Source organism: Paroedura picta, chromosome 6 (genome assembly GCF_049243985.1).
Source record: "Paroedura picta isolate Pp20150507F chromosome 6, Ppicta_v3.0, whole genome shotgun sequence".
Classification (NCBI taxonomy): domain Eukaryota; kingdom Metazoa; phylum Chordata; class Lepidosauria; order Squamata; family Gekkonidae; genus Paroedura; species Paroedura picta.
This window is the reverse complement of record NC_135374.1, coordinates 48,849,573-48,921,661: the sequence shown is the minus strand read 5'-3', so window position 1 is coordinate 48,921,661 and position 72,089 is coordinate 48,849,573. Positions and strand designations below refer to the sequence as shown.

Below are 72,089 nucleotides of genomic sequence, written 5' to 3'. Positions count from 1 at the left end.
CTGGTGGGAGTGGCAGGGACAAAGGTTGATAAAGGATAATGGTTCCCAGAGGGGTCTCAATCTTAGCAAGGACTTAGAGATGCTTACTTGGTTGTGTCTTTAATAAAGAGATTTTCTTCAACAAAGTCTGCTTATTGGGAGCAATCTGGTGGACTCTCACACTGAAATTCAAGGTAGATAAATGAACAGCAAGTAGCAGGAATAGTTCAACTGAACCGTTCGTATTTAAAATGTTAGTAAAAGCCACTCCTGGCTTCTTCCAAAGACTAGCAAACACTCTGTGGGATCAGTCTAAGAAATAATTCTCTTCTATTGAATTTGTTTAATGCGGTAGAAATACAAGGATATGAATCATGATCCAAAACTTAAAAGCAAAACACTAAATATATTGTACACTATGTGATAATGCTTTGAATAATATGTGCTTCGTGTCTGGCTAGAAAGATACAGGTTTTTGTCATTTGGGCAGACCAAATTTTTATCATATGTATTGCTGTCTCCTTTTTGAAAAGGAATTCAATGTTACTATTCCAAAATAAAAAAAAAGGATGACATGATTGCTGGACAAGAAAAAAATCTACATTTTGTTTGATGCTATTTTGAGGCAAAATGATGTTAAATGTAGGATACACTTGAGCTTTGAAAAGAACTAAACATTCCAGTACTGGCAGCATCCCAAAGGCTTCTGAATATGGAGTCTAGGAAGGATGCAGAAATTGGCTGGTTGATGTTCCCTAAGTAATGGCTCCCAAGGAGCCTGTATCTCATCTACAAAAGGACACCATCTGTTGAAAAGGGTACTGCCAATCTCTAAATTCACTCAGAGCTGTGCAGATTTCAGTCCTACTGTTTTCTAACCTGTCCTTCAAATAGTCTTCACTATAACTATGACGTAGAAATTGTTTTTATTACATAAAGTCAAAATTAAGGACTTGTTTCAGGCACTTTTACAAGATGTTTTGGGATGTTTTGAGTATGCTCCTAATTTTTAAAAAGGTTTACTTTTTATTGAATTTTATGTTATAAATACATGTACAGACATGGCAAAATCATACTACTATACTATATAGCTAAAGAATGGTTGAAACACAAGAAAAAGCAATTGTATGCAACAAGGTTGCAAGTGAATAAAGAAGGAGGCAAATGTAATGCCTCCATTATAAAATACAGAACATAAATAAAAATAAAGCACATTGAATTTAATGGAAAGTTAATATGTACTTCAGTCTTTCATACTGAAATCAACAGAACTTCAAAATGATTAACTTTGGGTATATCATCATAAACTCTGAGGATTATATGAACCATATACTAGAGAACATTTCTTGGATGTAATTGCTGTCCTTTCAACATCTCTTTCTATTTATGAAGAAAAATATTTTTGCTTTTTAAACATCTCCATTATCAATCTGCATTAAGCATTTATCATATTTAATGTTCTATGATGTGATCCAACTGTAACTTCTGCTGTTATTTTAAAATGATTGGACCCAAACAAAGCATATGTAATCAATTAAGTTCAAAATGACTGCATCATCATACATTTCATTTAATGAAATATATTAACTACCATGAGATCCATTCAAATATCAACTGGGAGCAAAGAGAACAACTCTGCTCCATCCTCGATATGGCAGCCTTTTAAATACTTGAAGATGGTTATCAAATCCCCTTTCAGTCATCTCCTCTCCAGGCTAAACAGAACAATCTCCCCCAACCTTTCTTCATATGTCTTGGTCTCCAAACCCCTCACCATCTTTGCTGCTCTCCTCTGGACATACTCCAGTGTCTACATTCCTCTTCAATTGGAGTGTCCAAAACTGAACACAGTACTCCAAGTGAGGCCGAACCAGAGAAGAGTAAAGTGGTACCATCGCCTCCCATGATCTGGACACGATACTCTGTTTGATACAGCCCAAAATCCTACTCACCTTTTTAGCCACCGAGTCGCACTGTTGACTTATGTTCAATGTGTGGTCTACTAAGACTCCTAGATCCTTTTCACACATGCTATTGCCAAGACAAGTCTATATTGGTGTATTTGGTTTTTCCTACCTAAACGCAGAACTTTACATTTGTCCCTATTGAATTTCATTTTAGTCGGTTTAGGCCTATCAAGATCATCCTGTATTTGGATTCTGTCTTCGGTTGTGTTTGCTACCCCTCCCAGTTTAGTATCGTCTGCAAATTTAATAAGTATCCCCTCTAACCCCTCATCCAAATCATTTATAAATATGTTGAACAACACAGGCCCCAGGACAGATCCCTGGGAAACTCCACTTGTCACTCTTCTCCAAGAGGATGCTAAACCGATAACAAGTACCCTTTGGTTACGATCTGTCAACCAGTTATGGATCCACCTGACAGAATAAGGATCCATACCGCATTTTACCAACTTGTCAACAAGAATATCATGTGGAACCTTATCAAATGCTTTACTGAAATCCAGATAAACTATTTCCATAGCATTCCCCTGATCCAGCAGTCACTTTCTTGAAAAAAGTGATAAGGTTAGTCTGACATGATTTGTTTTTGCCAAACCTGTGCTGAGTCTTAGAAATCACAGACAAGAAAGCTCTGGTTCTGTTTGAGGCCTGTTTTATTTATTTTATTTTTATTTACCAAAAATAATTCATGCTGTTCCTGATTAGGGAGATAACCATAACTTTAATAAATATCTGGAATACTTTTGTAAAGATTCTTCAGTTACCAAATCCTGGAAACATATGACCATGTCATTTAATCTCTATTTGATGTTTATTGTTATTAGCAATTACTGCCACCCAGCAATTCTCTTTGTTTCCTACCAGGAGCCTGGCATCCCTGCACCTCCATGGGATCCAAAGCCGGGGCTCTTCTCCAGGGGGACTGATCTCTGTTACCTGGAAATGAATTGCAATTCCAGCAAATCCCCAGGTCCCAACTTCTCTCATCCTGCAACCTCTCTGCCACAGAGTCTCCCCTCCCAAGTAGCCCCTTCTTCTCTAGGAGCTTGGAGGTGAGGTATCATTGTAGAGTCCCCCATCCAAAATAACCATTTTCCCATGGGGAGCTGATCTGTATAGTCCAATTCCAGGAAATATCCAGGCTGGAGGTTGGTGATGCCTGGGTCAGGAATGTTTCTTGAGGTTTAGAGACAGGGCCTCAAGAGTCCAAGAGTCGGGAGGAGCTTTTGCCCAAGAAGTCCACAGCAGAATCAGCTGAACAGAATAATAATTAAAACAAAAGAAGCTACAAATCACGCCCCCCCCCCCCAGTGAGAGCAGAAATGCGACATAAAAATATAGGAATTAAAACAATTTTTAAAAATGCTAAAACTTGGATATGAATCCAGATATACAATGCATGAAATACTACTACTGCAAAAATAATTCTTAAGTATAAATATAAGTTTTAAAATTATAAGCTTTCAAGTTGCACAAAAATATATTTTTGTCACTTTTATTGTGACTATCTGTATTTTTCCTTGTGTAACCTTTCAACTCTATTCTCATTTCCTTAACTTACAAAGACATTACTTCAGCACAGTTAGAAATGTTCCATATTGGATTCTTAGCCTCTTGTCAGTTTCACATCCTACAATGAGCTGACTGGGTTACAGAGGTCATGTTCACAGCCTTCAGGATGTCTCAAAGATCTTGGGATACCAGCCGGCGACTAAGACAGAGCCTTAAACAATTTAATTTTTGTAAACCGCATATCAACTGAAAATGTGTGTGACATTTTATCTTCAGTTGTTTTCTACGCTAGTTTTGAGCTAGTGGGTTTTATTGTTAGTATTCTAGCCTTTATTAAGTTTTCTAATAACTTCTCCATCTAAGCTGGAGAGTGGTTTTTCTCTGATCCTGTACATTGGGTATTCTCCGTGATGGATCACTGTTGTTCTGTACTCCTAAAGGGAAAAATGAGCCATCTGTGTGTAGCTTTGTGGTTGGATGACTTCCTTCTAACCCTTATTACTGTTTGTTTGTCTTCTGCTAAACACAATTTTGTGTTTATCATGGAATGTGTGCTGGACACCCTGACACTAAATTTGGCACAGCCTTTGGGTTTACAGCTTTTTTCTTCGTGACTAGCTTCCATTAGGCTGGACAGCAAAGTCAGCCTCCATACTTAGGAGATCCCTTTGGGATGTTTTAGGGTTTGTGGACTTTATATTTCTAATTGAGCCATGGAATAATTACCTCATGTCTCACGAGCAGCAGATTTTAAAACATAAATTCTATATTCTCTTTTTACAGATGGTCTGTTTAAATTCATATTTAAAAAGAAGCAAAAAAAAATCTTTTCCTTTTCTTTAATCTAATACAAGCTCTGATACATTTTATCTTGTGCAGTGGATAGTTATTAATCACTGATCACCTAATAGACAACTGCTAAAGTTCTTTTTGGGTCTCTGTCAGCAAGTAGAATGGTAACTAAGTCATGGAAATATATATTTAAATGAGCTTGCAAACATGGTACAATATAACACTTCCTGAAATTAGCATACAAAGGTCAATTCAGAAGGATTTGAGCTATCATGTAAATCTTATCTACAGGAATGGGCACAAAGTGGGGAAAATGTGGTTAGGTTCATGGTGTGCCCGCTTTGCAAACTATGAACTGTCACAAACTTTTCTGTACACAGCCAGTATGGTGTAAGGTAAAGGTAAAGGTATCCCCTGTGCAAGCACCGAGTCATGTCTGACCCTTGGGGTGACGCCCTCTAGCGTTTTCATGGCAGACTCAATATGGGGTGGGGTTTGCCAGTGCCTTCCCCAGTACTCATTTTACTGACCTCGGGAGGATGGAAGGCTGAGTCAACCTTGAGCCGGCTGCTGGGATTGAACTCCCAGCCTCATGGGCAGAGCTTTCAGACTGCATGTCTGCTGCCTTACCACTTTGCACCACAAGACACTCGTGCCAGTATGGTGTAGTGGTTAGGAATACAGAGTGTCCATCCAGGGCCTAGCAACCAATGGGGAGGCGCACAAAGCGCCTTCCTATTGCCCCCTCACCAGGACAGACCAAAATTCCATTCACCCAGCCCAGAGAACAGAGGCTTGGACAGGCTGTACCAGCCCTTTTTACCCCAAGGCTGTCCTAACTGTCATGTCCAACAGTAAATTTCCTCAGAACCCTGACAGAGTTGGCAGGAGGCTGCAGAGTGCTCCCCCTCCCTTCCCTTCAGGCCTGCTGCGAAGGAGCCTCTAACAGGCCCTGACTGAGGGAAGGAGGCCTTTCCAAGAGCAACGCAGGGGAGCCTGAGGGCCTTCCTTTTTTTTGGGGGGGGACTTTCCTGCCAAACAGTTGTCTGACAGGGAGGCCACAGAAAAGCCCCTTCTCACTTAAAATACTGCTCTGGCCGGGGGTTAGACACAGCCAAGCCATGTGTCTTTCTTCTTTGCAACTCTCTGCAGATTTGAGGCCACTGCACAGCGTTATTCTGCAAAGGAAACTGGCTCTTTTGTCTCCTGTTTCATCTGCACAAAAACCCTGTGCAGTAGGCCTCAAGTCTTTCAATTCAACAACAACCTGTGTGGGAAGCCTTAAATGTTTCTTCTCTACCACAACCCTGTCCAAAGTAGCCCTTTCTGCGTGGGGAGCTGATCTTTATACTCTGCAGGTGAGCTGTAATTCCAGGAGCTCTCCAGGCCACACCTGTAGGTTGGCTACCCCTGGGTTGGAAATATTCCTGGAGGTTTGGAGGTGGGACTTCAAAATCATACAATGCCAGAGTCCAGCCTTCAAATGAGCCATTTTTGCCTGCAGTTGGTAGGGAGTGGTGCAGGAGTGTCCCTCCTGGCCTATGGGTTATGGCCAGTTCTTGCCAGCAACTGTTTCTGGGGCGCAGACAGGCAGACCAGCATCAGTCCTGTGAGCCTGGAAAGTGCAGGAAGATCTAAATAAATATTTACAGCCTGAAACTGTAAATAGAGAACAAGTAAATGTCTGGAGACACATAGTAACTGAAATTACTTATTGGCCTGGCAAATAACCTTGGCCTGGCAAATAAAAAAAACAGTATAAAAAACCTTACTAAGGTCAAGACTGCTGTGCACAGAGAGTCTTCCTCTTAGGGTTTCCAGCTTCCCTGTGAGGCTCGCTACTCCACCTCCCTCATGTGGATTCTGCTATGGGGAGAGAAAGGGAAGACGATTGGAAAATGCTTTGAGACACCTGAGGCCTGCTGGGTCATTGCAGCCCATTCCCAGTTCTCCCAGATCTCTCACAACCCCACATACCTCACAGGTTGACTATTGTGGAGAGACAAATGGAAAAGGTGTTTGTAAACTGCTTTGAGACTCCTTTGGGTAGTAAGCAATAGGGTACAAAAATCCGTTCTTCTAAGGAGCAACCATGAAAGAAGCATGTGGGCACATAACATTTTACCAACAGTGAAAACATGGGAGACAGAAGGAACAGGGTAGACACCTGTGTACTGTGACTACCCCATGTGTATTAGGGCAGAGGGGCATTTCGGTGAATGTGGCCTAATTCACACAAGAAGGGAAATGACGCAGAACTGGGAGGAACTGGTTGCCATGTAATCTTCCCCTAAGAAGAGTCTCCAGTCTGATTTTCCCTTCACATATCTGAGGACATGGCTCTGGAAAGCTCATCTGTAACCACTATGCCAAAATTCCCAAAGGTCAGTCCTCTCCCACACTCAACGAACATTCCACACCACAGGTTCTTGACACCCATATCTCCACACCCATACCCTCAGTTGCCACCATGCCACCACAACCTCCCACACAATACACATGACAACCCCATGCCCTGACAGACTGGACAACTCCTCCCCTTCCTCTTTCTACTGCCAAGCTCTAGCGCCTGTTGTATTCTTGAATACAACGGGCTTTGCCCCTAGTTTATTATAAAAGTAAATGCTGGATTGAAAACCCAGGGCCTGTATAGTGTTCAGGTTAACATCAAGAGCAAAATGTTTCTTTAAAAAACAGTCTTAAATCACATTGATGTATAACAGTTTTCTTTTAGGAGTGCCACGTAACCATTGGTAATTAAATATGACTTTATGACCAACCAAAAAGCTTGTAACCAAGATCTTATTTCAAGAAAAGGTTGGCCCAGTTGCTGATGCTGCCAATGGTGAAAACAAGAGTCTACATTTTATTAAGGTGCATCAAATAGCAATCTGCAAAGTTAGAGGAATGACTCAAGAGAAACTGGAAATTGTCAAATGGGAAATGGTCAGGTTGAATGTCGCTCTCCTTGCCATTATTGAATTACTTTGGACAGACAATGGTTTCTTTCAGTTGGAGGATTTCACCATCTAATACTTAGGACACAGCACCATAGAACGGTATGGTGTGGCTTTCATTGCAAGCAAAAATGTTTTTGAGCAGTGGAAAACTTTTCAATCAACAATCAAATTATAACAATTCAAATCTGTGCCCAACTGATAAATGTCAGTTATCCAAGTATAGTCCTGACGATTGATGCAACAGATGAGGAAATGGATAATTTCTGTACCGCCGTTCAAGATTCTCTAAAACAAGTACCCAAGAAAGATGTCATTTACATAATGGGTGACTTTAGTGCAAAAGTTGGCACACAAGCAGAAAGATTTCCATAAGGTACAGATGGTATTATTCCTTTGGCATTTGAGAGACTATGTTTTACAATTTTAATTGCATTTTGCTTTGATTTCTTGTTTAATTATTTGAGTGTCTATATAAACAAGCAGGGACCTGTGAGAATTGTCTGTATTTCCCCACAAATGAACCCCAGCTTTGCTGCAGTGCCAATGCCTCCTCATCCTGCTTGACTCCAGTTTTGCTGCCAACAGCATTGTTTATATCCTATCCTCCCTGACCCCAGCTTAACCAATACTGGGCTCTTTCCCCCACTACTGATGCAATAATGCAGCAAATCTGGAGTGAGCAAAGTGGGGAGGTGGTGTTCTGCTTCTGTGGTGAAGCTTCAGAGCCACAGAGTGCCCAGCAGCAAAGCTGTAGGGTTCCATTGAACATAGAATGCTGGCCAGTCGGGAGGCAAATTGCTTCCAGGCCAGACTGACAAGAGATTCTGGGCATTTCTGCATGTGGGTAAAAATAGACAGGAGTGATGCTAAATAAAATTGCACTTCCCAGCCCCTCCTCACCTTTCCTCCTGTCTCGCTCTTCTCTGCTGCCATTTCGCACTCTTCCCCCTCCATAAGTGCTGCTGGTAATGGTGAAACAAGAGTGATGCAATTTACACAGGACTCTCTTCCACCTGTCACTCAAGCCAGGCAGCCAATCTCATTTCTCCATGCTTTGAAGGACCCCGGTGATGCCTACTAATTTTTTTAAATCAGTAGTTCTACGTTGAAATGCCTGTGCATCTAATCATAGATGCATAATCATAGATGCATAGTGCTTCTTTATTTCCACTGTTTATGGAATGATGAGGCTTGCTTCTTTTAAAAATAAATCTCATTCCTGATTGGGAGGGGGGAACTTAGAGAGGCATGCTTTGAGCTACATTTTTTTTTTTACCTTTGCCTGTACATTTATTCATTGCTCCAGGCAGTTCACTTGGGGGGAAAAAACCTCAGTTCTGCTGCCGCTGCTTCTTCCCTTGCGTACGCACACATACACACACTTGGCGGAATTCCCTTGCTGCGGGTGGCAGGGGCGCCTGCCTGGAGGCTTTTCTCGCTGGCTAGCTGCCTCTTGCTGTGGGCTTGCAGCTCCTTGCCCTGCCTCTCAAGAGAGGGAAGGAGTGAGGAGAGAGCACCTGGCTCTCCCATGTGATCTGATGGGGAGGCTTCTTCAAAGGAGAGACGTTTGGGAAAAATTCTTACTGCCATTGCCTGCATGCTTGTCCACCGGAAGAGGGGGAGTGGGAACAGGGGTGGGACGAGACAGGTGCCTTGCGCATTTGTACCTCCATACCTTTCTTTGGCTGGTGGCCAGCTGGCTGCTTTCCTTTAGGTAATGCTACAAATGTTGGTGAATTCACTTTTTGGGATTCACTAACTAGAGCTTTAAAATGGAGGAAGTAGCCGTCCAGATACTGCCCAGACACTGGATGTTGGCAACATCATGTGGAGCGACCAAAATATAAACAGTACTTAAGGTATGAGCCTCTTGTGGTGCAGAGTGGTAAGGCAGCGGACATGCTGTCTGAAGCTCTGACCATGAGGCTGGGAGTTCAATCCCAGCAGCCAGCTCAAGATTGACTCAGCCTTCCATCCTTCTGAGGTTGGTGAAATGAGTACCCAGCTTGCTGGGGGGTAAACTGTAATGACTGGGGAAGGCACTGGCAAACCACCCCGTATTGAGTCTGCCAAGAAACCGCTAGAGGGCATCACCCCAAGGGTCAGACATGACCTTGTGCTTGCACAGAGGATACCTTTACCTTTTTTTAAAGTAAGCATTACACTATATTTAAAGAATACAGAGATGCCCTCTGTTTTTTGGGGGGGCGGGGAGTGGACATGGGCATGAAATTGGGGTCCCTATGGGTGGGAAGGTAGTTGTGAATTTCCTGAATTCTGAAGGCGGTTGGAGTAGATGATCCTAGAGTTTCCTTCCAACTTTGTTTCTATGGAAGTCCTCTATGCCCTCTTCATTGGATCTCTGAGGAAACTGCTTGGCCCTTCACAGCAACTGTTTGTATGAAACAGGATGGTGATTTAAATGGACCACTTGTCTGATCCAACAGGGCTCATCCTTGATTAATATTCTCACATAAATAGGATTCATGACAGAACTCCATAAAAGGAAGAGACAGATGCGGTGGTCTGTATGTCTCCTGTTACTTAAGCAACAGTATACATAGAGTCCAGACAGTACTTTCAAACAACATAAAGATTACAGTACACAGAAACCTAATCTATATAATCCTATTTGGTGGTCACATAGATATGCTCCGTGGGCTGGTCAATAGTTATACCTATCACATTATCTACAGACTACATTCTTCCTTCTCCCACTGCCCTTGTCAAAATTAAACAGCAACAGTAGGGTGCCAAAATGCAGACTTTTCACAATTGGTTTCAATCTTATTAATATTTGAATTTATATTTAACGAATTTTGTAATTGTATGGGATTTTACTGTGATGTTTGCGATGATTGTTACCCACCACCAGGCTCTATATGAGAATGGTAGGATACAAATTGAATTAAAAATAAATATAAATAAATATTTAATACAATAATTATATTAAAGCAGAGGGCATGTTCAGCAATAATTTTTAATGTGGTGAGCCGGGTTTGATTCCCCGCTCCTCCCCCACATGCAGCCAGCTGGTGACCTTGGGCTTGCCACGGCACTGATAAAGCTTTTCTGCCCAAGCAGTGATATCAGGGCTCTCTCAGCCTCACCCACCTCACAGGGTGTCTGTTGTGGAGAAAGGAAAGGGAACGCGACTGTAAGCCACTTTGAGTCTCCTTCAGGTAGAGGAAAGTGGCATATAAGAACCAAGTCTTCTTCTTCTTCTTAATGCTCTTTTATTAATTTCTATAATATGATACAGAAAAAGTAGAAAGACATAAGGAATATAATGAACATGAAAAATATAGTAAACCCCCCCAATCAGAATCCATTTTTTCTCTAGACCCCCAACCCCTCATTTATTTCTGTTTATCAACAAAGTCAATGTAAAAGTGCCATTATTCTTGAAAGTCTTGTGTTGTTATCCCGTTAACTTGACTTGTTAACAGCAACCAGTTTCTGTTAGTTACCATACAATTGCTCATCACTCTTTTGACAAAATGTGCAAGAACAAAAAACAATATTTAATTAATCGTAGCTACCACCATGATCAGAGTAGGTGCTTTTCCGTGTATAAAATTATAGCCTTTTTGCACTTCGTAAAAAGCTGCCACGTAATTTGGGAAATAGCCCCTGATACTTACAAGAGGGTTGTTGCCACGTGGGGGAGAGAGTGCTGAAAGGACCTGGCTGGTGAGCGTAAACTCCCAGCCCCAACAGTTCCTGGGGCAGTGTTGTGCATCCCAATGCTGCAGAGTGGGAGGGGCTGACCGGGGCGTCCTAGAATCATAGAATCATAGAATCATAGTTGGAAGGGCCCATACAGGCCATCTAGTCCAACCCCCTTCTCAACGCAGGATCAGCCCAAAGCATCCTAAAGCATCAAAGAAAAGTGTGTATCCAACCTTTACTTGAAGACTGCCAGTGAGGGGGAGCTCACCACCTCCTTAGGCAGCCTACTCCACTGCTGAACTACTCTGACTGTGGAAATGTTTTCCTGAAATCTAGAATATATCGTTGTACTTGCGTGTCCTTTCCTCTGCAGCCAACGGGAACAGCATCCTGCCCTCCTCCAAGTGACAACCTTTCAAATACTTAAAGAGGGCTATCATGTCCCCTCTCAACCTCCTTTTCTCCAGGCTGAACATTCCCAAGTCCCTCAACCTATCTTCATAGGGCTTAGTCCCTTGGCCCCAGATCATCCTCGTTGCTCTTCTCTGTACCCTTTCAATTTTATCTACGTCCTTCTTGAAGTGAGGCCTCCAGAACTGCACACAGTACTCCAGGTGTGGTCTGACCTGTGCCATATACAATGGGACTATGACATCTTGTGATTTTGATGTGATGCCCCTGTTGATACAGCCCAAAATGCCATTTGCCTTTTTTACCATTGCATCACACTGCCTGCTCATGTTTAGCTTACAGTCCACAAGTATCCCAAGGTCTCGTTCACACACAGTGTTACCTAGAAGCGTATCGCCCATCCAGTAGGCATGCTTTTCATTTTTCTGACCCAGATGCCGAACTTTACACTTATCTTTATTAAATTGCATCTTGTTTTCATTTGCCCAGTTTCCCATTGTGTTCAGATCTCGTTGAATGTCTCTATTTTCTGGAGTATTTGCCAGTCCTCCCCATTTGGTGTCATCTGCAAACTTGATGAGTAGTTCCTCCACCCCCTCATCTAGATCATTAATAAATCTGTTAAAAAGTACCGGGCTGAGCACCGAGCCCTGAGGTACCCCGCTACTCACCACTCTCCAGTCTGATGAAACACCATTGACAACAACTCTTTGAGTGCGGTTCTTTAACCAATTCCCTATCCACCTGACTATCTGAAAATCCAGATTGCAGTCCTCCCTCTTAAGGGACGTCCAGCCGTTGCTCGGCCTCTTTCCCCTCCTGGCATCAAGGACACACATTTTACCTTCCTTTGGATTTCTTCCTTGCCCAAAGTATCTGGGAAATATGGGAGAACTAAACATTCTAGTAACATTTCTAAGAAGATGTCCATATTTGTGTTCCATATCTACTCTATATTCTACTGACATATTCTCAAGAGAAACATATCGCAAGTATATAGGAAACAAAGCCTGGAGAGAATTTCAAGTATGTTCAACTCAATTTCACATGAGGTTGGCCAAGTAATATTAGAGGCCACTTTTTAAATGTCATGAGACAATCATGTTGTACAATAGCTGTTTGCTACATGATTCAACAATGAAGCTTAAAATGAATGAATAATGTACGTTTTCAGGTTACCTGCTGTTCTGATCTGTAATTAGTTGAAAACCTTGAGTTGTGTGTTTGATTTACTAAGTTGTAATGCTGCATAGCTCATGACTGCCTGGAAAAGACTCTTCCCTGAGAACTTCACTGGAGAGCAGTTGTGGTGGTAAATCTCACTTTTGTCAATGAAATCCCTTTAGGAGAAGAGATTTATGTTAAGCTGCTTTGTGCTTCCATCCCCATAGGAAACTATAACCATGTCTCTCTCTGCATGTACTTCACACATCAGAGTAGCTGTTGATATCCTTGTCCCCTACCCCTTTCCCCTTTGCTTGTCTTTTGTCTGTTTTCTCAGTCCTCTCTGCTTTATAATCACTCACTCACACTCATTTATCACTGGCTTTCCTTGGCCTGCCTACACTATCTTCCATTTTTTGTCATGGTGCACTGGTACATTACAAATGCAATTAAACCTTTTACGATATTGCAGCTTTTGGCTAACGTATCCCAGCTTCAGGGTTGAAAGATTTCTGATATTACCACTGATACCAGTTCTTTCCCATTTATCGGCAGTGTCCGGACTAATGCAGAAATGTTGCATTAATTAAAGGAAGCATCCAGTGTTGCTGCTGTTTTTGCCAGTCTGACACTGAATTGAAGCCTGATGCCTGCTCATGTTTTAAGAGCCATTCATCACACATGTCATCCCAAAGCAGCCAGCTGTCTGAGCAAAGCCTCATTTGCATTTCATCAACTACCGTCTCCTTCTTCTTTCCCCTCCATCCTTTGTACAGAGCTTTGGTTTGTAAAAAGAGCCTAGTCTTCAAAAAGCAGCTTAGCAAAAATTAGTATTCCATTTAGAAAGATGATTTTATTTTAGTTCAGAAGATTCAGCATTGATCCTGGTAAAATGTATCTCACAAAGCTATAGACACAATCTGCACGTGTGTGTATATATATGTGTGAATATATGTATATAAATGTATTGCTTAATAAAAGAAACCACAAACTTGGCAATGGATGATGCAATACATACCTTAAAAAATTGGAAACAATGACATCTTACTTTTAAAAATTAGTTTGCAATACTAAAATACAACAAGTTTGCAATCATTTTAATGCAAAGCCTCTGGCTTCTTTTCATTCAATACTATTTGCCTTGATGGGTTTTCTAGCCCTGGCTGCAGGTTATTTTATTCTATGCCACCTGAGCCTGAGCAATTGCAAGAGTACATATGCCTAGGTCAAATGCTACTTAGTCCCAAATAAACGTGTTTAGAATTGTATCCTTCACAATTTTAACCTATCACAGCCAAGTTATAAAATGTAAAGACATTAAATTTTTATCAGACAATGATCTTTTGTAAAGTGCTTAAAACAATATTTTGCTAAATTTGCCTAGTGCATATAGACGTACTGTAAGTGATTCACATAGCTTTTGATATCCTTACATTATTAACATATGCAAAAATATTATACATTATTATGTGTGGAATATATATTTTAGATATTAGTGTCTGGACCCCATAGTATGACAAAATGGAACCATAGTTTTCAACAAAGTGACAGGACAGATTTTTTTAACCTGAGGTATTATTCCCTGGTAGCTGCTGCTACAAATCAAAAAGACAATTAGGCCTTGAACAGTTCATCTCAGGTCAGAAAACAAATAATGGAAGGGTTCAAAGAACCTTTATTTTCTGTATCTTTGGTATAATGTTATATTCTGTTCTGGGTTCACATAGTTCAGTTTGAGGTTTAGGGAAATATTTATTTATTTACTGTTATTTATTTGTAATAGGAACCTAATTATTCTTGAAATACAAAAATAGTGTATGTGAAACTGGAACTGCTCTGAGGATGGGGGTTGACAACTCCGGTTTGGGTAATTTCTGTTAATTTGGGGCCATGTTCGAGGAGGGGAGGGAGCTCTATAGGTGGGTGATGCCATAGTATTTATCCTCCAAAACTATCATTTTTCTTCAAGGGCATTGATCTATGAAATCTAGAAATCAGCTATAGTTCTGGGAGAATCCGCTTGAAGGTTGCCAACCTTATCTGGGACTAAGATTCCAAGGTGATGCTTTAAAAAACAAACAAACACATAAACACCCCCTCCCCGAGTTGTTAAATAACAGATATCTCCATTACACAACCTGTTCCATTAAGACAAAAATCTGCCTTGAATCTTTAAAAGAAATTATCTGAACCAAAGCCTGGATGCGTAAAAGGGAAAAAAGTGTACCCCCCCCCAAAAGAAAGAAACACCTCAGCCATGCAACTCCTGGCATGTACATGAATTCTAATAAAGCTTATTTATTTGCAAGGACATCTCCATTAACTTGATGTGATTGGCTTTTAAAATGTTAATTTCAATAAAACTATAGTAAACAGTGATAGAAACAGTAGCAACTGCTTCAAATATATTTCCATTCATTTGTAGTCATGTACAATTAAGAGTTAAATTGAAGTAAGAGCCTGAAGGTATTTCTAAAGATATAAGATATAAGAATTTTAATTCTAGCAAATTACTCTTGTCTATAAGAGTAATGGCAAGAACTATAGTTCCCATTGGTCCCTGATAGGAAGGCCACAAAAGTGATCAAACACTAAGAACTACATTTCAACCAGTGTGATTCATGACAAACCTTTGTGGAGAGTTGTCATTTCCCAGAATGTGCCATAGAAGTTTTCTGGTTATAAAAGAATGATATAAAAGATCTGCTGACTTTGTGTAGCTGCTGTAGTAAATGATGTATGAAATGAAAAAGTTTCCTCAACCCAGTGAGATTTCAGTGAATAGCTTTATTTGTCATGTTGTATCTTCTATGTTGTAATGTGCTGCTAAGAGAAGTGGGTAAGAAATCTTAATAATGATAATAATAATGATAATAATAATATGCGCTCCCCCACATGCAACCAACTGGGTATCCTTAGGCTTGCCATGGCTCTGATAAAGCTATTCTGACCAAGCAGTAATATCAGGGCCCTCTCAGCCTCACCCACCCCACAGGGTGTTTGTTGTGGGGAGAGGAATGGGAAGGTGATTACAAGCTGCTTTAAGCCTCCTTCCGGTAGGGAAAAGCAGCATATTTTATTTATTTATTTATTTATTTATTTATTTATTTATTTATCTATCTATCTATCTATCTATCTATTTATTTATTTATTTATCTATTTATCTATTTATCTATTTATCTATTTATCTATTTATCTATTTATCTATTTATCTATCTATCTATTTATTTATTTATTTATTTATTTATTTATTTATTTATTTATTTATAATTATATTTATATACCACCCTCCCTGAGGGCTCAGGGCGGTTTACAGAAAACAGGAAAGGATACAATTAACATATGGTAACAGGTAACAGTAACAGTAATAATATTAATACAATAATAACTTAACAAGAACATAATAATAACATTATAAAATAGAAATTGTGAGCGCCTCGGCTCAGTTCTTACTGGACCCCGTGGGTAACCGATTAGTGTTGGTCATAGAGGGGGGGAGCTTGGAGGCCAAGTGGAAGCGGTGGTTTGGTCGACCTCAACCAAATGCCTGGCGGAGGAGCTCCCTTTTGCAGGCCCTGTGGAACTGTCTAGATTCTGTCATATAAGAACCAGCTCTTCTTCTAGTACTAATAATGATAATATCTACCAAAAGGGAATATTCAGCTAGCAATGTAAATTACATTTCAAATGATTCTCCTTTCATGTAACAGTTCAGCTTGCTCTTTCTTTACTGACCAAAAGGAGGTGACTTTGAAGGAAATAGCGACTTTGAAGGAGATCTCAGTTCACAGTCTTTAAAAAACTGTCTGACACCTTTTCTGCATGGGGATTCATAGGCTGATGCTTGTCGGGCAGCAGAGCTAATCCCTGCTTCCACATGAAGTTGGCCCAGGCCCAGGCGTGTCCGATTCAGGCCTTCTTTTGCCCTGTAGCAAGGGGACATGGATATTGCTGCAGGTCCTATGCAGGGTCTGGCCCATGTGTCAGGGAAGATATGGGCCTTACAGGAATGGCTCCTCCCCTACCATGAGCCACGTACAGTGGCCTGGAAGGGACACAAAAATGCCCTAGGAAGCTCTGTAGTGCTGTGCACTGCCACCAAGCCACCTGAGGCATTTTTTAAATTTAGGAATTAAGGAAAGCAGCCAGATGAAATAACTGTTTTGACTAGCATTTATGTAAATAGGAAGATGGCCATAAAGACCAACATAATATGCAACATTAGAAGGGGTAACTTCTCTCAAATGAGGGCTTGGGAATAACAGTAACAGTAACAATAACAGTAATAATAATATCATCATGCCCCTGTGTAAATCTATGCTGTAGACTCATTTTGGACTATTTTGTACAATTCTGGTCATTGCATCTCAAAAAAGATATAGCACTGAAAACGTGCTGAAAGGGCAACTAAAATGATAAAGGAGCTGGAACACCTCCTCTATTAAAGAGGATAGAGCTACGGTTGTGTGTGGTGGCGGCCAAATTGGCCTTTCCAGGCCGATGCAGCCAGCGCCATGCTGGCAGGGGGGAGGGGAGGTGCAGGCTCTGGTCGTCAGTCGGCATACACATCCCACGCCTCCCTTCCCCCCTGTAGCGCGGTGCTGGCTGTGTCGGCCTAGAATGGCCAATTTGTATGCCGCCACGCACAACTCTAAGAGCTCTTTATCTTGAATAAATTATGACTGAAAGGTTACATGAAAGAGGTTTACAAAGTTATGCATGAGATAGAGAAGGTAGAGAAAGAGGTACTTTTCTCCCTTTCTCACAATACAAGCATTCATGGGCACTCAATGAAATTGAAAAGCACTAGGTTTAGAACAGCTTTAAAAAAGTACTTCTTCACCCAAAGAGTAATTAACATGTGGAATTCACTTTCACAAGAAGTGGTGGTGACTACAAGCATAGAAAGCTTCCAGAGGGAATTGGATAAACATATGGAGGAACAGTTAATCTGTGGCTATTAGTCACAAGGTATAGAGGGAACACTACGTCTGGGACAGTTAAGCTCTGTATTTTTAGTGCTTGGTGACCAACAGTGGGGGGGTTTCTGGGGTTCTATTCCTGCTGGTGGATCTCCTGATAGAACCTATTTTTTGGCCACTGTGTGACACAGAGTGTTGAACTAAATGGGCCACCAGCCTAATTTAACTTTTCTATTCTCCTGTGTTCTTCTTTGTACATGAGGTGAATTGGAGAATTGTCCATAGAGACAAGGTACAGATTAATAGTAGCTGTTTACAGTCAACATTTATGGAGAGGTGATGGTGGTGGAACAGAGCCTCTTGAAGTTGGCCTAATGCTGACTTAGCAGCCTGTTTCTTGCTTGAAGAAATAAGAGGAGCCACTAAAATTATGGCACAAATTCATGGTAATATACATTTGTAAAAGGATTTCCAATTTTAGCAATGAAAGCACAGTATTACATGAAATATAGTGCAGTTTAAAAGGCATACTGATAAGTGATGGTATTCAAACCCATTTCTGTGCCCTTTTGTGTTCTTATCTACCCCAGGCCAGCAGACAATCCAGCTTTTCACTAACCTTTGGCACTACACCATCAGCAATAAAATGAGAGCTTCTTTAAATTCCCAGGACTTCCTTAATTAGCATCACCTGTGGTATGGTCTTTTTGAAGCTGCATCAGCAGCAGAACACACCTGCTTTAGTGCCTGCAGGTAGAATAATGTTCAATGTATGAGGGCTCCTGGGAGTCCCATCTGTATGCCCTAAAGCAATGGTAAACTAGAGTCATGGCTAAATACCTATAATCTTCAGTGATCCACTAATCCTGATAATTGTTGCCTTGATGAAGGGAAATGATAAACAATGGCTCATGATAAAGCTATTTCAAGTTCCAAAGAAAGTATTTCCTTGTCTTTTGCTTGAGCAGAATGGGTTTTGGTGCCAGATACAGAATATAATAGTAACATTTCAGCTATTCATTGTCTGTGATATTTGAAATGTTAATTATTATGCTATTTGCATAATCACTTTTTAATCTACCTTTCTCATTTGGAAGTACATTTGTAATGAAATTTGAGGCAATTTGTCCAAGTAGCAATGGATGTATCTATTTAATTATATATACTCATTTGTATTCCTATATATTCTCAAGCACAATGTGTATATTCTGGGCTGATCAGTAGCTTTTCAAATGCTTTGTGGATGCTATGACAGCGGTATTATAAAGATAGATGCTAACAGTTGGCAACTATAAAGATTAGCATTATTTTTGTTTTGTTTTATTTTACATTTCCCTTTTCTATAGTTTCATGATTTTTGTTTACTTTTATTCATCGTTTTCCTTTATACTGAATTTTTACTAAGATGCATATCAGGAACACTGGGAAAAAGCTGTCAAGCTATTATATTGTACCTCAAACTATTATACTGTATCTTGTACTTCTGCAAGAAAGATGGTGCCTTGATTTCCAACAAACTGGAACACATTCTTCCTAAAGCAGATAAGTACTTTTCAAAAGCATTGTGCTGGTAGAATGATGTACAGAAAGATGTGCAATTCAATTCTATAAAAGAACAAGCAGAGTGAAAATAGATTACATTTGAAAGTGTAAAACAAAAGTCTTCTGTTTCACTAAACAATAGATAATAAAATAGGTTGTATTATTTTTAGCAATGTAACACAATAGCAAATAATACAATATTTTTTCACAGGAACATTAGGGTTTTTTAAAAGAAACTTCAGCACTTTAAGTATGATATACTATTTTAAAGAAAGGTAATATTGCAATCCTAAGAACAGTTACATCCTTCTGTATCCACTTACTTCAATGGATTTAGAAGGGCATAACTGCAATTAGTATGTTACTGTAAGTATATTACCAATAACTTAACTTGTGGAGCTGTAGTTCTCAACCAGTTGGCTTAGAACTTCTAAGAAGCCGTGGAGTTATTGCAAAAGGTCTGCAAATCCATCCAGTTGGTATGGTTTCTGCCTTTCCAATCAGTATCTTCCCCCCATCCATGTCTTGTCTCTATACAGCCATGCTCTCCCCCTACTCGGTATTGGTCTGGCTGATGACCGGCTTCATCTGACAGCTTTGGCATGGTCAAGCCTCCCATTCATGCAGGCAGCTTCATGCCATCCTTGTCTTGAGGTCCATAAACATGCACTGGCCTAGTCAGGACTACCTGCCTAATTTTAAGGAGAATCTCTCCTCAGAACAAGCTTTAGGAAATATTGGGTCTCATCACCCATCTCCTCCTATCTCCAGTGATAGGTGGAAATGCTGGTACCTTTAATGGAGGTGTGGGCTGCATCCCTTTAAAGAGCTACTTGTAAGCCTTCTGGTTGGCTTCTCTGGCCCCTCAAATATCTCTGTCAGTCTAGGCTTATGCCAGTTTTGGAGTGGTGGCATGGGAATATCTAATCTGGTGAATCCCCACTCCTCCACATGCAGCCAGGTGATCATGGCCTTGTCACATCACTGATAGTGCAGTTCTCACAGAGCAATAATATCAGAGCTCCCTCAGCCCCACCTACCTCACAGGATGTCTGTTGTGGGGAAAGGCAGGGAATGGTTTGGTACTCCTTCTGGTAGAGAAAAATGGGGTATAAAACAACTCTTTTTCTATATTCCTGATCCATATCAGCAGATTCCACAACTGCTTTTTAGGGCTATTAATCACACATTGGGGATCATAGATAACCATCATCCCATATTGTTTTGTCCTCAGCTGATGAATATTCTTTAGAGTCTTTCACAGATTACATTTTTAAGTATTATTTGTAAGGTGTTTTAAAATGTGTATGCCTAATAGTATAATGTGTGAAGTGGCATAAAAGTATCAAATGAAAATGTAAAATATCCTACATAAGTGTATCTGTTTTATGTTGCATTTTTTTGAACTAAATACTAATTCTCCTGAGATTTTCCATTAATAATTTCATCTGTTTTATGTAATCTAGCCTGTGCCCATATTTTTCTAACACCCCATTAAAGGTTGAGTGAGCAGATAGTTGGCACATGAGAGGCATCCCACTAGCATTTCTGCCAAACATATTTTTTTAATTAGTAGCAAGACACGTATACTGAAACAAAGATGCAATGCCAAAAGGAACCCTGGGGCCCTGATAATCTAAATCTTTATTAGTAAGTAATGGAACACGATACCTGACACTTCTGATTCGTGGACATTGCCAAGTCAAGGACATAAATAACAATACTGGGATTAATGTCACCCCTACTGCCATTGAACATTAATGTAGCAATGGTCTAGTTCCCCCATACTGGTATAAACTAATTCTGCCAAGCAGGAAAATCCAACCTCTTTTAGTTAATGCGCTCAACAGGAAGACAATTAATACTGTCTCATACTTTCTCAGTGTCTTATAAAACTAGAAAATGCTCATCTTAATTTTATGGAAAGAAAACTAAGAAAATAAAATCTGTGGTCTTTTTTTAAAGAATTGTATAGCTTCTTCCATCTATATGCAGAGTGAATAGCCCAATATTGCATCAATTAAGCCTATGTTAAATGTGTATATTAGACAATTATTAAACCACAAAACTATAGCTGATGTTATAGAAAAAATAGTGTAATGAAGTATACATTTTAAAATAATCTTATAATGGTCATTTCTTTGCTAAAAGATATTATTGTTAACACATGTGTCATCCATGTAAATGCAGATGAATGCTAAAGTTCGTCAGGTGGAAGATCATGTTACCTAGCCTGAAGTTATTTTTGTGGTGATGGTGGGCATATAATAACTATAGCTGTTAATTTTAACAATATCAGCCTGCTACTCAACACTAAAGTTCTAGGCTGCAGTCACATGGACATTTTTCCTTGGCTTGGCCTCCAAACCTCATTGTTTGGGTTTTTTTTGGGGTGTGGCAGCATCCAGATGGAGTTATCCTCTTACTGATGTAGAACCCATCTTCTGGTGCAACCTCTAGGATGGAAATGGCTATAGACATGACATCCATAGTCTCATCCCAGGAAGTGCACCAGCAGAGGGAGAGAGGTAGCTGGCAGAGGAGGAGGCTGAGGTAGTTCCTGTGAAGCTTCTGGGGGCTGGGCTGCTGCTCATGATGCCTCCGGAAGCTGGGCCACTGCCCACAAAGTATCAAGGGGTTGGACTGCTACCAGTGAGGCCTTTGGGGGATTTGAGGCTAGAGGAAGCTGGGGTCCTCCTGCCACAAGAGATGAGGGAGACAGGGGGTAAGGAATCTGTGTGTGTGTCTGAGAGAGGGGGGGAGAGACCAGGGAGAAGGTCAGTGAAGGAAGAGGAAAGGAGGGAGAGGGAAGGGAGAAGTAGAGGGGAAGGAATCTGCATTTGTGTGTGTTTGTAAGAGAGAGAAAGAGGGGGGGGGAGGAGGTGGGGAGGGACTAAGGAGCCTCAGAGGAGATGTGTTGTGAGAGTCTGGCTGACACTACTTTCAGTATTCACTTTTCAGGCCTCTTTGATTTCTTTCTTGAACAAAGTTTGATACAATCTTATGATACAATGTTACTGCTTTACTCCACTCTGGTAAGACCTCACTTGGAATACTGTGTTGAGTTTTGGGCACCACAACTGAATTAAGGTGTAGACAAAGTTGAGCATGCCTAGAGGAGGGCTATGAAGATGGTGAGGGGCTTGGCGACCAAGTCATATGAAGAAAGTTTGAGGGAGCTTGGTCTATTTAGCTTGGAGAGAAGAAAACTAAAGGTGATATGATAACCATCTTAAAATCCTTGAAGGGCTGTCATATAGGAGATGGGTCAAAGTTGTTTTCTGTTGCCTCAGAGTGGTGGACCAGAATCCCTGGGTTGAAATTAATTCCAAAGAATTTTTGGCTAAACATCTGGAAGAAGTTCCTGAGAGTTAGAGCTGTTCCATTAGATTTGTTTCTAACAATTTGAGTTCACACTTCCTCCAGAAGCTAATATATTTGCAAACATTCTGTGGTTCTAAGTTTTGGTTCTTGACCAATAAGAATGTTTCTGAATATTCTATGACATCATAAGAAGTCAGTCAATGACAAAGACACTTCTGCAACCCTAACAGAAGTTGATTTCATGCAATACAGATTACCTGAGAAGTGACTGTTTGAAATTACAGTAGAGGATGGTGGTGGATATTGAAAATGTTATGGCATATTGCATAGAATATGGCAAATAAATACATTTAATACAATATACTTAATAGAGATATTATTGGAAAAATATCATAAGAAAAATGTGCCTTTAAATATTGAAAGAAAAGAAATACCAAAGTTTGCAAGCAGGCTTCCCAAATATTCAGTGGATCTGTTTTACTGAATAATTATTTTTTTAAATGAAATAAAATGCTTGTAATTATGTTTATGCCATATCTGTTTTTGCCTTGTACTCTTGTTCTGTGCATTGTACTAACATCTGTGAAAGTGCTTGATTCACTTAATTCTAGTACAAGAATGATTTGATGTAAAATATTAATGTTTTAATAATCTGTTGCTTCGCCAAAATTTAGCATGCCCAGTCCTCTGCACTGAACTCAACCCCATCAGAGAGTACGTGTAAGTAGAACTTTTAAGTAATTAATGTGTGTATGAAAAGTTTACTGGGGAATATTTTATCAAGATTGGGATCTCTGTCACTATCTTGCTTCACATAAAGATGGCCACAATGGGATAAATGTGCACATGCTGTGTTTTGCATAGCTTCTGGTTACTGCTGTCTAGTTTTCCACTGAAGTGAATTCCCTTGGCTTTCTGCCTGCCATACTGTCCCTATGGTTTGTTTGTTCTATTGTTTTACCAATGGAGTGATACATTGCTGTATCCTCCTCTGCTACAGCTGAAGTAGAACAATCCATCATCCCAATCATTGTAGCCAAGGACCTTATGGACTGGGAGTAAATTATGAAACTACAGGAAGAAAGCAAGCAAGCAAGAGAGAGAGAGAGAGATTACTTTTTGCAGAAACAGCTTTTTTCCTGCTCGTGCCTGTCTCTACATATTATTCTTTCCTTGTTTGAAATCATGATGAGGCCAGTGCAGCAAAGAAAAAAAGAGGCTAATTATTTTAGGAATAAAATTAATCTAATCAATCCAAATACACTTAACATATACAAAGCCAGCTTGTCTCTTGCTTACATTAGACTTTGTGTTTTAGTTGTGGTTTTCTTCTTAATGCAATGCAAATATGGAGCCCTAAAGAAATAAATGCCCTGTCAAGATCCATACTAGTACTGTAATTGATGAGTCTTTCTGTTATAGTTCATTTCTGACCCTTAGCTGCACTGGGAAATAATGTAATAGTGGCACCATATACTAACTAGTTAACTAGTTAGAATCAATAGGACCTTTAGTATGTGATATAATTCCTTTCATCCCTCAAAATGCCCCAGGTGAAATTTGGAAACCCTCTGGTACTACTGCCACTAATATAGAAAATAGTAGTGAGAAAATATCAATTATTCTTCAGTTCTTCAAATATATAAAATATGTAAAAACCATAGAATCATAGAGATGGAAGAAGCCATACAGGCCATCTAGTTCAGCCCCCTGCTCAATGCAGGATCAGCCTAAAGCATCCAGCCGTTTCTTGAAGATTGTCAGTGAGGGAGAGCTTACCACCTCAGGCAGTCAAGTGCATTGCAGAACTACTCTAACTATGAAAATATTTTTCCTGACATCTAGCCGATATTGTTCTCCACATAGGTTAAAACCCATTACTGTGGGTCCTATCCTCTGCTGTTTACCCATCAGAACATCATGGGGAACCTTGTCAAAAGCCTTACTGAAATCTAGGTAAACAACATCCATTGAATTTCCACAATCCAATAAGCCTGTCATTCAGTCAAAGAATGAATGTAGTGTAGTCTGTGTGTAGTCTGCATAGGGCTTTTTACCCAGTCCCAGTTCGAATGAATCCCTCTACACTGAATTTGATTAACATTTTTATTTGGGGCGCTTTACATTTTCTCTCTGTAACATGCATTATTGATCTGGAGTGGTCCTACCTTTCCCCTGCGATATTCTGAAGCCTCAATATTTGAAAAATCGCCATCAGAAAGTGTGCAGATTTCTGCTTTTTATGAATTAACTCTTTTTTCCATGCCTGGTAACAAAGCACTTTCCTTATTGGCCAGGGCATCAGTTCAAAGACTTTCTGATTCCCAGTTGAAAAGCTTGTCTAAAAGTGACTGTGCTCCAGAGGAAGATCTAAGTTCAAATCGATCTGAATTCAGCAGGATCCACAACAGAAAAAACAAAGTAAATGCAGAATCAGGCCAAGTTAGTCTGGGGGAATGTGCTGACTTTCCCAGATCAACAAATTGTTCTCCAGATGACTGTAGATCACCCCCTTTAAAATCTCCTCCATTATCTTCCCTGCAATTGAGGCCAGATTCATTTCCTGGGTCACCTCTTCTCTCTTCTTTTGAAGAAAGGGATAACATTCACTCTTCCATTCTTCTGGAATCCTCCAAGAGGTCCTAAAGATAATAGACAAGGGTTCTGTAAGCTCTCAAGAAAATTCATTGAGCACTCCCAGGTTCACATCATCCGTCCCAGGGGATTTGAACTCATCCAGTACAGCCAGGTGCCTCTTGATAACCTATCTGTCCATGTTAACCTGCCGCCCAGACAGTATACCTTGCCTGCTACTATCCCTAGATGTGTCCATATTCTTCTGGGAAAACACAGAGGTAAAATAGGTACTAAGCCTTTCTGCTTTCTTTCTGTCCTCTGTCAGAGTTTCTCTGTCTTCACCCAACAGTGGGTCTATTGCCTTGTTTACCTTATGTTTGTTCCTCACTTAGCTGAAAAGCATTTTTTTTTGTGTTATACTGGCCTCTTCTAGCTGGTCTCAGGTATCTCCCATCTTTGGCTTCTCTGATGGCTGACCTGCAGTGCCTAGTAACCTGCAGATACTCTTCTTTAGAAGTCTGTCCTTTCCTCCATTTTTTGAACATTTCCTTTTTCTTCCTTAGCTCCTGCTGAAGTTCTCTGTTCATCCAAATAGGTTTCTTGGATCCCTTACCATGTTTCTGACTTGCTGGAATAGACATGGCGTGACTATAAACATTCATTCATTCATTCATTCATTCATTCATTCATTCATTCCCTAGAGGCTTAGGAAGGCGTTTAGTGTGTTGTATCTCCATGAGACCCAATCCTGTAAGTAAACTCGTGTTATCCTTGCTTGTCCAGAAAATGTGAAAAATAGCATAAGAGTCAGGGTAATCATTAATGTTAGACTATCTTTAAGTTCAAATTCCCAGTCAGCCATGAAAATCACTAGGAGAACTTTGGCAGTCTTTCTGTTAACAGGCCAGCCTGTCATACCTACAGTTATTGTGAAGATATATGAGAGCGAGAAAGACATAACTATTGCCTTGAACTCCTGAGGAGAAGGGAAAACTACAAATGTGATTGATGGAATACTTGAATTAAAGTGTTAATAAATGGGGACCCATGGTACTCTCAGGGGATTCCTTCCCCCTTTTACCTTTATGACCTTCATTGCTGCCACTCAGCCCACACCAAGGTTTGTTCCCCACCCTCATAAACCAACACTGGTGAATCCCACTTGGTTTCTGATGTCTGCCACCAGGCCCACCAAGGCTTTCCCCACTGTTGATGGAGAACTCCACATGGCTCTTGGCCACTGACAGACTGGCACTGTTTTTCCTCCCACCAGCTGACCAATCAAACAAGCTTGTCCCCCCTCCATTGGCAGACACTGCTAAGCCTTGTGTAGATATTGCCCTCTGTTAGCAGGCCAACCATGGCTTTCCCCCTCTGTTGATGATGAAGACTATACCTTTTGGGGTGCCAAGGATTGTTCCAGCCTTCAGGCAAGCCTCACATAGCTGCTGGCTTTCACTGCACATGTGCAGGTGAATTATTTTTTTTGGGGGGGGCAGATTTGAACCCCCCCATTATATTTAAAAAAAAACCTTTTCAGGTTTCTCTACAAACCTGTTGACTTCCAGAACTTTTCAGAACTATCAGTTAGTATATTGAGGATTGATCCATGGGTTTAGGTATCCACAGATGTCCACATGTGATTATTAGAAAATAAGATACCAAACAAATAAACAAAAATGCTTGGAGATCTAATATATATATTCTAGATTAGTGGTCCCCAAAATTTTTATCACCGGGGACTGGTCAACACTTGACAATTTTACTGAGGCCCGGGGGGGTGGTAGTCTTTTGCCGAGGGATATCGCCACCACCTGAGCCCCTGCTCCACTTGCTTTCTCACCGGCGCCCCTGACTTCATGCCTCCCACTGGGGGGCACTGCCAGTAGCAGCTGTGCAGTGCCATGCCGAGGGGGAGCTCCAGCCATGGCGGCCACTGGAGAGCACCAAAAGTGAGCCAGCAGCAGAGTGGCAGGGCAGCCCCTGAGGCAGCAGCTGGGGAGGAGGGCGAGGAGGAGCCACAGCCCGGCACCGAATGATCAACAGACTGGTACTGGTCCTCGGACCGGGGGTTGGGGACCACTGTTCTAGATTGCCCTTATTTTACCAGAGTAGAAAACGTTTTTCAAAACATGAAGCATAGCAATTCATGCACTTTGTAAGATAAAATGTTGATGAAATGCATAATAGAATGGTTGCATTAAGAGAATTAATGCCAATGAAATATACTTTGTTACTTTTCTTTTTTACTAAATGGAGCTAGTGAATGTGCAATGACCTTTAAAGTGCTACCTAAAAACTATTCAGAGAAAACTAGAAATGGTTTCTGTTCTTGCTTATAAAACTGCCTGCATGGACCCTAGAGCCATGAGAAAGAATGGGTGAGTTGTTAGAATACGACGGATCTAATAATTTAATATTCAGTTTGTGGAGAATTCCTCAGCTGCATTGTTGATTCTGACTTCGCAACTGAAATAACAAGATGTACATTCCAGCAAATAAAATGTTTGTTCAGACAGCAGTCTTGGCCTATGGCTGGGCCTAAAGAGGGGGCAGAAGTGCTGAGCAGGAGGAAATTTTAAGTGCCAAACCACTCACCTGGTTATATGGCTTCTTACAGTTGCAACCAATAAAGTTGTGGCAAATCTTATTTCAAAACTGTGTGATAGGAAAGCAATCAATAAAACTTTGTTGGTCTTAATGGTATACTGGACTTAATCTTCAGACCAACACAGCTCCTGTTGAACTTAAAGGAGCTTTTATTTGTGGTATTTATTTTATCAAATTCAGTCTAGATGGACTAGATGACCCATGAGGTCCGTTCCAACTCTATTATTCTACGAGTCATCTGTATGTGTCCCTGTTACCTGGCAGTGGGGTGTTGTAAATGTCTTCCATAGTAACCAGAGACTCACCAGGAATCCAGGGTGCTCATTAAGGCTTTCTTTATTGCCATGAACCAAGTGCAAGAGGTCTCCATAGAAGCACAGTTCCATTCATTCATCCACTCTGCTTATTTGACACCTGAGCACACTGAGCTGTTCCTGTGCTGTGGGTCAGTTCCTCTATACCTGATCACATACAGTTGTCCTATTTCACCAAAAACCACAGTTCCTCCTCTGGTTTCCACTTCTACTTCCTCCCTTTTATGTGCTTTTTCAGCTTTTCCCAGCTAGCTTGCTTTTCTTTTCCCTCCTGACATCTCCATTGTTACCCAGGAATGCAACCATACTTGCTGTGTCCAGCTCTGCCTTTTTTGAGCCCTCTTACCCTTTTCCCTGCCTGGGCTCACACATCTGGTCTTATGTAAAGCAAGCCACAGATCCTGGCTTGCCACCTGATCCACAGCCAAACTGGTGAATCTCCTGCCCCTGCTGCTGTGTGCTGGGTAGCTGTCCTACAGCTGGGTAGCTGTCCTACAGCTGGGTAGCTGTCCTACAGATAGTGCCCTTTCACACCTGCTAAGACCATTGTGCTGTTACTGACATTCTGGGTAGTGTCCCATAACAACTGCTGCCATTAGCCTAGACGGCTCGGACTTCTCTAGCCTGTATAGCTGGATCATATCATCTCTGTTTCAGTGGATCTAATTATTCAAATTTAACTTTAACTCTATTATTAATAGAGATTTCAAAATTAAGCCATTTAGGACAGTTACTGTCAAAACAAAACCAATAATTTCATCAGATAATACTGTTGCTATAAATTTTTTCCTTCTCTGCTGTTATTATTTAACAACAGCTCTGGAGAACTGTGAAAGCGGTAAAAGGCTACTGTTAAGTAAACAGAACCTGTAGAAGCAATGTACTCTATTCATTTCAAGCATATTCTCTACTTCTTTTTCCTCCTTTCCTTAGATTACACTACAAAAACAATACACATATTGTTAGATGAGATGTGTTTTAATTTTTCACATGTGAACTTGTAGAGTGAAATGTGTATTCTCATTGCATTACATGTGCATGTTCCAGGCGTGTTTAGAGTGAGCACTTCTCAACTGGGGACTTAGTGGGGGGGGGGGTTTCCTATTTAAAATTAATGCAATTAGTCTTGATATTTTGTATACATATTCCCAATTGTTAGAAAGATTTTCTTTCCTGTTGTGGGGACTTCTTTTCCTGCTCTTCCCTTTCTTTGTGCCATGATACTATTTTGAATATATCCAGGGTGCAATGTACTCCAGTTGCAGCCTGACCAATGCGGTGTATGGTGTAATTCCAAAATAGTATCTGTGGTAAAGGAATTTAAGTAGGAAGTAAAGAAGCTTCTTATTTTTACTAGGAACTGTCTCACATATTCACTCTTACTATTATTCATTTAAAATTGTATGTCGAACCATTTTTACACTAAAGGGGTTCGGATACAATAAAATGCACACACAAAAATCACAAATCAATGAAAGCAAACATATTAAAACACTAGGGGCAAAGCCTGTTGTATCCAAGAATACAATGGGCGCTAGAGCTTGGCAGTGGGAAGAGGAAGGGGAGGAGTTGTCCAATCTCTAAGGGCATGGAGTTGAATGTGAGTGTTGTGTGGGAGGTTGTGGTGGCATGGTGGCAAATGAGGGCATGGGTGTGGAGATATGGGTGTCAAGAACCTGTGGTGTGGAATGTTCGTTGAGTGTGGGAGAGGACTGACCTTTGGGAATTTTGGCATAGTGGTTACAGATGAGCTTTCCAGAGCCATGTCCTCAGATATGTGAAGGGAAAATCAGACTGGAGACTCTTCTTAGGGGAAGATTACATGGCAACCAGTTCCTCCCAGTTCTGTGTCATTTCCCTTCTTGTGTGAATTAGGCCACATTCACCGAAATGCCCCTCTGCCCTAATACACATAGGGTAGTCACAGTACACAGGTGTCCACCCTGTTCCTTCTGTCTCCCATGTTTTCACTGTTGGTAAAATGTTATGTGCCCACATGCTTCTTTCATGGTTGCTCCTTAGAAGAACGGATTTCTGTACCCTATTGCTTACTACCCAAAGGAGTCTCAAAGCAGTTTACAAACACCTTTTCCATTCGTCTCTCCACAATAGTCAACCTGTGAGGTATGTGGGGTTGTGAGAGATCTGAGAGAACTGGGAATGGGCCGCAGTGACCCAGCAGGCCTCAGGTGTCTCAAAGCATTTTCCAATTGTCTTCCCTTTCTCTCCCCATAGCAGACTCCACATGAGGGAGGTGGGGTAGCGAGCCTCACAGGTAAGCTGGCAACCCTAAGAGGAAGACTCTCTGTACACAGTAGTCTTGACCTTAGTAAGGTTTTTTATACTGTTTTTTTTATTTGCCAGGGCAAGGCAAATAAACCTTGCCCTGGCAAATAAAAAAAACCAGGCCAATAAGTCATTTCAGTTACTATATGTCTCCAGACATTTACTTGTTCTCTATTTACAGTTTCAGGCTGTAAATATTTATTTAGATCTTCCTGCACTTTCCAGAGTCACAGGACTGATGCTTGTCTGCCTGTCTGCGCCCCAGAATACAAACAGTTGCTGGTAAGGGCTGGCCATAACCCATAGGCCAGGAGGGACACTCCTGCACCACCCCCTACCAACTGCAGGCAAAAATGGCTCATTTGAAGGCTGGACTCTGAGGCATTGTATGATTTTGAAGTCCCACCTCCAAATCTCCAGGAATATTTCCAACCCAGGGGTAGCCAACCTACAAGTGTGGCCTGGAGGGCTCCTGAAATTACAGCTCACCTGCAGAGTATAAAGATCAACTCCCCAGGCAGAAAGGGCTACTTTGGATAGGGTTGTGGTAGAGAAGAAACATTTAAGGCTTCCCACACAGGTTGTTGTTGAATTGGAAGACTTGTGGCCTACAGCACAGGGTTGTTGTACAGATGAAACAGGAGACAAAAGAGCCAGTTTCCTCTGCAGAATAACGCTGTGCAGTGTCCTCAAATCTGCAGAGAGCTGCAAAGAAGAAAGACACATGGCTTGGCTGTGTCTAACCTCCAGGCAGAGCAGTATTTTAAGTGAGAAAAGGCTTTTCTGTGGTCTCCCTGTCAGGCAACTGTTTGGCAGAAGGGGTACGTCCCCCCCTCAAAAGGAAGGCCCCTAAGGCTCCCCTGTGTTGCTCTTGGAAAGGCCTCCTTCCCTCAGTCAGGGCCTGTCAGAGGTTCCTTCGCAGCAGGCCTGAAGGGGGGGGGGGGAGGGGGAGCACTTTGCAGCCTCCTGCCAGCTCTGTCAGGGTTCTGAGGCAAATCCCAGTATTAGATCAATTCCCAGGGAGAAAGGGATAGCTTTGAAGGTGGGACTCTGGCATTATAATTCATTGAGGTCACTCCCCTCCCAAATCCCACCTTCCCGAAGCTGTACCCCAAAATTTACAGGAATTTCCCAGCCCAGTCTCAATTGTGGGAGATCTCCAGCCACACCATGAAGCTGCCAACTCTCAAACTAGATAAGGGACTTGAAGATTCTGGCAGGATGTATTGAGCCAACACCAGGCTTTCGTATTTAAGTCCTAACCATACACTGCTGCACACATCTATTTCCTTCTGCAGTTGAAGAGGATTGGGAAAATTCCAAACTATTGAGCCATGTCCCAGTCTCAGATCATGGGGGAAGGGGTCCCCATTTCAGTTCTGGGATCCCTGACCTTCCCTGCCCTGCTGTAGCATTTGCACATGAAAACCAGTGTGGTAAAAAAGGAATGCAGAAGCTGGGGGGTGGAAGGCATTTGTAATAACCACTGTGCCACAAAAGCGGTTCCTGTTGGCTTGTTGTCTCTTATGCAAATCACCTGCATTCAGGCAGGTTGGGCTGCTGGAAGGTGGATTGTTTCAACCCAGCAGAAGAAATTAATAATTTTAATCAAGCCTGGGAAAGAGCAGAGCAAAATTAGCTACCTGATTGCATTTCTCATTGCAATTCAAGAAAGGGTCAAAACAAACAAACAAAAAATAGCAGAAAGTCAGCATGCCTACATCCACGAAGTTCAGAAACTCTTCCCCAGTCTAGCCAGGATCTCTAGAAAAATGAAATTCCAGAGCAGTATTCATAGAATCATAGAATCATAGAATAATAGAGTTGGAAGGGATCTCATGGGTCATCTAGTCCAACCCCCTGCACTATGCAGGACACTCACATCCCAATTGCTCATCTACTGAAATCTGCTACCTCTTTGCCTTCACAGAATCAGCCTTTCCATCATATGGCTATCTAGCCTCTGTTTAAAAATTTCCAAAGATGGAGAACCCACCACCTCCCGAGGAAGCCTGTTCCACTGAGAAACCGCTCTAACTGTCAGGAACTTCTTCTGGATGTTTAGATGGATTTGCTCTTGAATTAATTTCATCCCATTCGTTCTGGTCTGTCCCTCTGGGGCAAGAGAGAACAATTCTGCTCCATCCTCCATAGGGCAACCTTTTAAATACTTGAAGATGTTTATCAGATCCCCTCTCAGTCGTTTCCTCTCTAGGCTAAACAGACAAAGCTCCCCCAACCTTTTTTCATACATCTTGGTCTCCAAACCCCTCACCATCTTTCTTGCCCTCCTCTGGACACGTATTAATTAAGCCATTGTGATTCCCAGGGTGGCAGATATAGAACTGGTTAGCTGAAGGCTACAGACAGCTACCTTCAAAACGCAGGGCAGATATTATATATTAAGCTTTTGAGTGATTGTTTGAATGACTACACTCTAATCCCAAGAGTAGCCACTGCTTGGGATGCCACAAATAACTATGAAAAGAATATCTGAAGACATGAGCAGTGACTCAAGAAAGCCCATCATACCCTGCCACAAATTGTGTTAAGGGCGCCAGTCCCCAGGTGTGGCCTGGGGACCCCCTGCTGGAAATCCTCCAAAATAAATAGACTTTCTGCTTTTTCCCTGAGGAAATCCCAAGAGACACCTTCTCACATCTGTCCCTGTCCCAATTGTAAACTCAGATTGGAGATAGTTTTGGAGGTGATCTCATTTCTTCTGAGCCTTTTTGCTTCTGCTGTTCTGAAGTCTGGTCTGAATTGGGGATCCCCAGGTATCTCTTTTCATCTTTCTGTAAAAGTGTCCCACAAGAGTAGTCACTGGAAAGGTGCTGTTGCGGTGACTGACTACCCTCTCTGTGTCTGATCCACCACTGTGTGTGCACCTTTGAAGCCCATTATGCACGGCCGCCGAAACGGCGATTTCGGGTCACATGGAAAACGCGGAGGGGGAAGACGCGACGCACACCGGTTATGCACGGGGCGGGGTGCGGTGGCGGCAAAACTCAGAGTAACCGATTATGCACGCGGCGATCCGGGCGCCGCTTCTGGTTGCGCCCCGGTCACCCGGAAGCTGCGCTTTCTTCCGCGTTTCACTGACGCGGCTTTTTCGGCGGCATGCACCGAAGCTGCTGCCGGTTGCAGTCGGCTCTGTGCGTTATCGGTGATTTTAGTCGCCGCCATTCCACCCCGAATGTGCGTTATTTCCCCCGTGCGTAATGGGTCTGAAGGTTGACTCCAAACCATGAGTGGGAGAGTGCAATGAGGGGTACTCATCATGGGGTGGTTGGGGAAGATGCAGAGGATGCAGGAATCACAAGAAGGTTATGGGGGCATTACATGGAAGGAGCTGGAGAGTGTGGTAGAGGAGGAACATCTGCCTATAGGGAACACAGTTGCCCAATTCTGGGGGAAGGCTGCTCCTAATCCTCAGTGGTGACCTGATAGATGGGCAGTATCAGGCAAGCCAGGCCAGTTCTCAAGGAAGACTCAGCTGAGGTCATGGTGACAGGATACCTAGCTGAGCCCCATAGCTCAAATCCCCTAGAGTACTGGACACACAAGGCCTGACCTCTCAGATCATGACATGAATCTGTGGTCCTATGTCCATAATGAGGCAATGCACACAGGGGGCTCCACAGTGAATACAGATGTCTAACACACTGGAAGCCTACCATATAGCAAGCCCAACAAACTGAACTGATCCATGAACACAATGGGGATTGAGTAATTTCAGAGTTTGAAGTTCATGATGCCCCCTGACCTATGAACCCCCACAAATCTCCATTTTTCAGGTTTGTGCTCATCTCTACTATCTAGCAGGAGCTTGCTGGAAAACTTGCTTAAGCAGTATGCTGAACATCATTGCCTGTTCTCAAGAGAAAGGAAGAAGAAGAAGCAAGTTCTAATTCACAGTTATGGGCACTACCAGCATAATAACCCTTTACATCCAAAGCCCACCACAGCTGACGGCTGTGTAAGAAAAACACATTCAGGCATGGGTGCTAACCATTTGTGCTGTTGAAGAGCAGGTATTGGGTTTCAGCCATGGGTGCAGTAAAAGCTTGATCAATTGGCATTTTGGTACACTAGGGACCCCAGTATCATAATGGTGCTGGTTAACAAAGTATAGTAATCATAAACCTTTTCCTCAATCATGAATGAAATGAACTACATTACAACTTCAACTAAACTGAATTAAATTTTGTGTGTGCGTGTATGGGGACAAAATTACGTTTTCAATAAAGATCTCTCAAAATGGGCAGCCCATCAAAGCATGGAATACTGAAAAGGTCAATTTGAAATGGCACAGTCCTATATTTCATAAAACATAGGCATTGCATTTCAGAGACCTTATTTGTATGACCAAAATTGTGACAAGAACAGAGGTTGGCATAAAATCAATATACTCAGTCATGGCCTGCAATAAATAATAGAAATGAGGAACAAGATAAATTTAGTCCGTTTTCATTACAAGTCTAATTTCATAATTTAGATCCAGGAACCACATGATTTCCACAGAAAAATCAGAATCAGAATATTTTTATTGGACAGTGCTAATGCAGATTCAAAGTGAAAAATATGTCAACTGCTTTCATATAGCAGTTTCATATATATTTATAGGCAGTTATCAGGGTCCAAGAGAAGTTCTGAAGAACCATGAGAAGAAAAAAAAAAGGAAAAGCTAGCATACACCTAGCACAAACTACAGAATAAAACCTATGAACAACTCTCAAGACTTTTGATGTGAGAATGCCCTGATAGAAAGACTTGGGAATGTTCAGGCTGGAGAACAGGAGGTTGAGAAGGGACATGATTGTTCTCTTGAAGTATTTGAAAGGTTGTCTCTTTTAATGAAGTGCAGGGAGCAGTTCCTGTTGGCAGCAGAAGATAGGACCCACAAGAATGGGTTTAAGCTATGTGGAAAACGATATCTGCTAGAAATCAGGGGAGAATTTTTTCACAGTCAGAGTAGTTCAGCATTGGAATTGACTGCCTAAGGAGGTGGTGAGCTCTCCCTTACTGGCAGTCTTTAAGCAGAGGCTGAACAGATATCCTGGATGTTTTAGGCTGATTGTGCATTGAGCAGGGAGCTGGACTAGATGGAATATATGGCCTCTTCTAACTCTATGAAATAACATGGACCATGTAAATCCAGTTCCCACCAAACCTGGAGGGCAGGTAGAGGAATGTCAGACAGAGATTCCCAGGGAATTTGGTGTCTCTAGCATGGCTGGGGGTGTTTTTGATGTGCTACTTTACTGAGACATGAAACTCACAAACTGAACTGATTTATAAGGCTGCTAAAAATTCATGATAGTCTTTGGTCTGCAAATGGGGCACATCATGAACCAGGAACGAAACCGCATTTTCCCAGTTCATGTCCATCCTAAATAGCATATACACTGGATTTTCAGATAGTTAGGTGATAGGGTTAGAAAATCACACCTAAAGTGTTGTTGTCGATGGTGTTTCATTAGATTGGAAGGAGGTGGGGCACTGCAGGACTCAGTACTTGTATCAGTTATCTGGATGAGGGGGTGGAGGGACTACTCCTGAAAGTTGCAGATGACACCGAATTGGGAATAATTGAGAGCAGCCTAGAAAATGACTAGATGACCCAGGAGGTCCCTCCCAACTCTATGATTCTATGATTCTAAGACATAGATAAGAGTTCAGTGAGATCTGGACTTGCTGGAAAAGTGGACAAATCAGAGCAAGATGCAATTCAATAAGAATAAGTACAGAGTTCTACATCTGGGTCACAAAAATGAGAAGCATGCATACTGAATGGGTAACAGTGTGTATGAACAAGATCTTGAGGGACTTAAAGCTAAATATTAGTAGACAGTGTGATGCAACAGTAAAGAATGTATGTATGCAATCTTGGGTTGTATCAGCAGAGGCACTTGTCATAATCGCAAGATGTCATAGTCCCACTATGTACTGCATTAGTCAGACTGTACCTGGAGTAGTGTCCCATCCTGGAGGCCTCACTTCAAAAAGAATGTGGACAAAATTAAGAAGGTGCAGAGGAGAGTGACAAGTATGATCCTGTGAAATTAACTAGATTTAGAGTGCATAAATGGCCAAAGGTTCCATGGCAGAGTAAGGATTAGATCCTGGGTTCTTCCTGGTCCTTATCTGAAACAATAACCACTACACTGCACTGGCTATTTTGGAATTGCGGAGTGGCTGGTGTTGACTAGTAGCTAGTAGTGAGACTCAGGTGAGCCATGCATATAGCATGTTGGTTGGTAGCAAGTTATTAAAGCTAAAACAGCCTTGGAAAGAACACCTTTACTGACAGAAGGTTGTCACAACAATTGTAGTTGTCTAGCAACTACCACCAAGGACAGATGCTGTTTCTATATTTTGGAGAGTTTTAACCCACCCCCCCATGTATTTTTAAATATTTCAGATTTTTCTGAAAAGTTGTTGATTTTTTAGGTTTGTAGAAAGATACATCTTCTCGTTCATTGCAAATTTGGCCACACTGTGACAATTAGCTACATTAACCAGTGGGGACCCATAAGAATGTCACAGGGAAAATGTTCCAGCTTTCTCCTCTGGCTTCTGACACATGCCAGCCACCTTTCTCAACCTTTTTCTCCCACTGCCATCTCTTCCACCCATTTTCCCTCTTCCCTCTTCAATACCATGATTCTTCTCCCCAATAAATCTCAGCACTGATCCCCCTTCCCTCTTACCTTCCTACTGCTATGTCTTTCTTCAGACTGTCTCCATCCACCTGTCTTCTTGCCACTGTGCTCATCCATTCACTTCTCTCCTCACTGTGATGCCTGCCCATCCCTCTCCTCACCATTCTGTCCTCACACCTCCCTTCATCATTGTACCCCACCCTTATCCTCAACACTGTTTATGCACCCCTTTCTTGCCAACCTGCTGACTCACCTGATCTGCCTACCTGTTTGTTGCTCAAGTCTCTTCATGTGTCTGTTTGTACACACCCTCCTTGCCATCACACCAGCCTACCTACCTCACCTTGTTGCTCTGTCTTCCCATCCCCCCACCCCTGTCCTTATGGTTTTGCCTGCCCATCTCAGCTCTTTGTCATTTTTGCCCACCTCTCTCCTTGCCATTCTGCCCAGTCATCCATCTCTATGTTTGCTGCAAGTCCCAGACAGTTAGATAATCCTCCTCACCATCCCACATTATGCTTCCTTTGTTCTTTGTTTTCATGACAGCATAGGCCCCTTAGACTCCATGAAAGCATTTAATGTTTCAGCTGCTTAGACATGAGCCTGCCAGGGGCAATGGAGGAGGAAGAAGCACTGTTGCTGCTTCTTTTGTAACCAACCCAACCAATGCTTGTCTTTCAGCTTTGTGGTTGTGTTTCCACCTCAGAAAAAAAGAGAAAGCGAGATGAAGGCAGCTGCAATTCCCAAACAGGTGTGTTGTGTTAAAACACACAAGCACTGTTGTTTGGAGGGGATTTTGGCACTACTACTCATTTTCTCTCAGGTTTCCATTTTTTCTGCAAATCTCAATGATCTGCCAAGGTGGCAGAAAAATGTCCATAGTTTGTACATGGCCCCAATTCATCTATCCACTCCTGTCATTATAATGGCTATGATTGGATTGTTTCATATGGTTTTGTTTTATTATTGCTGTTTTCATTATTGTTTTTTTTTCATTTTCATAATTCTGTTTCATTATTGCTTCCAATTGATTTCAATGGAAGATCCACCTCCTTGGGCCTGTGCTTTTGTGGTTTTCCATTCAAATTGGACAAACCTCAGAGTAACTGTATTCCTCTAAGATGCATATACTACCAAATTTCAGACAGAATCCAATGGTATCTCTTTTTGAGGCAATAGAAAGTATTCATTTTTAACATTTAAGACTATGGGAGGATTGATAGGAAATATTTCAAACATGGACAGCAGAATTCAAGCGAGGAAATTAGGCACAGCAGCCACTTAGCTTGAAGGATAGTAGTGCAAGGAAGTGGCAGGCTGACAAGTCAATGGCATTTGGTGGTACAAGGAAGGTATGGCATGTCAGCAGGCAAGCAAGAGGAGGACCCTGAGTTAGCTAGGCTTAGACAAGGGATAAGATTTGGAGCAGGCAAGTAAGTCAGCATAGGCACAAGGGAAAATTTGGTTCACCCAGGCAGGCATTGGGAGGAAAACAGAAGGCAAAGTCCTACCCCATATACTTCACAACTGAAATACTTCACACATGTATGTAATACTATAGGCTGCATTCAGTCAAGAATGCCCAAAGCCTCTCTCTTCCTACTTTCCTTAAGGAACATGCTTTGTGGAAACATGCTTTGACTGCCTTGTAAAAGTGAAACCAGTAAGACTCAGAAAGGCAAGACTGTAACAATAACAAAAAAAGAGCAACAATACCCACTTTTTATTATAATGTATTCAAATGGTATTATGATAATTATGAAAACACCTAATTTTTGTAATTATTTTAGTTAATAAAGAAAAAACAAAGCTAGTTGATAGAATTTGATTATCCTCCTCAACCTATAATGGTAATAAGAATCAATGCCCATTATTTTCAATCTCTACTTGTAAACTTCTAGAAACCCTGGCTAGAAACAGAACATTTGCCTAAACTGACTCAATTTGATTAATCAGGGCAGTTCTTTTCTTTTTTTCTGTGTAGAGGATTAAGGATTTGAAAATTCAAAAGGATTCATATTTGCAAACTCAGCCTTCGGACGTACCCTTGAAACCATTAGATAGTCAACCAACAAGAACAGTTTACACCTGAACATGAATGGCAAAAAACATCCAACAGAGTCATACCCTCTTAAATTGATTGAAATACATCAACCCATGTTTAGAAGGGTGTAACTCTGTTTAGGATAGCATGCTCGTTTCTTTCACGCAGGGTTAATGTGTGCTAGCTAGAGTACTTTAAAATGTATGTCTTCAATAATAGGTGCTATGGAAATACTTGTATGTAATTATGCAATTTAAAAATAGCTGTAGCACCACCAAGAATCTGGCAAAAGTATTAGCCTCCTACTCCCCCTGCTGGATCATGAAATATATTCCTAATTAATATGTAAAAATAATTATTTAATCTAGCTATTTTCAATGTTTAGATGTTTAATTAGAGATATTTATAAATATAATCCTGTTCTCATTTTATATTTGTGTAACTGATAATATATTAAACACTGTTTCTCTTTTGAATTCACTGAAGAGATGTTGCTGAATGTTCCTTACGCAGAGATTGTTGAAGGAAAAAGTTCAAGTGCAATGTACCATTGAATAGTTCTGGCATTTAGAATATCTGATAAATTGACATAGCATTATATACGGAGAGCATCTGAGAGCACTCTGGGGTAATCCAGCAGATCATCCAAGTGTTTGTGAATTGCCCCATGAAGTAGTTTTCAGGAATGTGTTATTAACTAATGGCTATAACTAATCAGGTCAACTAATATTGAGGAAGTATTATAAAATGTGAAATGGTGGTTCTAATCCATTTTAGTCGGTAAGGGAGGGGGAAAATCCAGCAAATGGATTTAATCCAGATTCATTCATACAGAAAAAGGAATTGGTAGTAAAGCTGAGCCTCTATGCAAGCTCATACTCAGAATAGTACTGCTGTTTTGACTTCATTTTAATTATATTATAATTAATTCATTATTTTAAAGAAAGGGAATTTATAAACCTGGATTTCTGAGTTACTAAGTGAAATAGATACAGGCAAGGACTTTATATAACCTGTCCTTCATTCCAGTTCAATCTTGTAGAATTGTTCTTCAGTGATACTCGAGTCCTTGAACAAAAATATATTTGGATAGGATGACTGAGGAGGTGGTGACGGAATAATCCTAGATGTAGCTAGATGATTTTTGTACTTGATTAATTTTTGGTTTTGATTTTTGGGTTTTGAAATGAAGAACTCTGGCTCTTATGGTTGACTTTTATTACTATTTATAAAGATATTCTATCATATTTATCTGCAGAGTGTGCCGCCAAAAACAATCCTCTGTGGGGACACAAGAAGGAGCAGGGCAAGAGCAGAAAAGGTATGAGCATTTTATACCTGCTGTAAAACAACTCCACTAGTTCTTTCTAGTCTCAATTTAAGGTGTTGGTTCTCATTTTTAAAACCCTTCACAGTCTAAAATAGATTTATTTTGAAGTCTACCTGTCCTCATATGAACTGCAAGCTTGGTACAGTTTTCTCACCAGCTCCTACTCACACTTCCTAGAAGAATTTGAACCTCTTTAATATGAGATGTCTCCAGTGCCTGGAAAGGAGGTGAGAAGGACATCATATTTAATTACTTTTAGGGAAAGTTTTTTAATGGAAGCATACAGAAGCAAATGAAGAAACTTCTGCTTAGTTGAGCTTCATATGTTAACCAGATATTTGGAACAGGCTGGGCATCCCTCCTACCTCTTAATTTTGACCCCAAAGTGTTAATATTAAATAATATCTGGGGGTGCACTATATTCCTAATGTTAAACAATTACCAGCCTCATTTAGAACTAAACTCTTACTTAATTCATGACAGAGATATTGAGATATTTAGATTCCAGTGCTGCAGATAGAAATGAATGCATTATTCAGGAATAGTTGAGGAATGTACTTAATCTTCGAGCATTACCAAAACCAAAATACAAGCATAGTTTGTACAGTTTATATCAAAAAGCTCAAACAATAACCATTGGCAGTTTCTCTTAAAATCAAAACTGCAATTTTGCATATTTCTATTCACTCATACGGTTGTTTTAGTGCCTTAAGATCTATTGATTGAAAATGGAAAGCAATGATGGTGGTGGAAAATACCATCAAGCTACAGTAGACTTTTGGCAACCTCAGTGTGTTTTCAAGGCATGAGGTAGCTTGCCATTGCCTGCCTCTGTGTTGTGACCGTGAACTTCTTTGTGTTCTCCCATCCAAACATTAACCAGGGACACTCCTGTTTTGAGGTTTGACAAGATCGATCTAACCTGGGCCATCCAGCTCAAGGCTAAACAATGATAAGCAAGCATATTTCTCAATGGGACTGCTCATTTGTGAAGCATCAATAATAAGTTCTCCTCCCCCCAAAGGTATTGCTTCAAGCATTAGGCACACACTTAAGCCTTTTACAGAATTTTCAGTGAACCTGTGGGAAGCAGTAAAGAATGCAGACAAACATTAGGGATGTCAGGTTGCCACAAATGTGCTGTCATGCCTGCAGTGAGAAATATTAGCAAGCAGGCAGAATCCTGTAGTGAATAAAATAAAAATGTTATTCATGATAACATTGAAAATTAAATAGATGCGACATTTTGCTTTTATCACATTACAAATTATTTAATTTAAGGAAATCAGTGTGTTATTTTGGTTTAATTGTTGCTTAGGGGGAAATAAGAAGAGAAAATATGACACATTTACATATTTAGATTTTGAGATTATATATAGCAGACATGTCACTATAATGTTATTGTTACTGAAAATGCTCAGCAAATCGTCAGCTGATAGAAACAACATCCATTTAATAAAATGACCATACCACAGAGCATTACTGTAAATTCTATATCATTTTAAATAATATCACTGCTCCGTGATCCTAATCTGTAACCATAATTCCTTGTTAACCTTTTTAAAAGCTTCCAATCAATGCCCATACTTCTTACCTCTTCATACCACTTTTGCTTGGTCAACAATTTTTTTAACTAACTAAGTATATTAATTTAAAAGGCCACAAAGAACTGGTGTCAGATGATGCAAATCTTGTAAATGACATTACAACAGTCTATCTAGGTTTTAAAATAAACTCCATTAAGTCTTTTTAGTAGGCTTGCCTTAATAGGTAATCTGTATGAACCTAATCAATTACTTTTCTGAAGAGGGTTTCACAGATGCAATGCTAAAACTAGGGAGTACAGACTACTAACCTCATCACCCAGGAAGGTGGGTTAGGGAGCAAAACGTGTCCTAAGGGTTTTCATGACAGGAGAGATATGATCCAGCTGCCATGTAAAGCAAGTGGCATCCATAGACTTCAGTGTAAGAGAGCTTGAAGTTGAAAAATGTCCTCACCTGTGATTTATTACACTAGGTGCAGATGGAATATACAATCACTTCTTGAAACATGGTAATAAAAGTGGTGCACCACAAAATGAACCTACCTTTATACATTATGATCAGCCAATGAAAATAAACTGCTACCCTGGATCTAAACAAAATAAGACAATTGCATCTGCATGGCAGTTTCAATAACCACCTAAACAGTTTATAGGTACTAGACTTGCATAGATTTCACATTGCATATTTATATAAAATCATGCTTCTTTTAATACATGATAGATGGGGAGACAATTCTATGGAGTGCTTTATCAACTCTCAGTAGGATACCCAGTATAATCTCAGTCATTCTGACAAGAAATGCATCATTAAAATATGTATAGCTATATACAGATGCAGAAGAAATTGGACTAGAGAAATGACCAACCTAATAGCATCATATATCAGCATCTGACCTGATGGAAACCCTTAAAAATATTTATGGACTCTAAAATCAGCTATTATGCCAGTAGATCAGCTATGGAGATTTTCTGGGCCTATTTTAAATAATGTATCTTCCACATAAACCATATCTTTATTAATCCAGCCAGCTGCCTATTCGATATAATCTCTAAACACATTTCTAGATTCATTATTTTTTATTGTGAGGAGAAATAACAGTTAAACTAATGTGACTATGTTCTGGTCACTTCCTGTATGTGGCTGACTCTTTGACTGCATGCAATCATCAACCCCTTTAACTCCAGCATCAATCATATTTTGTAGCTTCATGCAGTTCACAAGCTCAGCCTGCAAAACTACTTTTCAGGATCAGGATCAATGAAAATCACCTAAGGATTAGAAAGTTCATTCCCAGAAGCTTCACAATTTACATTACTGATTCAGTCAAGGGATGTGTGTTTCAAACTCGTGTTTCAAATGTGTTTCAAAGTTCCAAATGAGACTTCTGGTCCCTTAAGGAATTTGGCCATTCTTTGGGAATTCTTTGTAATGCTCCTGGTTCATGGATATGGTGTGGAAGCATAAGTGACATTAGAGATTTACTGAGACTGTACCCTCCCGGGCAAATTGCTCTGGGAAGGGAGCTGGAGGAAGAAAGAGGCTGATCAGTTCTGTCCACAGCCAGTTTGTGGTGTTAGTTTCTTTCTTTCTGGATACTGAGACAGAAAGGGATGTGTGAGATGAACATGATGAAACCTCCTTCCAGACAACTCCATTGCAGAATAAACATAATCTCAATATGCACCAAATGTGTTTTAACCTCACTTATATCCGGTAGATAGGCAGAATGAAAGACAGACATATTTTTCCGCATGAAGACTAAAGGCTGGGCCAGTGCATGAAAATTAACGCACCCACCCCTGCCAACGAGAAGCATAGTGGAACCTCTCTGTCCCGGCTGCCTTGTGTGGAGGCAGTAATCCAGGGTGGGGAAAATCTTCCTCCGTCTTCACCTGGGAAGAGGTGAGGCAAATGTTCTAAGCTGCTTTGGATAAATTAGGCAGATAAATATTTGAGTGTTATTGCACAGAAAACCTGATTCGTTTCTCTGTCAATTTCTGATTCATATATGAATCATATTGGAGACATTCTTTTCTTTAAAAAATTGAACAATGAACATTTTTTAAAAGAATAATGAGAAATAAAGAAAGAGAACCAGCAAGTAAGAGGAATGGACTTCAGACTAACACACTTAGAATGTGGGAAGGTCTCACTTGAAAGAGACAAGAGCAGATTATTTATTTATGCAGAATTAATTGAGGAGTAGGATGACTGATTTTGTTAGTGAAAGTGATTATAAAACAGTTTATTTATAACAACCTAATCATTCAAGAGTGAAAATGCTCAACTGCTATTGAAGCTCTTTAAATTAATATTTTTTTTCTCTCTCTCTTTTCTAATTTGCATTCCAACCAGGAGTATAATTTTTAAGTGATCTTGCTGTAATAAAAATATCGCAGTTAAGTTTCTTTGACATGTTCATAGTTCTTGTGTGGTCTTATGGACTGCTGTATCTTTGCTACATGATTCATTTTTGTTGTGTATTAAATCATCTGTTAAAAATCACCATAGGATTCTGATGAGTGTGTGCAGTACCTAAAATATGTCAGCTAATACTATAAGATCTGTGACTTTCATTTCAAATTTACTAGCCATTGTGGTGGCAGCACTGAATTTAAAAATATGGCCAAAAATTTCTTAAAGCACTAACAAGACATAAACAAAAATATGAAGGAGCTGTTTTTTTACACTTGGCTTTTTACTATGCAAAGGAGTCTCAAAGCAGCTCACAATTGCCTATCCTTCCTCTCCCCAAAACAGACAAGCTGTGAGGCAGGTAAGACTGAGAGAGCTCTGAGAGAACTATGATGGCCCAAGGTCATCCAGCTGGCTGCATGTGGGGAATGGAGGGAATGGAGACAAATCCAGTTCTCCAGATTAGAGTCTTCCCCTCTTAATCACTATTCTAAGATGAACCACTATGCCAAGAAGGCAATTGAGAGAAGCCCCCAAAGAAATGACAGGGATTATGACTCCTGTGTAAATTTAGAAGGCTTAATAATATAATGAGATTCATCTTAGCTTGGAATCTGTCAGCTGCTATTTTTTAAGTAGGTGATGTCCATCTATGCAGATTCATTATGCTACTTTACATTCTAGAGACTTGGCATTGAAAGTGGACTACATGTGCACCATATAATGCCACTGCAAAATTTGAAGTTAACATAGTGGGTTAATATTAATTTCTCTTCTATCTTCTGAAGCCCCTGGTAGCAAAGAGTTTCTTCTATTGAACACCAAAGAATGAAACAAAGGGTGGGGGGGGGCTTCAGCTCATGAGAAATCAAGATAAACTGTGATTCCTCTCTTGCACAAGCAGAAGAGTGTTCCAATCTCACAAAGGCATCTCTGGATCCAGCCAATAAATCAAAAAAGTGATTTGCTGCTGTAGGATCCAGTGAAATAATATGCTACATTTCACTTTATAACTGTTATGTTATTAATTTAATATCAAAACAGCAGAGCTTTACCAACTGAACAGTGGGAGGAGGGAGAAAGATATCAAAAAAGGTGCTATAGAAAGTAGTTCCTTAATTTTTCCATCTATTTATTTTTATTCATAAGAATAAAGACACTGATTGTAAATCAGGTTTTGAATTGTTCTATAATTGTGCTTTTCAAAGTAGATAATTAAATTGCTATGTCTTTGGGAAAGGTCAACATGTTGGGCTAGCATATATTCATCTCCCCAAGGCATTTGACCTTATTAGCCATGAATCACTGTTTCACTGAACTAAGCCTTTTGGCTTCATCCCACAAACCCTAAATTTATAAAAATGCCATGAGTGTACTACCATTGCTTTGCTGTATTACTAATTAACCCTCATATATCCTGGTATGATGTAACTTTGCTATTAATATTATTGCTACTGTCTGGTTGGAGACAAGATGTGTCATCCTTATTGTCCATTACTCTGCATTTGTAACTATTACACAAAATTATTCCCAGTGAAATAAATATTACTGACTGGGGAAAATATAGACCCCCCTCCATGGGTTATTAACAATGGGTTATTACAACATAATGTAAATATTATGACAATGGTGGTTTGGTTGAATGGCTTTAAAGCAAGCAAGAAAAAGGCTTACTCCTCTCCTACTTGATCTTCATTCAGGTTTGCCATGCAAGAAAGGGGTAGGGCTAGGGAATTATTCCTATTCAATTTACTGGAATACTTGAAGGGCATCTCAGACTCTGAAGAAGGGAATCTCCCTTATACATGATAAGGGTCATTTTGTTACAGGCCAGACCCCTCTTCACTTTGAAGGGCAGTTTGCCTACAAATACCCTTTTCCAAAATCATCTACACATCACATTCACATTGCTCTCCAATCACATTGCCTGGCTGAAATATACAAAATGGATGTCAGTTGTGTTCAAACTGACCAAATTGCACTATCTGCTCCCCAGCAGAAACAAAACTATACATGCAGCCTGGTTGCCATGTTTCCAGGAGCTGCCTAGACTCTTCAGATGAGATCACTGTGAGCCTGAAGGGAGCTGTTAACCTCTGACTCTTTCTCCCCATTCAAAATAACAATGCATATCTAGAGAACAATAGGTTCATAACAAAGTAACAAATGTAATCAATGCTAAAAGCTTCTTCCTTCCCTTTCACCTGGCAGAATTAAATTAGGGGAATCACTAAGAACCTGCCACACCTAGTCAGCACCTTGTCCCACTATCTAGGAGTCTTCAGGAAAACACTGGTGCTTTTATACTCACTTAAGTAATGCAGTCATGGTTTTGTCTCTTTTTCTGAGAAATCCAATAAGGATCAACCCAGGGCTATCAACAGTATCATTCCAACTTTGAGAAACCTCCAGAGTTTTATCCAACATTTTGTCTCAAACCAGACAAGACATGCCATCTAATTTCTTTATCATGTATACGTAATCACTTCAAGTGAATGGTTTTAGGGGCAACAGTAACCAACCATAGCCTCAAGATACAAACCTTGCTGTTCAAATCACACATTAGAACCCTTGTGTTTGTGTGTTTGGATACAATATGTGCATCCCTACATACTTGTAAGCTTCATCTTTTTCCAGAGATGCTGGTCATTTCTCTCACAGACTTTTTCATGTTGAGATGAACATGAAACTCCCCCCCCCCTTATATTCCCTTATCACACCCTCTCAGTCCTGTTTTTCTAATCTTGTATGTGTTATATTTTGATTCAGTGTGCAAGTTTGTTAGTTGCTTTCATTTCCTCCTTTTTAATATAAATAAATTTTGTTTTATTTCTGTGAGAGTTTCTAAGGGAATAACCCTGCTATACACCTGTTGGAGATTCCATTGTTACCTTTCTTGCTGGCTAAATTCACCAACCCAGTCTTATTTGGGTTACAATTTGACCACCCTGACTAAAAATCTGCTGGTGTAGTAATGATATACCTTAGTTACGATTTACTTTCTGGCCTTCAGCCGCAGATAACACTAACTTCTGAACAGGTAGTCCTGCTGTGTGAAACATGGATATTTTTGAGCCTTCTTTATGTTAGACTAGGTATTAAGCCCGCTGTGGCCAAAATACAGCGGGCCCTAGCATGGTGGGTGGGTGGAGGGATGGGACGAAGGAAGGAGGAAAAGGAGAAAGAGAGACCGAAAGACAGAAAGAAAGGGGGGAAGATAGAGACAGAAGAAGAGGGAGATAAACAGGTAGCCAGAAAGAGGCAGCTGGAAGAGAGGGAGGAAGGAAGGAAGGAAGGGAAGAACAAAGGGAATACTGGGAGGAAGGGAAGGATAAAGGGAATGCTGGGAGGAAGGGAGGAGCAGAGTAAAGTAGGTGGCCTTGGGACCTTCTGCTGGGCCCAGGGGGAGGCTCGGCTGCCCCAGGGCCCGGCAGAAGGCTCCGGACGGCAGCGGCAGGCTTTGCGGCCTACTGCTGGGCCCAGGGGGAGGCTCGGCTGCCCCAGGGCCCGGCAGAAGGCTCGGGACGGCGGCGGCAGGCTTTGCGGCCTACTGCCGGGCCCAGGGGCAGGCTTGGCTGTCCCAGGGCCCGGCAGAAGGCTCGGGATGGCGGGGGCTGGCTTTGCGGCCTACTGCCGGGCCCAGGGGCAGGCTCGGCTGCCCCAGGGCCCAGCAGAAGGCTTCGGACGGCGGCGGCAGGCTTTGCGGCCTACTGATTGGGCCCGCCCTATCCCAGACAGGGCCCGCCCTAACTCCTCCCCACTTGCCCTTACTTCTTTATTCCTCCCGCTCCTCTGGAGTGGGGGGGGGGTTAAAGATAGGAATGTTCAAACATTCACCTGTTCAGCTCATTTCCTGTCCACAGATGAAGAACAGAGAGCTGTTTTTTGATGAATGCTTTAATTGTTATGGACTCATTTTTAACTGTTTTGACAATTTGTTCGACAATATTTCTTTGTAAACATGCAGTATAGCACAAGTGGATTTTCATAGTTGTTCTCACACAGTCCAATTGAGTTCTAGGTTCCTGTACCCTTGCTGCATAACAGCACCATTCATTTAGCAAGTGTTTACATAGACAAACCAGTAATTAATCAAATAAATAAATCATAGATAAATGTAGTGTTGTAATAAAATTCTACCCTTTAGTGGTTGTCCATAATGACACTATTGCCTGCTAATCATTTTTAATTGGTAGCGTCTTTGTGCAAGTGCAGTTTCCCAAAATCTCAATGAAAATCTATCCATGGCTGTCCAGCATGAATCAAACTCACTGGGTGATAGGTGCATGTCTGTCCAACACCATTATGTCTGTTCATGTGCCTTTGAACATGGTAAGTGTGACTATTGACCATCTCCATGGAGAAAGTGGCAATATCGCTAATATGAGACAGTATTTATAAAAGCAAACATGTCTGACATTTTAACAATCCAGTGGGCAGTTACATTTTAATTCCTCATGTATTCTCCTGAGTTATATCAGAATTGTCACTCTAATACAAGAACCAGGCTGGAGGAGTCTAGCACTACTTCTTCCGATCATCTACCAACTAAGCACTACATATACTTGATGCCAACTAGTTCTACTCCTTCTACTGGTGTGGTGATGCATGCTTTGATAATTTCTTTGGACCTAAAGAAACAGAACAGACTTCATTTGAAAGTGATCAATAGGGATGTATGTTCAGATACCTTATCAGTATCTAGTGCAGTATTTGTGATTCTTGGGAATACCAGTATCCAGGTCCCATATTTAGGGCAACCCAGGCTTTTTTTTTCCTTTTAAAAAGTTTTCTGAGAAACAGGAGGGAGGTGAGAGGAATGCATCTTTTCCAGCCAGAAGAAAGCAACTTCCAGTCAGAGAAAACAACTCCTGGCCTGAACAAGCACAGGTCTCGCTCCTTCCTTCCTTCCTTCCTTCCTTCCTTCCTTCCTTCCTTCCTTCCTTCCTTCCTTCCTTCCTTCCTTCCTTCCTTCCTTGTCTCTTTTTCAGGGCTGTTCTCCCCCCCCCAATCCTTGGAGAGGTGGTGGGATAGAAATCTAATAATAAATATATAAAATGCAAGTAGGATGGCTGAGATACTCTGTTTAGGGGCCTGAAAAATTGGAATCCTTAGTCCAATTTGCTTGAAATGTTAGTGGATAGGCAGAACAATGACCTCAACAATTTTGGTGCCAGTTTGAAAAAGAGTCACTCCAGCCTTTCTGAAAAAATTCCATCATTAGAAATAATGGTACCCAAATAATCCAAGCAGAAATCCCAAAATGGTAACTTGGGGTACAAATATAATCAAATACCTATATTTATGCTGTTATTGAAATCCAAATATGAAAAATACCCCCTAGGTGCACATACTTGGTCATGTGAATGATGTTTTTATGACATCAGATATGTGCCTGATGAGCCTCTTGTGCCGCAGAGTGGTAAGGCAGCCGTCTGAAAGCTTTGCCCATAAGGCTGGGAGTTCAATCCCAGCAGCCGGCTCAGGGTTGACTCAGCCTTCCATCCTTCCGAGGTCGGTAAAATGAGTACCCAGCTTGCTGGGGGGTAAACGGTCATGACTGGGGAAGGCACTGGCAAACCACCCCGTATTGAGTCTGCCATGAAAACACTGGAGGGCGTCACCCCAAGGGTCAGACATCACTCGGTGCTTGCACAGGGGATACCTTTACCTTTACCTTTACCTTTACAGGAAGAAAATCAATTGAAGATGGGATGACAGATAGTTAAATGTCTATCCAATTAAGCAGAGATTAAAAGTCCCATACACAAACTGACACAATTAGGAAAGGAACCCCTGGGGAGCATAGAGTAATTACAATATTTAGTTATAGATTTAGTTATATATTAATATATAGCAGATATATAACAGAATTGTTTTGACTGCATTTTTAAAGATATTTAGGCCATTATTCATAAGTATATATTGTGTCCCATTAATTCCAATGGGAGAAATTTTAAGCATACACATCCTCTGGAATCAATGGGATATATTTGATTTAAGATGGATTAAGGACAAAAACAAGTAAAATTTTTTTAAAAATTGATATGCACAGAAAGTATGGGTCTTCTGTTTTAAAATGCTTTTAAACATCAGCTTTGTCAGAGGCTGGCTTCTATTTGCAAGTGACCTTTGCTCTATAGCAAAAAATGATTCCCATAGAGATTTAGCATATTTCAAATTCAGCACAATGAATAGAAGTTTTGATAGGAGTTAAACCTGACTTTTAAATGATCCTCTGTAAATGAACTATATTACAATATTTTTTGTAAGTTTTCTTTGTTATATTTGCTCTCTGAAATGAATTGAAAATAAGAATAGAGGAGGGGGAAAGCTTACAAGACATTTTATTATGATACCAGCAGCCTAGTACTGTTTAGTACCATTGAATTAATATCACTGTTTAATCCCACTGAATTAAACTGGATTTGGCTTCTAATTAATATATTGGGATTGCAGCCTAAAATATGATTATTGTAAATCGGAAAAATATGTTATAGAGTCTTTGTTTATGACTTTCTTCATGTACTTCCCATTGTTTTGGAAACATTCTGACATATCACATATTGTTTCAAATCTATATGTGTTTGGATTGTCCATCATAGCTGTATTCCTCAGGTGGATAGCAGCTTTTCATTTTAATGACTTTCTAAGGTCTCTCTAGAGTACAGAAATGGAATTTTCTTGTTTTAGCATTTCAACTCCTATAGAAATGCCACTTGTCTGGTTGCTCTTAGTGGATGCACTGGCACAGAAATGGATGTCAAGGCAGCCTTTCAACAGAACATCACAAATATTAATCCCAGTAGTAATGCAAGATGAACATACTGATTTTGGAAACAGTTCTAAAGAGGAGATCCCTATATGTTCCAGTATTATGGAATACTTTGATTTATTTGCAAATTGCATAGCATTTCATTTTAAAAATTTTACTGTAAGTAAATTAGGAAAATGTATTGGAATTTCATCTAAAAATGTTTTGTAAGTAAGTATAGCACACTGGAATTTACAAAACAAATTATTGAAAGGAAAATGATAGAGATTTGTAAAATATAATGCAATGAAGAAAGAATAAGTGAAGAGGAAATACTCACTGCCAAAATATAATTACGTTAATATAGCTAATGAAAGATCTAGTTCTTACATACAAATAAATAGGACCATAAATCACACAAAGCACTTCCTTCTTTCACCAATGCCAATAAAAACACAAGAACAGAAGAAGAACCCAACTAGATAAAACCAGTGTTTTTTCTAGTCGAGCATCCTGGCCAACCAGTTCCATTAGAGGGCCAGCAACAGGACAAATAGCTATCTCCTGATGCTGCTTCCTGTTACTGAGATACACAAGTTTACTGCCTCTGAGTGTGGCGGTTCCTTTAGTTACTATGCATAGTAGCCATTGATAGACCTATCTTCAATGAATATGTCGAATCTCCTCTTAAAACTGTCTATGCCTGTGACTACCACTACATTCTCTGATAGTGAATTCTACATTTTAATCACTCTCTGTGTGAAAAAATATTTGCTTTTGTACATCCTGAACCTACTGCCCATCATCTTCATTGGATAGTCATAAGTTCTAATCATAAGAGCCTCTTGTGGCGCCGAGTGGTAAGGCAGCAGAAATACTGTCTGAAGCTGTCTGTCCATGAGGCTGGGAGTTCAATACCAGCAGCCGGCTCAAGGTTGACTCAGCCTTCCATGCTTCCGAGGTCGGTAAATGAGTACCCAGCTTGCTGGGGGGTAAACGGTAATGACTGGGGAAGGCACTGACAAACCACCCCGTATTGAGTCTGCCATGAAAACGCTAGAGGGCATCACCCCAAGGGTCAGACATGACTCGGTGCTTGCACAGGGGATACCTTTACCTTACCTTTAAGTTCTAGTATTTTAAGAGAGGGAGGAAAGTTATCATTTTCAACTCTCTTCATACCATGCATAATTTTATAAATCCCTACCATGTCCCACCCGAGTTGTTTATTTTCTAAACTGAAAAGTTCAAGACTCTCCTGATAAGGAAGGTGCTCCACCCCTCTAATCATCTTGTCTTTATGACCCATTATGCACGGGGGTTTTAGCGCACATTCGGGGTGGAATGGCGGCGACTAAAATCACCGATAACGCACGGAGCCGGCTGCAACCGGCCGCAGCTTCGGTGCATGCCGCCGAAAAAGCCGCGTCAGTGAAACGCGGAAGAAAGCGCAGCTTCCGGGTGACCGGGGCGCAACCAGAAGCGGCGCCCGGATCGCCGCGTGCATAATCGGTTACTCTGGGTTTTGCCGCCGTTGCGCCCCGCCCCGTGCATAACCGGTGTGCGTCGCGTCTTCCCCCTCCGCGTTTTCCATGTGACCTGAAATCGCCGTTTCGGCGGCCGTGCATAATGGGCCCTCCTGTACTTTTCCCAGCTCTGTGGTTTCCTTTTTGAGATATAGTGACCAGAACAGTACACAGTATTCTAAAAGGGATTGAACCACAGATGTATACAGCATCTTTATAATACCAGGTGTTTTATTATAAATCCTTCGCCCACACAGAGTTTGCCTCTTTTCCCCACTGCAGCACACTGGGTTGACACTTCCACTGAGCTATCTACTACTCAAGATCATTTCCCCTCTCAATCTCAGCAACCTCAGATGCTATTAATTGAAGTTGGAATTTTTTGTTCCAATAGGCATTATGTTACATTTACCAACACTGAACTTCATTTGGCACTTTGTTGCCCACTCTCCCAATTTGTGGAGATACTCCTGGACCTCTTCACAGTCATCCTTGGTTTTCATCATTTAAACACCGCCCGCGGCGCCATGGGCGCCGTGGACTAAATAAAACGCTAAGGGTTCTGGGGCGGGATGTGTCCGTGATGAGGAAGGGTCTGGATTGGACCCTTCCTCTGGACAGACAATCAGCAAAGCCCCTGCCGATTGGTCCCTCTGATTCCCAGCCCCAGCAACTGCGAGCCGTGCGCAGCGCGACTCACAGTTGCTCCTGGCCTGACGCAGCGAGAGGCGCAAAGCGCCTCTCACTGCATCAGGCCGCTGCCACAGAGAGCCGCCGCCACAGAGAGCCGCCGCCACAGAGAGCCGCCGCCACAGAGAGCCGCCGCTGGGGGACACGCCAAACTGTGAGTTCCTAGCGCCCGCTGTATTCCTCATACAGCGGGCTTTATTACTAGTCTTCAATCATCAGCCTTAATAAACACAGTCCCCTAATTCTAGATTTATGAACAAATTAAATAGTACTAGCCTCAATACTGATCCAACGTGGTACAGGTTTTAAGAGTGGTGACTTCTAATCTGGTGAGCTGGGTTTGATTCCCCATTCCTCCACATGCAGCCAGCTGGGTGACCTTGGGCTTGTCACAGCCCTGATAGTGCTGTTCTGACCAAGCAGTCCTGTCAGGGCTCTCCCAGCCTCACCTACCTCACAGGGTATCTGTTGTAGGAAGAGGAAGGGAAAGCAATTGGAAGCTTCTTTGAGACTGCTTTGGACAGTGAAAAGTGGGGTAAAAAAACCAACTCTTATTCCTTGATCTGCAACTGGTCCATGTTAGGCTTTTTTTAGGCAACTGCACTGGCTTCCAGGTGAATTCTGGATAAAGTTCAAGGTTCTGGTATTGACTTTTAAGGGCATATATGGTCTGGGCCTGGCATATCTGAGGGACCACACAGCTGACTATGCCCTCCAAAGAGCTCTTCACTCAGCCAATTCAAACCAGCTGGTTATTCCCAGCCCTAGAGAAGTATATCTGACCTCAACAAGGGCCAGGTCCTGGCCCCCACCTGGTGGAATGAGCTCCTAGAAGAACTGAGGACCATTCAGGAACTTCCTCAGTTTCAAAGGGCCTGCAAAACAGAGTTCTTCTGCCAGGCTTTTGGCTGGGGCTATTGACTAACCATACCATCAAATGGCTAGTCCTCCAAGACTAACCCCCCCTGAAAATGGGGGCAATGCAGAATGATTTTTAGCTGATACAGATTGATGTATTTTAACTGTTTTTAATTGGTAAATATTTATGTATTATTGATTTTAATGCTGTGACCGGCCTCAAGCATGTTATACTGAGAGAGGCAGTATATAAATATAATTATAAATTAATATTTGTTTTAAAAAATGAAGACTCTTACATAGGGCATTGGAGGCAATGTGTAGTTAGCATATTTTGATTAGGAAATATTTATTTATAATTAAATTTGTATACTGCCCCTTCTGGTTTCCAAACACACATTTCTTAAATACCTAAAACAGCTTAAAACAGTTGAAATTTAATTGAACCCGCATAAGCTAAAAAACTTGATTTTATATTCTATCATCCTACATTGGTGGGTTGTTCTTAGGGAGTGCCCATTTAGGTGGTATCGTTAGTCGTTTACTGGTCCAAACCAAAAGCCTGGTGGAAGAGCTCCATTTTGCAGTCCCTATGGAATTGGGGAAGTTTCTGTAGGGCCTGCAGTTCTTCCAGGAGCTAATTTCATCAGGTAGGGGGCATGGACTGAAAGGTCCTTGGCCCTGGTTGAGGCCAGACATACTTCTCTAGTGCCAGTTCAAATTGGCCGAGTGAGATGTTCTTCAGAGGTATAGTTAGTTTGGTAGTCCCTCAGAATAGGCCTAATATAGGCCTTCCAAGGTGTTCTTGTAAAGACCTGTACTGCTGAGTTCTGGACCAGTTGCAGTTTCTGGGCCAAGGACAAGGTTAGGCCCACACAAAGTTAATTACAGAAACCTGGAGGTTACCATTGCATGGATCCCTGTGGCTAGGTGTTCTAGAGCCTGGTAGAGCACTAGTAGCTTAGCTTGGCAAAGATGATGAAATACCAGCTGAGCTACTTCTGTGATCTGAGCCTCCATTGATAAGAAGGAATCAAGGATCGTGCCTAAATTCCTACCTGTTGATGCAGTTGTAAGGTGTATACCAGCTAGAGAAGGCAAATGCACTTCCTCTCCTGGGCTTTTCCTACCCAGCCACAGAACCTCCATCAGAGAGGGCATTGAATTTCAGACAACTCTGCTTGTTCCAAGCCATCACTGCTTCCAAATACCTTTTATTTTTCAAATAATCTCTTCCTCATTGGCTCAGTTGTGGACTTCCTCCTTGATTGACTCCAGAAGAATAACAATTAGTCAGTTAGACTGTTGGGACTCTTTATCTGTCTCTTCATTACAGAGCTGTTTCTCTTCTCAATAAAACTTTTTATTCTTTACATAGCCAGTGCTCTGTTCTGCTCCTCCTTTCCATATTTAAATTCTGCCAGCACAGTCTTCTTGTAGTGTGGTGTTAACGCTATCTATAAAGCAGCATGTCTTCCTTGAAGAAGGAACTGGGTACAAACTGTGACAGCCTACAAATGCCACTTGTGTAGCTGTTGTAAGAAACCACAAGGTGTTTTTTAGAAAATAGAGTCCCAAGCTCAGCATAGCTAAAACAACAGAGGAGACCAATGTCACATCAGAAGGACTGGCTAGAGAGACCTTCCCTGCATCTTCCAATGTAGCCGCCTGCACATTCTGATGGGGCTGGCTCTGGGAAGTGACTTCACTCTTCTAGCAGGCCTCACTGAGTTAACAATAGTGAGAAGTCCCAGAGTGGCTGTTTGCAGGAGGCAGTGAGTGACAGGCAGGAGGTGATGGAAGGCAGAGAAGCGAGGTGGCCAAGGTGAGTCTAGGGGAAGGAGACAGAGGCCCCTCCACCCTCGTCAGATGCCCATAGCACCCAGTGGAGGGGTGTGGGGAGGGAGCCCACATGAGTGTCCTGCCCTGTGAGATCCCTGTCAGCTGCCTGTGCCATGCACTGCCCCACTCCACAACTTGCCTGCTCGCTCTGTTCCTGCCCACTGCTATGCCCTCATGTCAGGGTGTGGGTGGGCGTGGGAGTCCCATCTGTTCTGCGGTCCATATCCATTATATAGGTTAGCTGTGTATGTGTCTAAGGATGTCGTCACATCAGTAATACATTTAAAATCTATAACTAATAGCAACATCAATTACATCTAGTATTTCTAGTGCCATCCCATTGGAATAGGTCTTTCCCCTGGCTTAGACATAGGGGTGTTTTTCTAAAGGGGGGGGGCTGTTAAATGTTACTGGATCACTGGCCCCAACCAAAAATTTGGTGGAAGAGCTCAGTCTTACAAGCCCTGTGATACTGTGCCAGTTCCGTCAGGGCTTGGATTGCCGGGAGCTCATTCTACCAAGTAGTTATGGCCCTGGTTGAGGCTAGACATACTTCCTTGGGGCCAGGGACTACTAACTGGTTGGTGTTTTCAGAGAGGAACACTTTACAGGGGACATAGACAGAGAGGCAATCCTGTAGGGTATTCTGCGGCCAGAGTGCGGGTGGCCTTAAGGGTGATTACCAGTACAGAATCACAGAATCATAGAGTTGGAAGGGGTCACACAGTCCATCTAGTTCTGCCCCCTGCTCAATGCAGGATCAGCCCAAAGCATCTTAAAGCAGTACCTTAAACTTTATCCAGAATTCAAGCAGAAGCCAGTGCAGCTGCTGAAGTAAAAATCTCAGTAGTGAAAGAACAGAATTTGCAGTTCAAAATACTGCAATTCATACAACCATTTTGCTTTCCTGTGGAAGATAGTGCTTTGGAATCTGAGGATCAGGATAAGGCTAATTTACACATGACACAATCCTCACAGTAGACTTGATGGGTTATGGGACAGGAGTCCAATGCCCTTGCACATCCAATATAAAGTACTTATAGTAGTCATGAGGACCTTGTACCATGTGAATTGATTTTCTTTGTTCCTACATAGAATCTATCTTAATTTTTAATAATATCTTGACACAGGTACTGTACCTTGGTGACCTGGTTCAGAAAAAAAAATTCACTGGGGCACATTTCCAACTGTCAGTTTCAAGGAATTAGAAAAGGAAACAGCTGTTTTCTATCAAAAACTAATGTTGAAGAGCTACCATTAGTCCTTCCCTAAGCACTTATTCTAGACTGTAATCATGTACTCCCTTCTTTTGCTTTAATAAATGCAGCAGAATGCAATAATTCATATTCTGGTTTGTTGACACAGCTTGCTCCAGCTGTTCACAGAGTAAGTTGTTTGTTCACTGAATCTATGAACACGTCAGCACTCTGCAGACCAAAAAAAGAGGAACTGTTGGTTTTGACAGTGGTTGCAGTTGTCTACCACCTTCCATGGGACTTTTAAAGCCTGTAATAAGTTTAAAGAATCACATGCAGTTTATTTCATTGCTGCTAACTTTGACACTCTTTCATTTCCATTATAAGAGAAATAACAGATTCCCCACAATTTCCTTTGTGCAGGCAAAGTAAAATAAGGGACTATTCAATCACAGGCTGAATTGAAATGAATAGAGGCCACACAGAGAACAGCTTTTGGGATTTCATGCCTTCCTTTTCTATTTGAAATGATGCTATTTTTACATATTGGTTTATTGGGAAATGGTTTTCTGAATGGATTGGCTTTCCGTGTGTAGAACTCTAAGTTCATCATTGAACCCTGATCCCTTGGGTTTAATATGAGAGAAGTATCTATATAATTATAGCTTATATTGTTTACTGAAGATCTAGAAGTTACAGTTTTTAGTATTTATTCAATATTTTACTAAGTACAATGAAAATGGTTTATAGAAAAAAAACATTGCAAATAAAAAGATGCAAAACAGCAAAGGAGCAGGAGCAGCAAAAAACAGACAGCTGGAGAACTCTAGCAGTCAGTCATAAACCATTGCTAAAAGCTATTAACCAGCAATCACCATTGAAAGAAAGATCAAAATAGCAGATAAGATCATTTCCTCCCCCATCCATCATCCAATACTGGAAACAGAGTAGCGGGTTTAGATTAGCCTGGGAGCCTTTTGTTCCAGGCCACGGTTGTCTTCATTTGCTGATGTCACTGGAATCACTAGCTGAGCCTGAGACTTGCCTGCAACATCAATTGATTGCCATTTAAGCCATCTATCAGAACTAACCTGCAAAGATACTTGGAGCTGAAACAGCAGTGGAATTCTGTTTCAGGGACCAATCATTCTGCGCCAGGGCTGCATACTTTGGCAAGGTATTCCTGCTGAGGAAGTACTCTCAGGGACCAAAAGAAGCTGAATCAAACTCTTTTAGAGTGTCCTTCTAGTGTGAGAGGGGGTACTATGTTATGATTATTGAAGTACTTATTTTCTCAGTTGTGCTTTTTAATGTATTTCTTTTTTTTTTAGATCTCTGTAGGTGGATTGTGAAGATATTGTACTAATTTTGTAGTTGGTACATGGGTGTTTGTACCTGTTTTATTGTGATGTGTTTGCTGGGTCATTTAATATTTTGGGCAATCAGACCCAAATATGGGAAGTATGATGTTGGCAAAAAATGTTGGTTTAGACATATGAACTTACAATATGCTTATGTTCATTGCTCACCCAGTCTTTGTCCCAGGTGTAAACTGCACAGAGCTTTTATTCCAACCCCAGATCGATTCAGTCCCTGCCCTCTACACAGAACGCAATTTCAGTTTGGATTTGGGGCGATTTAAAATTCCCTTCTGCAGCAAGAAGGATTGATCCGGAGTGACCCTACCTTTATTGTGAGATATCTTAGAGTGCTTTTAACCCCCAATATTTAAAGGCTGTTTTGAATCTGGGCTCTCCTCCGTGGTAGAGGACCCGTGATGGGCCACAGGTGGCCATGTGACAAACTTGCCTTAAAGGAGAAGCCCCTAATTTCTCTCAACTTCTATTGATCCTGGATTTTTTCTCCCTTCTCTGCCCTTTTCGATCATCTCCCCCCTCCAAGAAAGGAGACTCCCTGCTTGGCTCCTTTCCCCCCCACCCTTCAAGAAAAGAAAGAAAGAGGCTTGGCTCCCCCCCCCCCTTCTGAACTAGCCTAACCACGTGCAGAACACTTTCCTGTTTCAATGGGGGGGGGGGGAGAGGAGATCCGAGTTCAAAGCGATCTGAATTCAACAGGATTGACAATGGAATAAACAAAGTAAGTGCAGACTCTGCCCCATTCTCATGGATGTGGGACAGCCAGATTATTTAGTTATTTTGTTCATGTATTTTTTTTGTTCATATATCTACTTTGAAGTTTCTATATTATCTATTTCCAGGTTCAATTCATTGTGCTGGTGTTGACAACTTAAATCTGTTCATGGTGTGGAACCTTCATTACTTTCAATTTCTCCTCATATAAAACTGCTCAGTAACTTCAGTCATCTGAGAAAGGATGCACTATTGGCAGAAGTACCTCACTTTGGTTGCTTTAGAAAGAGAGACTTACTGGGGAGAGCTGAGGGCCCTGATGGAGCTATCACAGTTCTGCAAGACCTGTAAAACAGAGCTCTTCTGCTGGGTCCTGGGTAGAGCTAAGATCAATGCGGCACCTTCTCAGGCTGTTCATTTAACATTCTTGCATCAACTCCTAGGTTAGCCTACTCAGGAGGTAGAGGATATTTTTGGTCGCCATTCTTGGAGAGTTAATTGGGAGGTTTATTGGGGCTATTATATAGTTATATTATGGTAAGCCACCATGAGTCCCTGGAAACGTGGTAGATATAAATCTAACAATGGATGGATGGATGGATGGATGGATGGATGGATGGATGGATGGATGGATGGATGGATGGATGGATGGATGGATGGATGGATGGATGGATGGATGGATAAAATGCATCCAACTGAGCTTGGTCCCATTTTAAGGTGGGAAATTCTTTATATTGCTTAGAGGCTTTGCTGTTGAAAGAAAATCTCCTGTGAAATGAGGAAATACCAGAACCTTGCCCAGCACTGCTTCAGCAATATATTTGTGCAGTATTGCTTGTTGGAAATATTTTTCTCTGAATAATTTCCTCTGGATTACTCTCATGCCACATTAAGATTTACTGAGCCTCTGGGGAGGGTGCTTATATAAATATAATAAATAAAAATATATAAAAAAGGAAATAAGACTTTTTATTACCTGCAATGGGAGGCAGTTACCTCACAGCTAGAAAGGCACTGCAGCACAGCATGCACCCAGCCTCTTATGGAAGCCCCTGATACTGGCAGAGCCTGGGACACAGGCTTGGCCTCCACCCCAAAAGGATACAACCCCCCCCCAAGTGTAACCACCAGCTGTGACAAAAGATGACATAACAATCCATCCATAGCACAGAGCAAATATCAAAATAAAGCTGATAATAAGGGCAGAAGGGTGGGCCGCAGCTCAGGTAGGATGATGTGAAGAAGGCCAGGCACTCATGTCTGGAAATGGCTGTGGCCCATGTAGCCCAGGCCCTGCCAGAGGGTGCATAAAGATGTTAAACAGTGTGGGAGAAAGAACCACGCCCTGAGGAACCCCTCAAGGGAGTCCACTAGATGGCCTGTATGGCCCCTTCCAACTCTATGATTCTATGAATAAGGGCATGACAATTTCTCTCCCACCATCACTGAACTGCATGATTCGGTTGGCACCAGAGATCATCCACCAAGGCTACCAACACTGTCTCTATCCCATGGTCAGGACAGAAGCTCAAGTGGTATGGGTCAAGAAATGAAGCTTCCTCTGTTTGTCAGGAATTGGTTTATTGTGGTTCTTTCAGCTACCTTACCCAGGAAAACAAGATGTGGGTCTCATGGGTCCACCGATGGCTTCTTCAGCAGAGGGCAGACCACTACCTCTTTCAATGCCTCCAGGAACTCTCTCATGGATAGGGAGAGGTTGATGATCTCTCCCAGAGTGCCTCCTATACTCTTCACCGATTTTGAGCAACCACGATGAACAGGGATCCAAGGGGCAAGTGGTCACCTTCACTGATCCTAGCAACTTGCCCACTTTGGTTACTGAGGGCTGCCTCTCTGTATTAATGGTGGCAGGAAGGTTCCAGAAATGCAACAAGACCTTAACTTCAAAAAACCTCATTAATGCCTCTCAGCCAAGTGTCAATTGACTACTGTTTTGACACCCCTACTTGAGGGCTGTCAAGGATTAAACTATCCTAAACAATTGGGCCAGATGAGAGCTCGCGGATGTGATAGAGGCAGCATCAAATTCATGTTTAACCATCCTAACCACCATCTCATACGCCCTCATAAGCACGCAAAAGATTTTCTTGAACCAAACTCATAAAGGTACTGGAAAAGTATCCGGACAAGGAAATCAGAGCTACTTTAGTATACAACTGACCCATATATTGGGAATCCATGAGTGCAAGAGATAATAAACAAAATGTGTTTCACTTCACAATCCTGTGTGTCATGCTTACTCCATTGAGAGTGCATTCAGGCCAAAGTAGTGGGATGGAAAGCAACATGCAAGACCCACTGTTGATCTTAGATTTGTGTGCACACTAAAGGATTTTGTCATCTTGTAAATATGAGAGGCAAAAGAACAAGCAGTAAATACAATGAAGATTTTTCATTCTGATGACAATCTGACTTGCTTAGCAGAGAACTTTTTCTGGAAAGCCTCATAGCCGAGGAGATGGACATGCAAATTCCAAATAAGCATATATCTATGGAATCAGGAGAAAGGATCGGAAGAGGGATTGAGGAGATGAAAGGGAACACACTCCTGTTCTTAGTGAATCTTTCACACAGGAATTTGCACACTAAGACTGTTTATGCACTGGAGGTTTCATGCCAGGCTGCAGGCTGGAGTTTTAGTCGTGGCAGGTTGCCCCACCTCTTCCTGTACCCACACGAGTGAGCATTTGGCCCGGTGCACCTCATATGCCCCCGATTTGTGCTCCTGCATGGGATCTGGGGTAGTGAAGTTTTCATTGCGTAAAAAGAGATTCTGTGATCTTGTGAAATCCAAAAAAACCATATAACATCCTTTATTCAGAGCACCTAAAGTCACATAAAACAGCCTCCAAACTTTTGAGTTCTCCAGCACAATTCATCTGGCTGGATATAAAAAGAAAGGAAAGTGGTGGTGGGTGGTTGTTTTCAGGCCATGATCCTGAAGCCGATAGATTATGGCTATATGGGAGTTATTTAATATTAACATAGATGCAGTACCAGTATTAGCCACAATTTATTTACTTAATACACTGCTTCAGAAATTACTTATGCTTTGTTCATTGTCAGGGAAGGACAATCTAGTGGCTGCCAGCTCGAAAGGGTTAATATAGAATGAATGATTCCAACATACTGTAATTGCTACTGATTAGTTTTATGTTGTAATGTAGCCATAATCACCCAAACACAGGGCATTTCTGGGGGATTCATGAGTGGCTGGTTTTGCTTCAGACCATTAACCCCACTCATTAATACCTCTGGAAGTACATTGTGTAGAGGCTGTTATTGTTAACAATTGGGACAGCATAACAACTATTTCCACTGTAAAATTAGCTGAAATTTAGAACTTCATATTTGCTCAAATTTAGTGATCCCCCCCCCAAAAAAGGACTCCTCCAGCATGAACCCCCAAGGGACCTGTGGAACCCATCATCTTTAGTTTACCATTTGTAAGCCATTATATAAAATTATTTTTCAATTCCCTAATGTGTAAATGAAAGTCTTAAAATACAGAGGGCAGCTCCTCCTATCCCTATATCCTGGTTCCAAGAAAGTGAAGGCGTAAAATATTTTGAACTTGGGGTGATTTTATTGAAGTAAAGAGAGACTGAAGTGTGAATGAGAGAGGCTGTGTTTCATACCAGACTTCTCTGAGACAGTTATAATTAGTCACAGTAGAGTTCAGATGACCACATAGTCATCCATGCAGGATACAAACTATTATATTTAACTGCATATTGTTTTCATGTTGTGCATCAGTTCCTTCCCTGGAATCGTGATAACAGAAATTATTATATTTGTGTGAATTAGATTTCTAGACAGCAAACAAAAGAACTTTTCATTTTCTTCCTTCAGCTTGTAGAATTTTTCTTAAAAATATTGATGACACAATATTTCACAAGACCACATCCCTTCTGTCCCCATCTTCAGCCGTATGTTTCATATTGTTCAAAGGGACCAGAATCTGGAACATTCCAGTCTAGGTTTGACACAGAGCTCTGGATCAGTTGGCTAGAGGAACTGCCATGAAAGACACTGGAAGGCCTCATGTTTCTTTATTCATTTCTCCTGTATACAGTTCTTATATGGAAATTAAAAAGAATATTGTCATATTCCTGGGAAACTGCAGCATCATACACTGGCGATGAAATATGAACTCATGTGAGCACTGTAGGAGGTTTGACAAACAAGTTTCAGTTGGTTTCGGCATAGTAGAATGTATGATGACAATTTGAGGTACGGTATTTCTTAGTTACAGTAAAGCAGTTAAAGTATGGTTTTGTTTGTTGGAGGAAAAGAGGGATTTAAGGTTCAAAAGTATATTTCATGTTTTATATTAGCTCCCAGATGCTAATATCTGGAGCTGTTCCAGTTCAGGTTTAACACAAGGCCATTTCACATGGGGAAAAAAGCAGTGTAAAGCCAGCACAATGGCTTAACACAAAAAACAATGCAAAAATAAAACACAACGGGAATTCCCCACCTGCTGGCTTCTTTGCCTTCCTCTAGCACATTGTCAATCAAGACAGGCGGCCAATCACCTTCCTCGCTCCTTTTAAAGGGACTGCAATGCCTGCTATTTTTAAAAATCTATTCGTTTAAACACATATGCCTTAATTCATGGATGCATTGGGCTCCTTTTTCTGTAATCCCTCTTGAAATCTGGAGCCTTGGACCTGTTTAAAAATGGGGGGGGGCTGCGATTTGTTTTTTTTTTGGGAGGGGGAGGTATGCTTACTGGGCAAACTGGTGGGGAGCAGTTTATTTTTTGCTTTACCTGGGCAATTGTGTGCCTATTCATTGGTCCAGGCTGGTTTTTCAACAGAAAAAAAAGAAAGCCCCGTTTTGGGTGAAGAGAAAGTGAGGCTGACTTGAGGGTGGGCATTGGGGCTGGAAATCTCACTACTTCAGCCACTTTAGTAACACACGTGTCTTGTGCAGGTGCCTTGCAGGCTGCTTTCATAATGCTAGTGCTACATGACAGGGGTAATCCAGTTTTGTGGATTTCTCTGCAAGCGCTATAAAATGGAGGATGTTGCAGCCTGTTTGCATATGTCATGCTGGATGTTCATGACATCATGCAAAATGCCCCCAAATGGTGTTTACAAACAGTAAGGATTTCACTATTTTTAATGGGTGCAGAATGGCCCTCAGAACTCTGGATAACTTGGCTAGAGGAACTGTGATGAAGGACTCTGGAAGGCCCTGTGTCTCTTTATTTGTGCCTATTGAATAAAATTATATGTTAATCAAAAATGCCCTCCCCATCTTCCTGGGTGATTCCAGTGTCTTACCAAGGAGTCATTTGATTACTGATAAGAGCTACTTGTTGGAGGAAAGATCCTTAGGATGGAAGAAGGCTTCAGATTCTGTTGAGCAGAGTAGTAAAATACATGCTGATATCTCTGGATTTTAATTTGGAAAAAAAGATTCATGAGGAAAGAGTTAAATACATTAGGTTTTCTGGATTTCTGGTCCCATTTCTGGTCCCATTTCGACAACAGTTGAGAGGTTGTTCCTATGTTTCGCTTAGCTTCATTCTGACCCTCTTGAATTGCATTATCTCTAACAGCGACAGCTCAATTAATATCCTGTTCTCTGACAGTGAATAGGAATCTTCTTTTTCAGTTATTGGTTCTGACTGTTGTTGACCCATACACAACCATTGAGCATGGCTATTCAGCTCAGTTATACTACTTCATATCTGTGCAGTACCATACAATTGGCTTCCCTGCTATTGTACCTAGCATTTTCCCTGCTGTGCCACCGGAATGCTTTTGGAGTGTTTTTTTTTTTTAATCAGGAATTTCCATTGAGATTGTACACATTAAATTCTTTACTTGGTCCCATACATCACTGCATTTATCACTATAGTCCTTATTGTAGTACTACTTTCTGATTTCATCACCAATGCCATATTTTCATGGGAATTTGGGGGAAAAAACAAATACAAAACAAGCTAGCATTCTTTCATAGGTATCCACTAACTAGAAGTCTTTCATTCAGCTTAATCTGGCAGTTTGATAGTATATTTTGAGGTTTGGGCTCCACAGGCCACCATTTAGCTTTTTATCGTGCCCTTTGTTCCATTGAAGAAGAAGAAGAAGAAGAAGAAGAAGAAGAGTTGGTTCTTATATGCCACTTTTCTCTACCTGAAGGAAGCTCAAAGTGGCTTACAGTCGCCTTCCCTTTCCTCTCCCCACAACAGACACCCTGTGGGGTGGGTAAGGCTGAGAGAGCCTTGATATCACTGCTCGGGCAGAACCTCAGCATGTGTTGCTCCAATAACCTTAATTACCTTTGAGGGATATAGTGGAAAAGGCAATCTCAGTAGATACACTGGTTCCACACTGTTTAGGACTTTGAAAGTCAATACCAAAATTTTGAACTTGATCTGGGCTGATTATGAATGTACTTTGTTTATTCCATTCTAGATCCTGCTGAATTCAGATCAATTTGAACTTGTCTCCCCCCCCGCCCCCATTGAAAGAGAAATGTATTCTGCGCATGATTAGGGAAGCTCAGAAGGGGGAGAGCCTAGTGCAGCATGAGCCTCTTTCTTTTCTTAAGGGAAACCTTGCAACCTGGGAACGAAGAAGCCTTTGAACTAACACCCTGGCCAATCAGGGCTTTTCTACAGCATTGGAGGAAGCAAGTTCAGGACAAGCAGAGAACTGCACCATTACTCATGCCGATTTTTTCAAATATCAAGGGTTATATCCACTCCAGGATATCACGGGGAAAGGTAGGGTCACTCCGGATCAAATATGCTTGTGGCAGAGGGAAAATTTAAAGTGCCAAAAATCAAAATAGAAATCACATTCAATGTAGACGGTGGGGACTGAATCAACCTGGGGTTAGAATAAAAGCTCAGTGCAGATTCAGCTATGGTCACCAAATTGGAGCCAGTTGGGTACACTCTTGTGTGCTTTCCATTAGGTTCCCTGTGAGGACCTGCACTGCTGCATTCTGAACCAGTTGGAGTATCTGGAGCAGTTTCAAGGGAATTGCTACTAAAGTGAGTTGCAGAAGTCTAGTTTAGAGGTAAGCGTTGTATGGATCACCCTGGCTAGGTCCAGTGCTATGATTCTTGCGCTCAGCAACCTCATTCTGTACTCGTGTTAGAACAGTAATAGATATAAATTAGACAAGGTTTGTGAATTTCATCATTTCATTCTACATGAGATATACAATAAATGAATTGCTTTTTTGGGGTTAAATCTTTCTATATCTGTGTTTGAGTTCCTTGCTGGTACTTGCATATGCAGGGTTAGGGGGGGGGACATTTCTGGTGCACAAAGATATTCAAGGACATGAAATGATTAAGTTTTTGCAAAGTTGAAGCCACAGCTTTATTGTTATACAAATGAGTGAAGGTGAACACCTTGATGGGGGTGGATCTGATGTGCCTGTGGTCTAAAAATGTGAAATTAACAAAATGTCAATTGCTTGGGGAACACTGGTATAAGATGTTTTATAGTGGTACTTAACTCCTAAAGATATAAGAAAAATGTCTGGTCAAGCTGATGTTGGAGATGTTAGGAGACGAGCGATTCTTTTTACCATATGTGATAGGAGAGTCAAAAGTTTCTGGATAAAAATACATGAGAAACTTGAGAGCATACTGGATACTAAGTTCCCACTGGATCCCAAATATATGTTGTTAAGTATATTTACAGAGAATCTGCTTGTTTGTGCTAAGGAATTTCTCTTCTGTCATTGTCATTGTTATTCTGCCGCTGCTAGCCAGATAGCTTGCAGTGGCTCACATCATGACAATGGTGGCTAGAGTACTGATTGCTGCAAGATGCAAACAAGAAGACTTACCCAACATAGATTTATGGCTTGAGAAATTAAGTGAGTACACTGTGATGGCTGAACTCACCAATTTGATAAATTGAAGACCAACTGAAAAATTCTGCAAATGCTGGCACTCTTTCCTGAATATGGCCTGATCTTATATTTCTGTTTCCTTTTCCTATGTTAAACAAACTAAAAGTCTATTTAAAAAGAACTGACAACCATGTACTGTAATTCATCAATCTAGATTAAGAAACCATGTTCAACAAAGGTTTGGCATCCACCAAGGTCATGCCAAATGAGAGTCCAATTCTATGTATTCCATGGGACCAAACAATGAAAAAGGATCTATAGCCTTCCTAGTTATCAATGTACTTGCAATATAAAGGTAAAGGTATCCCCTGTGCAAGCACCGAGTCATCTCTGACCCTTGGGGTGACACCCTCTAGTGTTTTCATGGCAGACTCAATACAGGGTGGCCTTGCCAGTGCCTTCCCCAGTCATTATCATTTTACTCCCTAGCAAGCTGGGTACTCATTTACCGACCTCAGAAGGATGGAAGGCTGAGCCAACCTTGTGCCGGCTGCTGGGATTGAATTCCCAACCTCATGGACATCGCTTCAGACAGCATTTCTGCTGCTTACCACTCTGCGCCACAAGAGGCTATAGTTTTTGGTAAAGAATGGGTTGCCTAAGGCAGCAATTCTAAATCCACCTTAGATAAAAACCTATCATAATCAATGACACTCTTTCCAGAATAAACATTCTTCGGTTAAGGCTGTATGCCTGATGAACTTTATTCCTGATGTACTTGACATGTGAATATACATTTCATACATTAGTTTCAAAGAGCTTCCTATGGTATCTTAATAACTGCTAAATAATTGAAGGCAGACTTGCCCAAGGACACATATTGACTCAGCCATCAAAGCCTATTCCCCAACTTATTGCCTGTAGCCAAGTTCATTATAGAAGATGAATTTGAATTTCTGCTTTGCAGCTCTTAATCCCAATTCATACAAAGCCCCAATTGACTTTAAAGCCCACGGTAAGAGCTTTGCTTGAATACATAATATGTAAATAATATTTGTTAGTATGAACTATGAAGTATCAGCATCAACACTGCTGTATCATTCAAAGGGTGATGAAGTTGAATTGCCTTCAAAAAGACTCATTGGGTTAAAAACATTTGTTTTTTATTGATTTTGTAGAAAATCTTTGTAATTTGTTTAACCATTAGATTACAAGTGGAATAGAATTTTTATAGTATATTTGGAGCTCCTTTTTATAATTACTTTTCTTAGTATTTAAAAGTTTCACTATTGTTATGGTATGCCACCACATGATTCCATTTTGTAATTGCAATAAGCCATCAGAAATTTCATTTCAAATTTTAAATTCATCTGTTCAGATGGCATTTTGCTGAATCCTTTGATAGATTAATACAGAAAGAATATGAGAACTGTCATGCTGGATCAGAATAATGAGTCATTTAGTACAGCATTCCAACAGCAGTAACCAGATGCCCTGGTTAGACTTCTGTTTGTTTGTCTCAGGTGTTTGTGTGTCCCATGTCTGGTATTATAAGTGTCATTTTTTTGTAGAAGAAGGTTGTAAGTAAGCCTCATAAGACTATTTAATGAATGTACTATACATAGTTTGCTATTCAGAGTTATTCTGAACTAGCTTCAAAGCCGTTCCTAAGAATGGGAATTGAAAGGGTCCCCTCCCCTGGGCCCCGGCCAGGCATCTTAAATTGGCTTTGGGCCGCATTTCGCAACCAGATCTAGTGGGGCGGGCAGAGGCTGGCCAGCTTGCTAGCAGGGCTGGGACAGAGCTCCTTAGCAGGTAATCAGCAGGCCAGGAGGCTATCGTTAGCAGGCCCAGCCTGGCAGGCCAAGAGGCCCTCGTTAGAATTGATAAGAAACTTTGCTATAGTAGTGCCTTTGAGAAGTTAAATGTGCTATGGAAATATTTACTTTTGTTAGTCCTGAACTAATTGCCAAACAAATTCATTGAGGGATCCCAGGTTGCAGTTTTATAGGAAAGAAATAAAACTCAAAGCAAATCATAAATGTATGCAGATTGAAACTTCGAACATTTATTTTGTTATAATTTTTACTTTGGGGGCTAATTTGGAAAAGTTATCCCCCTTTTTGTTCCAATCGACTCATCCCATAGAAATCACTTGCTATCAAGTTGTTTTCTTCAGTTTCTGAACACAACAGTGCACTATGGTGAGCTATGCTTGATGGAAATGGAGAATGCCTGATATAGCTGTTAGAGAATGCTGATCACTTAGGAATACCCACCTTGTTTCTTGTCATTACTGACACCCCAGAGGACTCTTCAGTTCCACATTCCATACCTTTTCTATTGATTGCCTACCTGTTTCTGACCTACAGAAGATAATTTAAAATGTCCTTTGAACATTTGATGTGAACACAGGCTGGATTTTAGACATCGTGCAGGAGTTGCTGGTGTGCTTCTACTTTTCTACAGTATCTACTTGAATAGTTTGAGGGAGCTGACTGATTTTGCTCAGGCTTCTTTTCTTTTTGTCTTTGAATTCCTTAGGCTTTATGGGAAATCAGTAATTTAGTGCTGAGTTATATAGAGGCAAATAGATGCTGTTTGAACTTTTTAAAATGCTGTGATCTTGTAGTTCATAGTGAATTTTGAGGCCTCATTTCATTTTCAGGTCTGTCATCCTCTAATTTTAACATAAACTTCACTGCTTGAGCAGAAAGTGTATCCCATTTTATAAAAATCTATACATTCAGAAAACAATCAAAGCAAATGATCCCTACTAGAAAAGCAACTTTCAAGAGAAAAATGTAGTTGCTGTATTAGCTAAAGATATATGGTAGTCAGGTTCACAGTGTGACTTATTTTTTAATTAGATTATATTAATAATGGCCACTTCTGTTACACATGACTGTATAAAAGGTGTTCGATAAGAGTCTACTATTGCTTTGTTAATTAATTTCCTGTGATAAAGCTTACAAATGGTGGCATTTTTCCATGGCATGTTGAACCTACATAATAGCCCATCATTCTAGTAAGACTGTGCAACTATTAACAACAAGGTTTGTTATGCTCACTGGGTTTCTGCTATTAAGATTTTTAATTTAACTATAAATAATATTGACAACACATATTGAGGAGTGTCGAATTAAAATTCTACCCCAAAATAATAACCTTGGCCCAATTACAGAAAGGCCTCTATTTCAATAATTAAACATGAATTGTATTTCAGAAGATATGGCTCCATGATTAGAATTACCTGGAGTGGCTTTAATTGCTTTTTTGAACACTGGAAAACCCTTCCTTTGGAATAAGTAAAAAATGAAGATTTGAATTTTCTGTGTTCCAAATCACTTATTTTCTGGCACATGTTGATCCAGAAGAACTTGCAGGATTGTTTGCAGTCAATAATGTTGATATTGAAAATGTTAATAAATTACTGATAAAGCCCTAATTTTTCCCAGGTATGATTTCAATAGCTGTAATGGGCAGGATCCTGATTTCCATACCCCTCTTGACAATCATTGGAGAAACTAAGATGAAGAAATCCATGGATATCTGACAGAGCTACAGTGTTATGTGTGTTGGGACCTCTCCTCACTGAACTGGCACACAGAGCCCAACAGTCAGTGGCATCCCTCATAAATCTAGGCTTACACTAAGCCAGAGACCATGTTCCCTTGTCAGCCATAACACAAACTTGGCCAGACCTCATTTCCTTTTCGGCACGACCCAAAGCCACTGATCCAACATGACAGCTGCAACATACAACACGTCCTGCATTCTCCCCCTACTCCATCGTATTGCTGATCAAGTGGCTAGCAGAATCTTAACTTACCAAAGCAACTAAAAGAGTTCTTCTTCTATGCAACCACTGCAGCTAGGTTACTAGTAGCAGCGAAGTGTAAGCAAACATCAGTTCCAGAAGTTGAAGAATGGCTGGACAAGATGGGACACTCTATATCAATGGCAAGACTGAGTAGCATGGTACGCAAAGAACCTCCAGAAAAATTTCAAACCCATTGGAAATGCTTTCTGGATTATCAAGAGACATAACTATCCATAAAAATACAGGATCAATGTAATTAGCTAACTAGTAGATAATGTTAAGATGAGACTGTATTTGAAAATTGACCTATTTCCCTCTCCCTCCTTTCCTGCATTGTATACTGTCCATCAAACCCTTCACCCCCCACCCTTTACATGAAATAAATAAAATTATATTTTAAAAAAGTGGCTAGCAGAATCTGAATTTCTTAGGGCTTCATTTTGGCTGATCTGCCAGGGGAAATCCTTTTCCCCACCCCAACAACTAGTTTCTAGATGCCCCAGGAACTTTCCCACTGTATCTCAATGGCTTCTTTTATTTAGAGCCATTAATGGCCATCCACAGCCATCACCTGAGCCCATCAACACCTACCTCTCTATTGTCTCAACCCAGAGACACCCTACCTTGTGTTCCTGTGGGTGAAAGCTCTCACGCCCCTTTCATGCCCCTTGTGGAATTTCATAGGGGGTGATTCTCTCCCCTGCAGTGTTTAACATCTTTGAGCCTCTAGCCAAGCTGGCCCACAGTTTGAGGTTGCCCTGTCACCGATATGCAGATGAAACCCAAGTCTACCTCCTGATGGATGTCCGCCCAGCCTCCCACCCAGATACATTCACCAGATGTTTGGAAGCCATAGTTAGATGGTTAGAGCAGTCACCAGAAACTCAACCCCTCCAAGATAGAGGTCCTATTGTCAAGTAGGAAGAGACTAGATCAGGAAACACAGATGCCCATTCTGGCCAGCATCCAAGTTAACATATTGCCCATAGCCAGGAATTTGGGTATGAATCTGGATGACTCCCTTTCAGTGGAGGCTCGGGATATCAGGGTAGCCCACCTGACATTTTTTTTTTTTTGCCACAATGATCCATGCAACAGTCACTTCCAGGATTTATTTCTACAACTTGCTCTGCATAGGCCTTCCCTTGCCCTTACCACAGAAATTGCAGCTGGTGCAGAATGCAGCAGCTAGGGTCATTACAGGAACAACTTGGAAGGCCCATATCCAGCCAGTGCTGATGCAGCTGCACTTGTTGTGGCCTGGGTCAAGTTCAAGGATCACTCCCTTTGCACTCCCATGTTGGGTGCCACTAGGAGCGGTACTCTTCCCACATGCGGCCTCTTGCCCAGTTGGTCCAGAGTTATGGGCTGGGATGTCATCAATATGCAGATGACACCCAGCTCTATCTCCTGATGGATGGCCAGC

General features: G+C 41.2%; 1 long non-coding RNA gene across 3 annotated transcripts; it reads left to right on the top strand.

Moving 5' to 3' along the window:
* Positions 1-35,981: 35,981 nt before the first annotated feature.
* LOC143840683 (uncharacterized) lies at positions 35,982-71,023 on the top strand. Of its 3 annotated transcripts, none has more exons than XR_013232311.1 (4): positions 35,982-36,081; positions 40,000-40,062; positions 43,336-43,520; positions 70,299-71,023. It is a non-coding gene; the product is annotated as an uncharacterized LOC143840683 (long non-coding RNA). The 3 variants fall into 3 exon arrangements; XR_013232313.1 differs by lacking the exon at positions 70,299-71,023 and adding an exon at positions 65,947-66,035; XR_013232312.1 differs by lacking the exons at positions 43,336-43,520; positions 70,299-71,023 and adding an exon at positions 65,947-66,051.
* The last annotated feature ends 1,066 nt before the right edge of the window (positions 71,024-72,089 follow it).